Raw genomic sequence first — 72089 nt, forward strand, 5'->3', positions numbered from 1 at the left:
TGGATGATAATCTGGGGATGGCAAATTTGTTGGCAAAACATCACTTGAGGTAGCAATACCCCAATTGAGTGGTGACGGCTACAACTGGCTTCTCTCCATAGAGGATGGGGAGGTAGAATCGTGGTGCCAATTGAAGGCAAAAATGAAGTCCTACTTTGTGCTGAAGAATGAAAAGTTCCACACTCGAGAAGAATGGCAAAATCTCAAAGTGGCTGATGGTAAAGTAAAAGAGTATATTCATAAGTATTGACGCCTCATGGTCTAGATCAAAGCCATGCACCTTGATGATAGACTACATGGCATTCTATTCGACTTGCACAATTGCACTCAATGAGAAGTTGAGAGACAAGATCCAGAAGATTTCCTAGATGCCACGCGAATGGTTGAAAAGATGGTTCGCATTGACAGAAGGTGGGTTCAGGCACAACAAGGAAAGTTTGGATTTGCTAGTGGGGGTGATTGGTGGAATAAACCTCCACCTCGAGTTGATACCGAGGAAGCGAGCACCAGAATGAGAAGTGCAGCTTTGAATTTAGTTGGGACTAAGAGAAGAGGCACAATGGTGTTGCGATTGCCTATGCAAAGTGGACCAACTCTTGGACAAGGGTGGGATCATCAAACAATCGATCAACTGGCCTAGCTGGGGGGTTGTTTTGGTTGTAGCAAAAATCAAAATTTCAAGGATTGCTCTAACAGGCAACATGGATTTGCCAAGTCACAAATAGCTTTAATGTAGAGCCTAGGCTGGTGAAGAAAGTGAAGGATATGGGGAATCCCTTCAAATCATAGATGTTCGAGACTGGGGAATCAAAGAGCCCAAGGTGGGGTATTGCTCTAACAGGCAAGGTGGATTCAAGGATTGTTTTGGGGTATCTACGGGCTTTGCCAAACCTCCTAGCAACTCAAGTGCCTATCATTGCCAATGTCTATCTAGACCGGTCTAGACGGGTCCTCAACAATGGGGAACAAGGAGTGATGGTTGACTTTGGTGCTACCCACAACTTCATGATGTCGAAAATGGCCAGGAGGTTGAAGATCTGAACCACGGAGTTAAAAGACATGGATGTGTCCTTTGCCTAGGGAAAGGACTCCGTGGTGAAAGTGGCCTTCGACTAGAAGGCCAAGCTAGTCTTCCTTGTGTTTACAATGGACGCATTCGATGCTATTGTGGGCCTAAGTTGGTATGACCATTGATAAGTGATTGCAATGTTCTAAAAAGGGGTGGACATGATCATGTTGTATATGCAAGGTTATTCTCTCTCTCTCTCTCAACTGGTCCCCTCCTCCCTCACTGACCGTGCATATGCTGTGTGGCCATGTGGCATGCGTCGTCATATGATGACACCCACGACATATGCTAAACCGCATCACCCGTTGCTCGACCACCTTGTGGACTTGGCTTGCTGGTGTGTCTAAAGTGCAGTTGTCTTCACAAGACCCCGAGTGCTGACGATCCACAAAAACATGGGTGGCAATCCTCCATTAAAATGTTAGTTATATATTCCAATCAAGTGTAGTCTACTACGAGGCCCATGCTTCTATCTGCGAACTGTCACAAGTCTCTGCGCCTTTTGTAGACCATTGAATCGTTGCTCTGTCCATGTGACAGTCACTGTGGTTGCTCTACATGGCCTCCGTAGCTCATGAATCCACCACCGCCATGTGTTTCGTGAATTTAGGGTCTCGTGACTTCTATCCGTTATTTGTTCACTGCTCTGGCTATTGTCCAATGCTCTATGTCTTCTATAACTTCTATAATGGAGTCGCACCTCCTGAACCTTTTCCCACCCTCTCTGAAGCTTCCCCAAAGCTCTCGAACCTCAAATTTTATCCACAGGGAATATCTTAGCTTCTATCCGTTATTTGTTCACTGCTCTGGCTGCTCTCCAATGCTCTATGCCTTCTGTCACGATCCCTTGCACGGAGTTGCACCTCCTGAACCTCTCTTAAGCTCCCCCAAAGCTCTCGAACCTCAAATTTTGTCCACGGGGAATAGATTAGCTTCTACCCGTTATTTGTCCACTGCTCTGGCTGCTGTCCAATGCTCTATTGTGCGGAGTCGCACCTCCTGAACCTTTTCCCACCCTCTCTGAAGCTCCCCCAAAGCTGTCGAACCTGAAATTTTGTCCACGGGGAATATCTTAGCTTCTTCCATGTGAAACCCCTCCTTAAAGAATAGTATGATAAGACAAGAAGGTCAAACAACTTACTAACCAATGCATTTTTTAACAATCTATACTACTATAGCTCAAAACCTTCATTGAGTAACAAATACATTTCTTAACAATTTGTAGTAGTATTAGTCAGAGGGATATAACAATTGCGCTCATCCCTCAAGGGCTAATAGGAGCAACACTATTGAATTTTTGGAGACATGAAATTTGATAGGAGAAACTTTTTACGAGTTTTCAAAAGTAGAGGATAAGCTATGCATGCATTATCAAGGATAGGATGGCATTTGACAATTATACATGAATTTTTCCTTGCCATCCATCTCTCATGAAATATAAATCCCTTAAGTCAAGATGCAACATTCTTATCTACTACATCCTCCGTACTCAAATCGGGAAAATACTTGGATGATCGTCAACAATTTACTTTTGAAAAAACTCTAGTTACATTTATCAACCATCATCAATTGAAAGTAGCGCTACCGCTACTTGATAAGTTGGTAGTAGTACTTGGTACTCTCTTTCGCAGAGCTACTGCAGGTACACAGCACTTTTTAAGTACGCCACAAAGCTCTCAACGGACCGGTATTTGCTTATACATGCTTCTCTCTACATGCACCATTATGGGCTCGTGCCGGGGAGGCACTATGCAATTCGTTGGATGGTAACACAGCGTCCCTATAGAGACGCAGCTGCCCACCATAGAGGTGCCTGATTAAAAAGCTCCAGCGCTTTGTACGTAGTAGCAGGTATGAAACAGAAACACCCTTCTTACTTTTAGCTGTAGCTCAAACGAGTATGAGTATTTCGCCTGGGCACTCCTATCTCGCAGGCGTTCACCTTTGCTGCAAACCGTAATGAGCACAAAGACTCGTTGGCGGACTTAGGATCCGGGGATAAATTGACGAACATAAGGGTCTTTGAGTCTCCACCTAAGCACGGCTGCAAGGACCAACGTAATGCAATTCAGAGAGGGAAAAGAACACTGCAAACTGTAATGCCTGTACTTTCAATGTCTCACTCCTTCTCATGAACCTACTTGTAGCAGATATGTCAATTTTGAGTTGCGGTAGGGGATGTGTTGTTCCCGGTTAGCTATGGCCAGAATCACGTCCCCCAAGCTAGAAAGACTTTTATTGATAGCCTGTTGTGCATAAAATTCGACAGCATGTTACTCTCTCTCTCTCTCTCTCTCTCTCTCTCTCTCACACACACACACACACAGAGTGGTAGCTTTTTTGAGTGGCAAAGTGTGGGTCTCATGCTTTCTTGTGAAGTGCTTGCATTGTGCTGTGCCCAAAAAGTTTCTTCCTCTCCATTTTCTCTCAAAACTGCAAAACAAATCACAAGGCTAGGATTGCTCCCACAGTGCTGATTATGCAGCCAGAAACAAATTGTTAGCCCTTGCAGCCACGTTGTACTGCCTCGTCATTCATCCAGAACACATATTGCATGAAAATACCTGTGTTTCTTTGAGACGATGCCCACTGGAACCACTGCGAGAAAGCCTCTCACTTCCAGCTAAGTCAATTAAATTTAGTATGCCTTGCACCTGTTGGTCTGTACTCTGCAGCATTTGCACCATGCAAATTTGGTGTGTAAGAAATCCTAGCTAACACATTAATTTAAGGCTGCACTTATACTTAGTGGCAAAGCAGAATTTAATTTGGACATCTTGGTATTACAATACTAATCGACTTTGAGACTCAATAGTTACAACCTCATTGAAGCCGGAAATGCGAAGTGTAAATACACAGTGACTGCGGGAGGACTCTTCATTCATAAGGGTTTTGCCTACTGCCCTGCCATAGCCACAACTCTTGATCATAATTGTCTATGGAAACAGTTGAGAACCAAAAAACTTGGTTGCCTCTGTGAAAATGTTACCTGCTTTGTGCAGCACGCTGCAATAGAGATGAAACCTCCTTCCATTTTGTTACTTCCACCAGAGTGAGATCGGTCACTACAGTATTTCCATTCTGGTCATGCTTCACAACATACTGTTTTGCAGGTGTCTCGTTCTTACTACTGACAGTTAGGAGATCACGGATTGTTTCATTGTAGATCTCTAGCATGGATGCCTGTATAGTTCCATGACATCGGTGGTAAGTATGCAAAGACCACCTACAGGTTAAAAAATTTAAAAGCAAATGATCAAATTTTGGAAAACCTGCATTTGGAAGCTCCATCCTTGTGAACTTAGTGCTTGACTAGATTTAAAAATTTGTTCCAATGATCTTGGAATTACTCCTTTCTGCTCCAGATCGTCAGGATTACCCAGCATGGTATGTGTTTTCCCTGATCCAGTCTGTCCATATGCAAAAATGCAGACCTGCATACGCATTAATTGTGTCAGTGCTCTCAGCTTGTGTGTGCTACGACACTAAAAAGACCAGGATATGTAGCAAAAAAAGTTTGTGAATTGTGGGGTTCAGTTCTGCATCATGTGCTATAGAATTGGGGGCAGTCCTACTCGAACTGGAGATGCAATGAAGTCATAATACATACAGGTTTCCCCTATCAGCAGAAAGAGGCATTCTTTGTTAGTCTTAGCCGTTACCCTTTCTAATATTCCCAACAGCAAGGACAGCAATATACAGTGAACCCTCATCCCGGAGCAGTTTTACTCTGATGTGGATCTAGGTTTCTGAAGCCTCTTTAAAGACTATGTTACGTGCCCTCCCAGCAGCTTAGCTGTTCATAAAAAATTCTTACATATTGCATCATCTACATAAGCAATGTATTTACACTGGCCCCACGCCAACACCTGATATCACAGTTTTACTAGAGACTCAATCCCACCACATTAGCTAGAGTTCTCTTGTTTCCTTTCCATATCAAGAATTCTCTACATATTGTGTCATCTATCATACACCATGTACAGCAGAAACCCAATATAACTAGAGTCTATAGAACTTGGTATTCCCAATCCCCAGAAATACACTTCCTGTCAATTGCATCATCTATCATACACCGTGTACAGCAATCCCTGGGGATTCACTTTCCTGTCAATTCGTACCCCCAATCCCTGGGGTTTCACTTTCCCATCAATTCGTACCAACTGCGTGCATGTAAGGAAAGGGGGTTTTATGAGCAAGGTGGGTTCTTTTGAGTTTCTAATTGACTTTTTCTCTTCCCCTAAAACTGCTCCACAACAATACCCAATCATAGCTCCGTAGCAAGGGGGTTAACTTTGATATATGTATAATATACAAAAAGTATATAATTTCTGTAGATACACTCCATATATAGGGCGAGTTTTTTTAAATTCCAAACATGCACAACAATACCCCGTCATAGCTCAAGTACAAAAAAGGTGGCATTTTATGAGCAAGGGCAATTCTTTTAATATCCAAACTTGCATGTGTTACAGTTTCTATGGAAGGATCCTATATACAAGGGAAGTTTTTGCAGATTCCAACATATACGTGACAAGGGTCTCTATAATCCAAGTGAATCCATCCAGTTTTCAATTGACTTTTGACTCCTTTCCTAAAACTACTCAGCACTTATGTTCTCTCCTCATCTTCCACCACTCTTCTAAAAAGCCACAAACTCAATGCTTCCAATTTCTATCACCAAGCTGGCTTTCTACTTCATATACTTCATAAACCTCCCTCCTTTGTCACTGTTGGCCAATTACCCTTCAACCTTGTACCAATCTACCAACTCATTGAATAGCATCAGTGGCATGTACCTTTTCATCTACCCTTGGCCTACACCAATATCTCCCAACACTTCCCACATCCTAAGATGTCCACCTCCACAAAAGATGGTATCCCAATTTATTCCTTGCTGCTCTCAAAAAACTTATTTGGTATTACATGCCCTTAGCTGAACGTATGTCCTCATGAGACCCAAAAATATATTCAATAATAAATACCTATTGAGTTCAAAATCTCACTAAAGAAAGCTTTCCACCAACTTGACATTTCGACCTGCACTCCCCTCCTTGCCAATAATGGCCAAGAGGAGTTTTTCTAGGTTCCAAGGTATACATGACAAGGTCCTCTATAATACAAGTGAATCACTTGATTTTTCAATGAGCTTCTACAACTTCCCTAAAATTTCTGCACAACAATAATTAATTATAGCTCTAGTATTATAGTTGACCGTTAGTTTGTTTCCTAAATTTTCTCCATACCAACACTTAGTTAGAGCTCTCTTCCACAAAACTTGGCATTCCAATTGACTTTAAGTTCCTTTACTAAAACTACTCGATTAGCATTTATGTTGTCTCCTCACACCCAAAAGGATCTTCCACCACTCTACCAAAAAAAGTCCACAGACTCAATGCTTTCAATTTCATGTTGTATATACGTCTACTTGAACTCCCCTCCTTGCCAACAGATCGCCATTTTACCCTTATATATTACTACCATTGGACAAGTACGTTTAGCATTCCACAAGCTTTGAAGTTTGTTAGCCTGGCTACCTTGCCAAAATTGCAACATGATCTACACATAGGAGAAGGGGTAAAACATTACGTACTCACCATCATACACGCACAGAGACATACACCTCCCCCTGCTCCCACCCTGCTACCTTGCCAGATGTTGCAACATGATCCATCATTATGTACTCACCATCATACAGGGATAGAGACATACCTCCCCACCTCTTCCCCCTTAGTTTCAGCTTCTCCAAGTTTAAGTTTCTACACACCACATACTCTACACATTCTTCCACCACTCTATGAAATTGCGCATATGTGCATGCACTTGCATGGGGCTGTGTGCACAGTCGTAGAATGATGTGTGTGTGTGTGTGTGTGTGTGAGAGAGAGAGAGAGAGAGGGGAGGTAGGTTGCATAGGAAGTGCTTTTATATGCATATCATACCATTCGCACTGTAGATCATTTGTCCCCCTGCTACCTTGCCAGATGTTGCAACATGATCCATCATTATGTACTCACCATCATACAAGGATAGAGACATGCCTCCCCACCTCTTCCCCCTTAGTTTCAGCTTCTCCAAGTTTAAGTTTCTACACACCACATACTCTACACATTCTTCCACCACTCTATGAAATTGCGCATATGTGCATGCACTTGCATGGGGCTGTGTGCACAGTCGTAGAATGATGTGTGTGTGTGTGTGTGTGTGTGAGAGAGAGAGAGAGAGAGGGGAGGTAGGTTGCATAGGAAGTGCTTTTATATGCATATCATACCATTCGCACTGTAGATCATTTGTCTCTTGCACCAATGGGAAGGGGAGAGCATTTGAAATTTATAGGAAAACTAAAGGTGTGGAGGGAAAATGGCCTCCCATTCTTATCGACTTGTCTAGGCTGTAATTCAAGTCGACTCTTCATGATCAACAGTGGAGGTTGTATGGTCTTTCATGGCCCTTGGATCGAAGGATAGAGTATTAAAGAGGGTGACACATGGTGGCCCTTGGATCATTAATGGATAGGGTAATAACGAGGAGTCGCACATGGCAAACCCAACGACCATTGAATCATGGAAGATCTAAAGGCTATGCTTCATTTCAAAGTCTGTGCATTGAATGCTTGTGAAGGCCCCAAGGGCAATTGTTGATTCACAGTCTTGATTAAGCTATGTGGCACGTATCATGCACGTAGTTGCCCTGTGGCGTGGCTTAGCACAAGCAGCTGCTGTGTGTGCAGTCTTGACCTCTCACAGGAGCCCATACTTTGTACAGAGTGCATTACATGCACTTGAAACCTCAATGGCAATCGTTGGATTGAGCGGGTAATTGAATGGTCCACATTTAGCGTGCTTCGTGCACCCCTTGGATTGGTTGGTAGCCCATCCTATGGCTGTGAAAGGCACGACTCATGCACACGTCATTGGATGATGAAATACATATTATGGCTAAAACAACCGTGATCATACTACATCAAATCAAGCCACATGAACAGAGGCTTGTCTGCTAGAACGTATATTTTCTCTAGAAAGAAGTGTGTACCTTGTAACCATCAAGGGCACTTTGAATAAGCTGAGATATCTCCACAAATACATCCTCTTGCCCAACTTCTGGCCCAAAAACTTTGTCAAATGTAAATGCATGCTTCTGTCCTGGCAAGGCCAATGAAGAAGTTTCAAAAATATTAGCACTAGCATGAGATCAATTAGAGTCAATAATGACAAACACATAGAAAATGAAACCAACTACTGTTGTTTCAAAGCAAATGTGCATTTGCAATTTTAAAACTAGTCTCAGTGTTGTTTCCATTAGCAATGCCAAGTGGGTGAAAAGGCACTATCCCTTGTTCTTCAAACACTCTATAAGACAGCACCCTCCAATCATAAAATTAACCATACAAAAACTGAAAAGGCTTACTTTTCTCTCCAGAAAGGGAGCCCCTTTATAAAAGCCACTGTAGACAAGTAGATATTTTGAAAAAGATACGAAGAAAAAAACCAGCCGATTTTCCTTTCATTCCGACTTCCAAGGCACTATGTCATACTCTTAGATAAGCAATTATATCGCAGGATGTTTAAAAAAGCCTTGATATGTGTACACGTAAGACGGCATTGAATAGTGAACACACATTTGTGAATTCCCTTCTTAACCAACTGAATAAGAATTCCACAAAAGCACCTTGAGAAGAGAATGAATATGAGGCACCTCTCTCTCTCGCTCTCTCTCTCTCAATATTTAGAGAGGAACCCTCTCTTAAAGAAAGCATGTATGTCCGGTACTCCCAACCTCCTAAGGCTGTATCAGTGTCCAAATATCACTTCATGCTGAAACAAGATGGCAATTTTTTGGTGAATTCCCTACTAAATTTCATCAAGTGCATTTGTGCATCTGCATAGTAAGTTTGTTTAAAGGCCTCAACATGCGCATGATGAACTGACATGAACTTTGCTAAACAGGTATTGAACATACATTTGTAAATTCCCTTCTTAGCCTACCAAATAAGAACTCAGCAAAAGCACTTGAGAAGATATAATTTGAGACACCATTCCCTCTCCCTTCTCTCAAATAAAAAATGCCCAGCCTCCTCCCTCCTAAGGCTGTATGAATGTGCAAAGGCCAAATTTTCCAACATCTCTTCATGTTGAAACGACATATATACTGAATTGTATCTCACTCTTTTCTGCATATGCATAGTAATTTTGTTTAAAAGAGCACCGATATCGTGACTAGAATCAAAGGGACAATATATGTGCCCTGATACTAACAGAAATCATAAAAAAGACCAGATCAATTGTGGAAAGTAGCATATTTATGCAGCAGGCAGCGACAGCAGGACTGTGCAAGCTTAAGTACTTTGCAAAAAAGAATGCAGATATGCTGAAGACCACAAAATTAAAGACTTGGCTTCAGAAAAGCCATTATCTCGAGCAACAAGCACGAGGTAATGCATGAAAAATGGCAACCATGCACATTGCAGCAATACTTTGCATGGAAGACAACTCTTAAGAGTTCTGTGTCTTGTATATGGGATAAATTCCACATTTTTCAAAACATGATAAAGAAACAAGCACGAGGTAATGCATGAAAAATGGCAACCATGCACATTGCAGCAATACTTTGCATGAAAGACAACTCTTAAGAGCTGTGTCTTGACATTTTTCAAAACATGCTAAAAGAAAATACTGACTTGAACACATCCTCAGGGAACAACACTCCACACATGCTTTTTTGCAAAAGTCAGAATAATCATCTCAGCAATATGGAGTGCACCTTGAGCCTGAACAAGTTCAATCCCACGCCCAAGGAGCTCTGTTGATGCTGGATATTGCAGAACTGGAAGCTCTTCTCCTGTAAAACTTTCATCATCTGGCAATAAAGGTCGAACTCGGCAAAAGACCCTTACATTGCCTTTCAACTCCTGCAATTGCATACGAAAAGAAATTTACATCGCATTTTGTGGCACATGATAACAAATTGGTCATGTAGAAATCGCCAAGCTCAATCACATCATCAAAATTATGAGGGTTTAGAAACGAGTAAAACCAGAATTGTGTTGTGTAATTTCCTTCGGAGTAGTTCACCCTCACGAACCCTCAGCTCAGCTTCAGCCAACCTATTTTGCAATTCATCTATTATAAACTTCTGCTCTGCTCCCTCGCTCCTATGATGTGCCATGGTAGTCTCTGTCATCTGTATAAAATCATTTCATAGCACATTGTATTTATGAATATAAAAAAAAACCTGTCAAATTAAAGTAGCATGCCTATTGAGAAAAGAGGGTTGACCTGCAGCTTTTGATTAGCTATTTCCAACTGCTTTTGAAGGCTACTAATATGTTCGGCTTGAGAGGCATAACTCTCCTGTAATGGAAAGGTCAAGACACAAATTAGGAAAAGCTTCTCACAGACACTACAATAATGAATAGAAGACAAGAAGCTGTGACAAATAGGAACCTCCAATGTTGTAGCTTTGGAGTTCAGAAGCTCCAGCTCGATAGCTGATTTCCCAGTGCACTCCTTATATCTAGCATTTTCTGCAGCTAATGCTTCTAGCTGAATTGCCTGTTGCACTTTTTCCTCTAGTGCACATTGTAGTTCTCCTCGAAGTTCCTCTCCTTCCTCCACTAAAGTTTTTCTCTGCTTGGCCCCCTCTTCTATTGATGCCTGTAGCATGTCTTTCAATGTCAGGCATTAGGTTAACCAAACTCAGGTATAAAGGAAAGGCCTAACAATGGTATCTTACTACCTTGGCCTGATTAAGCTGTTCTTGAAGTACAGCAGAATGACCTCTCAAGCTACTAAGGGTCTCCATCATGGCAGATTTTTCCTTCTGTGTTTTGGTGATAGTCTCTGCAGCGGTTGCAGCATCTGTTTGCAGCTTACTGTTATATAGCTGCAAACTGGTGTTGTACTCTTGCAGTCTCCTGTTGATATCTTGCAGAGAAGCTACCTGCATCCAGTTGCATTAAGACTCCATCAAGTAGATTTAGCTTCCTTGTACAGGGCAGTTGCTCCTGACCGTTCAAAACCAATTGAAAGGCCGAAATTCAAACCACCTGTTGGTTTGCGCTATCGCAATCCTTGCGATAATTGTCAGACTCTTCCCTCAGAGAAGCAATCTCCTCTTTTGCTGCTTGTAAGGTTTCTGCATCTTTCTCCCGTTCAAGTAGCAGACACTGTAAAGGCAAATGACACATGTAAACTGACATCGCAAGCAATGGCACTGCCCACATTTGTTTCAAACAAGAAAATGCATAGAAGTGAGCTTTCAGAACATGTAAGCAGGACCCAGGTAATGTCAAAGCAACTACCACTAACATGTCATCATGTGCGCGTTATTCTGAAGCAGCATGAACGGAGAAGGCTGGGTTGGGCAGAACAGTATGCACCTCTTTCTGAGCTTCTGTTTTATGGTGTTTATCTTCAAGTGCTGCGCACATGGATTTGAGTTCCGACAGGCCCCTCTCAAGCTCATCCTGTTTACTCCTCAGCAAATCTTCTGTTAATTTGCATAGCAAGCAATTGCACATCAGCATCAAGCCTTTACTATATAAGAAATCTAGTCAGGAGTATGGTGCGCAGAGAGCAGCTAACCAGTAAGGTTGTGTTCTCCAAGCAATTGCACATCAGCATCAAGCCTCTACTATATAAGAAATCTAGTCAGGAGTATGGTACGCAGAGAGCAGCTAACCAGTAAGGTTGTGTTCTCTTCTCTCGTCAAGGAGTTGATTGTAAAGGTGCTCCTTCTGAAGAATGTAAGCAGCTTCTGATTCTTGAAACCCACGGATGCAACTGCGGAGCTTCCTGATGTACTCCATCATCTGCTCAGACTTGCCCTGTAGGATAGAAAATCGATATTTTCTTAGTGCTTCTCTGATATGAATTGTTACCTCCTATGGAAATCCTGCTCGGAAAAATCGTGTCCTCTTAACTGTGTATTTTGAGAGACTGGAACACCGTCTCCACATGCTCTGCCATGCGCACAGAGCAATGCGATTCACATACAATTGAGCCTTTTGACAAAGGAGCAATACCTTGAAATCGAACTTGTTTTTCCCCTTCATCTTCATGTTGAGCAAGGCCTCAATTTCTTCTTTCGTCATTGCCATTGGACTACCATCATCGCAAGTCCTTATTGCAGAACGGCTTGGAGTAGCAGACTGATCTATATCTCCCATAAGACCAACTTCCTGTCGGACGTTGACGGTTGAGAAAGCTTGGCGAACTCGTATCCTTGGCTCTGACATCACTCGGACGCCAAATATATCTCTGCCAATCTTCCGTTTCTTGTCCGATGGAGCTTCACGGTTTTCTTTCTGAAACAACATTAGCTTTGTCAGACAAAGACCGAGATGGGACTTGGGAAGGGTTCACTGGAGAGGTCCGACCCGTGTCCTTGACGCAAAACAGAGATCCCAGAGGAAGCGAGCGGCCACAAGGGCGATCCATGAGAGCAGGTGAAAAACACAAAGAACAACCCGACGGAGGAGAAGGAAAAGGTAGAAGCTTTGAAAACCGTGCAACGCAAGGAAAGAGGAGACACATTTCTCCACAAATTTGCAGCAATTGGTGATCTGTGGCTTGGAAACAGAGCAGCGCTGCTGCTGCCGCTGCTTGCTGAAGCGGAAAAGCAGAAAGGGATGAGAGAGAGAGAGAGAGAGAGAGAGAGAGAGCGAGCTTACGTTGAAAGGGCTTTTCTTCGCACTGCCGGGAGGCCGAGGTTGCATGGTGGCTGGTCTCATGTTCCGGGGGGGGGGGGGGGATCAATCTTCGAAGTGGCGAAGGGAAAGTTGGGACGAAGCTAAGGCCGCATGGCGTTGTTCTCTCCCTCTGTCTCGCTGGCCTGCGTTGCCTCCAGTGGAGAGCAGAGCCTGCGAGGTGAGAAGCAAACAAAGAGATGGAAGGGGAAACTGAAGGAGATGAAGCTGCGGGCTATGGCGATGGAGATGCTGCTGTGGCTATGGCGATGATGGAGAAGAAACCTAGGTGAAGCTGGTGGCTATGGCGATGGGGGAGCGTTGCTGAGGAAATGTTGGCTATGGAGTGTTGAGAGTGCGTTTGTATGTTGCTCCCGTTTGAAGAGAAAAGAAAAAATTGGTCCCCCTTTTTTTTTTTTTTTTGGGTGCGTTTTTCAAAAGAAGAGGAGATTGCACCTCAACGGTCACCTTTTGGATGCCTAAAGCTTGTTGACTACAAGAGTAGCCTTCACTCTTCTAGATCGGGTGCATGTGCAACCTCCATGGCTTTCCTTTACCTTTACCCTTCCTTTAGTTGGTGGATCCTTGGTTCCTTTTCAAGTTGTTGGAACTACAGACCTCTCCCCTAGCTTCATTTTCCCCACCTCTCTCTAGAATCAGCTGTACTCTGTGTGTGCGTCACATATAGCACTTTTGGCAAAGTTCAAGCAAGAAAGGCAATTGAATGTCTAATAGTAGGAAATTGGCTGCCCAACGGATGCAAACAGACCTCAAAGGTAGGCACGAGGAAGTTAGAATCCCCCTCCAAACTATCACGGCTTGTATGGTTATTGCTACCACCCAACTCAAACCATCTATGAGGTTTTAGGCGACTTGGAGTACATTGCCAATACCTTCTCCTTCCCACAAATCGGAATGTGTTCGACCAATATATTTCGCCACAAAAAGTGAAAGGGATCTCACTACCATAGGACCTTTATAGTTATAGCCATCATTCCCCTAATTTCGATAACATCCGGCATGATACGTTCTTAACGGAATGCAATCAGAACCACACATGCCTTAACCACCCCCCCTGTGTGTGTGTGTGTGTTAAAACCTATATTCCTGAGACAAAGAGGGCCTAACCTCTCTCTCATGCTTTTTGAGAGCATCTCTCATGCTTTTTGATAGCAAATCTTGCGGGTTAGAAAATTAAAATGCTATCATGATGTGCAACCTACTATATTATTGCTATTTATATTGTCCCTATCGTCACTTACTTTGTATAATAGCACCCATGAAAACCTTTTAGATTAATGCAATCCATAGGACGATTTAAAAGAAAAACACATGTACGTTCATAAGAAAGCAACTAACCATCTAAAAGCTTGACTTAAGGTAGCCTTATTGTGTTCAAAACCTTTCCACACTCCAATATTGACAACAACGAAAGCAACCAACTATCTAAAACCTTGATTAAGAAGGTTCACTTGCCTAGAGTACCTAGACATAACTATATTACAAACATCAATTTCATGTAGTAGTTTCAAAGCTTTCTCATTTTATACTATAATGGAACAAACATTGAAAGTGTACTATAATTATTTTCAATTAGGATTCCATACTTATTACAAACCTTCAATTGATCCTTAGCATTCGTTTGTTGAGTTATTAATAAATTTCATATCATTGATTAGTGTTACACCATTACATTGGTCTTTTTAGTCGCTCTCATACAACTCTCCTTTCATTTTAACCATGTACAGTATCAATCTTTACCTTTTATTCTTCCCCCATAAAAGTCATGTCAATTGCTAGGTGTATGTCCTTACTATCCTACTAGACTTCTACAAGAAGTTTGAGGGTTCCAACAATTGTAATAATTGAATGTCACATCCAATGGACACGAACTCTATACAAGACATTCTACTATCCAAAGAGAGGTGTGTAAAACTCAAGACATCGATTTGAAGAGAAGGATGTAGGTAGAGAGGCATAGTCAAATTTCTTGATTTAATTTTATAATAATAATAATATTAAAGTTATGGTTTCTAGGTATTGATCTCTACTTTTTCTTGGATCTTTTGGGATAAAGTTTTTATTTACAAAATGTAAAGATGTCATCATAAGTGGCAAGCTTTGTTCTTGCAAAGTGTTGCTACTTGTATTAGAGAGGATAGAGGTGTTTTCACGAATATAAATATGTTTAGGTGGTGTGCCCATATGGTAGTGGCTGCAAAATTAACATCATTTAGTTTGGTAAGACATCATGAGCATGCTCTCTCTCTCTCTCTCTCTCTCTCTCTCTCTCTCTCTCTCTCTCTTTCACACACACACACACACACACACATGTGCATGCATGAACAGAAGGGTAGATATCTTAGATTAATATTTTGGCAAATAGCTATGCATTATATCATTCAATAAAATAATAGAGAGGTAATAGTCAAAGTATTTTTGTTAATTGTGGTATTTTACCTTACTGAAGCAAAAGAGAGCTTTTGGTACACCTAGTATGCCTTTAGTATACTAGGTGTACTAATTGAAACTTTTGAAGATATGTGGTAGATATTGTCCAACCTATTTAGATGGAATTAAAAACATAATTTTAAAGCATGCCCATTGCTTTTTAACATTTTACTTTTCCTTATTTTTAATCATGACGATAGGGCACGACAAGCTATAAAGCTAATAAGTCAATCTTTAGGCAAATGAGTGTGATATGATTCTAATACTATTTGAACATGATGATTTTTTGGGGGTATTTTGCCAATCTAACTCTATTTGAACATGATGATTATTTTTGTATTTCACCATTCATATTTGTAGAATTTGTTGATGAAATTGCATGAGGGAATCGGTGCCAAACCTAGACCTTTTAAAAACATAATTTACAACTAAATGCATTATTGCTCTCTTTATTCTATTCAATTTGTGCCTCTTGTTTGTGAATTGATGGAGTAAGTTTGTCTTGTATAAGGTTAAATTGCTACATCATATTGCTATGGGTATAGCAATTTGTTAAATCTAGGGATCAAGCTCTCCTAGTCACTGAGAAAACATCCTAATACAACACTAATCTAAGGAGGATGCAACCTAAGTGCAAACATGATGAAGAGAGTGCTCATGACATGTATCTCAAGTCAATTAGGTTCCAAGATAGATTAGCTTGGACTCATAAAGAGAATCTTGAGATAGTGCAAAGTGCTTGATTGATATTACTTCAAATGAACCTCCCTTTTATAGGTGAGGGTATTTACATCCATATGCTTGCTCACATGTGGGTTATATCCTCCATGCCATGTGGTAGCTTGCCCTTTACTCATACCTTTTCTCTACATGTGCTCATGGCACCACAACTCTCAACACCTCCCCTTGGTGCCATGATCCTTTGGCTACTGCAAGGTGGTCAGATGTGAGTTACAAGATCAAATCCTCCCCTGGGTGCCTACATGGCCACTCTTAGGTGGTCAGGTTTGATTTACAAAATATAGGCAAGGTTGGCAAGAATTTTGCTTTTCAATGCTTCATGTCAATTGCATTTGCTTCTTCTCTTGACGTAGCTTGACACATGATGCTTTGTTGTGCCTTGATGCTTTCTGTGTGGATGCCATGCTCTCTGTTATGGTCATCTCATGCACTTGTGCTTTTGGCATGCTTTTTGCATTTATGCGTCACTTTTCCATTTGTTGCAAAGGTCTTACCAATTGATTTCTTTCAATATTGGTAGTGTCTAATTGCATACAATGATTCTGACTTGATAGACACAGAGCTCAAAAAGACGATCATTTTTCCTTTTTGGAGCGGGTGCAAATTCCTCCTGGGTTACAAGTTACGACTTGTCGAAGTTTTGATCAAGAAGAGGCTTTTGATGATGTGGCATAGGCTGTTCACATGTTGCATTCCAAACTGTGCTTGGCAGGGGCTATGTGCTTATGTGGCCCTATGCCATGTGGTAGTCTTTTAACTTCAGCTTAGTTAACCCAAGGAAACAGACTTAACCATGGTCATTTTTATCTAATCATAGAGTTAACCCAAGGTAAATGTTAACCTAAGCTATCTGCCACGTGTCAAGTCTGTAAACTAATCTAACCTTATGTGAGTTAACCTCTATCTACCACGTGTCATTTTTCTTGTAAACCTTGGACTTTGAAGAAAACACTCCGTGATGGCATTGAAGCGGTGACGCGGTGGAGATCATCTCACTACTGCGCAAGGCAATTGCAAGCATCTTCAGAGTTGTAGACTCGTTGCTGGCAATGGAGGTTCTTGTGGTGTGGTTGCTTAGTTGTTGGTAGGTAGATGCTGCGTGGGTTGCTCTACTCGGCTGGTCGATAGAGCTTGTCCGGCCTGAGTGTGAAGCTATGGTGAAGATGCAGTCCATCGGCTAGCCTGAGGAGAGGGAGTTGTGTCACTTGCAAGGAGCCGGTTCTCACTTGGAGCGATAGAGGCAACTGTTGGAGAAGGGCTTGTGTGAGGGAGTCGAGCTTGAGGTTGATGTAGAGCCTTGCGCTAGTTGTTCGTGACGGCCGCCAATCCTTCTAGTTGGAGTCGAGGTGCTCACCAGAGGTGTTGTAGATCTCTCTTGTGTGGCTAGAGAGAGCTGTTGTTGTCGCTTATAGCTAGCCCACATGTCCATACTCTTAGTGTTGACCATTGTGGGAGCATCATCAATAGAAGACCACAGCCTCAGCTTCCTCTAATACAATATTTTGTGAATGCATTACCTTCTACAGTTCAGCTCCTCCGTAGTCCTTGCCCATGGCTTGATTTTGTTCAAGTCGTTTGTGTTGACCATTGTGGGAGCATCATCAATAGAAGACCACAGCCTCAGCTTCCTCTAATACAATATTTTGTGAATGCATTACCTTCTACAGTTCAGCTCCTCCGTAGTCCTTGCCCATGGCTTGATTTTGTTCAAGTCGTTTGGAGAGTTCATTCTGGTTTGCTAGGCAGAAGCACTGTTTTGAGCAATCCAAAGCGCCGATGTATCCCAGGCCAAAAATCTCAGAAGAAGCTTGTTGCTACTGATCACCAAGTTGATGGAGAAGCCACGAGCCTCGCAGATTTTGAGTCGCCTCTTGTCTTACTTTGCCTCTGTGGCTCTCTCTCAAAATAGAACCTTTTGAAACTTAAGGAACCTTATAATCAAAGAATAGAGAACACTCAAGCAACAATTGCCCTTCTCTCTCTTGCAACTGAAAACTTTCTCTCTTTCTTTTGAAGAAGAAGAACACTAAATATCTCTCTAAATGGAGAAACACTCTGAAACTAATCTAAGAATGGGAGCAATCCTAGTGAACTGCTAATGAGCTAAACTAGGAGAGCTAAACCTACGCTCTGATACCATGTTAAATCTAGGGATCGAGCTCTCCTAGTCACTGAGAAAACATCCTAATACAACACTAATCTAAGGAGGATGCAACCTCAGTGCAAACATGATGAAGAGAGTGCTCATGACATGTACCTCAAGTCAATTAGGTTCTAAGATAGATTCGCTTGGACTCATAAAGAGATAGTGCAAAGTGCTTGATTGATATTACTTCAAATGAACCTCCCTTTTATAGGTGAGGCTACTTACATCCATATGCTTGCTCACATGTGGGATATCTCCTCCATGCCATGTGGCAGCTTGCCCTTTACTCATACCTTTGCTCTACATGTGATCATGGCACAACAACTCTCAACACAATTTCGTTTATTGCTTTTGAATGATGTCTCCTTGTTTCTATAACTATTGGGCATTTTTTGCGTACATATTGCATCAAGAGTTACATCTCAGTTACATTCTCATGTCCTTATGGGGACAAGCATCGTTTTTTTTTAACATATCCTAGGCTACATTGTTAACACTGACTTTCAATACTTGCATGAAACTCTAGATTTTGTCATTTTAAAGATCTTCAAAAAGTAGGTATAAAAATACAAAAACACTATAGCTTGGCAAAGATGGAAGATGGATCAATATTCAATATACACCAAACTTGCCACATCGTAGGAGAATAGGTAATACATGTACATACTACAAGATGGAGTTGAGCACCATAAAGTCTTTCAAAATACCGAAAGGTAATTTATTAATCTTTTAAGCAGAAAGAGTAAAAAGTTGTAAAATTATAGCATATAAATGATATTACACATGGAGAAACTTGAATTGGAAAAATAGCAAGCCAAGGCTTTTTAACAGTATTTAAAGGAAGAAAATGATACGTGAAGGAGGAATTATAGGTGAAATGGACAATTGCTATTTTGAAACAACGCACAAAACATGATCACATAGTAATTAGGAAGCCAATAAAGGGAATATAGAGGTCTAAGGATCTACCAATTCTTCATGTAAAGAAGTTTGCCTACAAGGTTATCCTTGTCCAGGCTTCCCATCTTTGAGCTGCATTCTGCACATCTTTGCCACCAGTATGCCTTCAAAATGGTCATTTCCCAAAATCATTTTCTTCAATCCTCATGTTGGATTAATAGGCTTATCAGTTCATCCTACTTGGTAGCTATGCCTCTGGCAATGACTACTACTGTAAGGCTCTCGTAGGATGGGGGTAAACTCTAGATGACCCATTTGAAATCTATTCTCAGTCAGTCTATCCTTGAGGATCTTCATATTGTTTAGATGCTCCAACAAGGCATCACCTTCTTCCATATGAAGTCTTGCTAACTTTGTCTTGAAATTAAGGCAAGTGACCAATGTCTTGCCCTCATAGATGGACGTTAGCATAGTCCACACATCAAATTAATTTGTCAAATGCATCACTTGGTCAAACACTACATTCTTTAGGCATATCATAAAGATATCCATCGCTTTGACATTTATCTCATCATAGGAATCCTTTTATACTTGTGTGACATTCTACACTAGAGGTGTCACTTTTCCATCACAAATGTCCAAAACTTCCTACTAACAAATAGATTCTTGATGCAGCATTTCCAAATGTGGAAGTTGTTTCTATCAAACGCGTGTTTGGCACACAAAATTCTCCCATTGATGTCATCTTGGTGATGAATCACATGCTTGTGCACATTGACAATTGGATGATTGATTCCACTATCCACCAAGTTGCCCAAAGAAACCAATTGAGCAAGGCAAAATGAAGAGAGAGATGTGATATTTGATCTGATTTAGAAAGCTCTAAATTTAGAGTTTTGAGCAAAAAGTGATGCTCCCACAAAAATTTGATATTGTTTGATGCCAGTGGTCACCAAAAAATAAAAACCTTGAAAAAGAGGATGAGAGCCTTGGAAACTAATTTGGAGATTTGTCAAGATATGAGGAGAAATAAAAACAATGCAAAGAGGGCCTCTTGCTCTACAAATGGAGCGTCCTAATCGCTTTGTGATGATTTGAGTACAAAGTCCCTCCCCGTTGTGCAAAATTTTCACTCTCAGTGCATCTGTGATCCAGATACTCTGAGATTTTGGACATTTGGTTTCATGTCCACTCCATGCTGCCCCTAGTGTCATATCACATAAAGCATTACTAGGGGACTAGTTTAAAAAATAAGCGACCATTGTGCAAATTGCTTCTGTCTAAAACTTATCAAGCATGTCCTTTGTTGGCATCACACTCCTTCCACAATTAGCAATGGTGTGATTCTTCCTTTTTGCTACTCCATTCTGTTGCTATGTTCTAGGCAAGGAAAGCTCTCTTTGTATTCCCCATTGCTTGCAAAACCTAGTGATACTTTGGAGGTATATGAAGAGCATCTCTACTACACTCCACCACTCTCTGCTCCTTCTTCTTCTTTCATGCTCCAGCCTCATCTAGGCATCACCTCATGAGGCCAATCACTTCTCCATTTGTACCAACTTCAACCTCCTCTTTATGGCTCCATAGTTGTTGCCCCTTACTTGTATTTCTCCATGATAGTCGTGCCACCTCAAGAATTATCCACCTTGAGCTCTCCTCAAGAGCTCCTCCATCACTTGAATAGCAAGTAAAATGTCTACCCTACTTGCGACTGTTATGAGCTTCCACACTATCCTCTTCTACACATAGATCCTTTGTTGTAGGAAACCTAGCCTTGGCTTTTCCAAGAAATTCCCTATTTGTGCAACTTTTGTTCGAGCTCCTATTTGTCACAATAAAGATTCTTATGCATGTGAGGCTCACAAGGCTCTCTACATAGCTATAGGCCATTTCTTGGCCATCGCTACAAGAATCTATAGCTCTTACCCCACTGGTGCCCCAACTCTCTTAAGTGCCGTCATGTACAACTTCTCTAGCTTAGTGGGGAGTTTTCTCAAGGTTCTCTTGCTAACTTATGAAATTCTTCAAGATCTAACTTAGTTGCCATCACTCATACCTTCACTACTCGAGTTGCTTCCTAAAGTTGTTTGCTTATCTATGAGCTCTCTTCATGTGCTCTATTGTTTGTGATTCCTTGTTGACACATTGCTATGCTCCTTAGCTTCTTATACTTGTGGCAGCTTCTCTTTCCTTCTTTGTAGGTCCCATCCTTCTGCAAGCTCTCTTCTCCTTGAGAATTTCTCTACTTAGCATTGTTCATCAAGCTTCTTCGCCTTGACACAAGTTCTTGGTGATGGTGGGCCTTCAGTTTCTTTCGACATTCACTGGAAGTGCCTCCATGAACTACATAAAAGAAGTTGGAATGATCTTGCCTTTCGTCTAGTGTTCTGATGCTCTTGCTAGTTGTAGACAATAGTCGGATTGTTGATGTATTTTCTAGATAGTGATTGTTGGTGTTGTTATTCACCAATCTTGTTGGATTTTGTTCTAATTCTTGTTTAGAGCTTTTGCTCTATCGATAGTGACTATTGTGGAGTCAAACTTTGTTCTGCCTTGTTTGTAGCTTGTTGCTTGAGATAGTTGCTTAGTACATTCCTTAAACCTTCACAGCTATTTTAGCTTGTCCATCGTGCTTTGGATATGTTGTAGCAAGATTCTTCAGCTTCGTGCTTGCTTCTTCCAATGGCTTGGAGTCTTTGCTCATCGTCTGTCAATGCTAACTACTATCAGATTACTGGTCAGAGCATTGATGGATTGCTCTTTTTTATTCTTTTTTGCTTGCTGATTACCTCCTTGGCCTCTCCTCAAGTCGTGTAGCTCTTTGACATATTTGTGACTCTGTTTGAGGTGGAATGAAGTCGTATTGCTTGTTGCTCTTTCTTGGAGTTGAGTTATTATTGTAGTAGTAGTTGTTGTCTTGTTCTTTGGCTCCTTCTCTTCACTTGTAGTCTGTGTAGTTGTTGTCGGAGGGACACCCTAGCAAGAGCTAATGACTTTGATGATATGGTAGCAGCTACACAATGTGTTGAATGAAGGTTTGGCATGACCAAAATAAAATCTAAGAAAAATAAAAGGAAGGATGGAGAGGATTTTGATTCGGACATACAGTCAGATGAGGACTTTGACATAGACAGTGAAGATGAAGATACAGATTTTGAGCTCGATGATGATGATTTAGATGTTTTTGATAATGAAGACGAGAAGACAAAATGAAAAAGAAAGAAGCAATCAAAGAAAGGGAAATCCAAGGAGAGCCTTAAGTCAAAGAAAAAAGGTGAAATCTTCCTTAGGAGATGAGAAGTTAGAGAAGAAGATCAAACATCATTTGAAAAGCATGGTGCTATCAGAAGCCACTTCATCTGAGAAGCCTAAATGTGAATTTTGTGTTAAAAGAAATCATGAGAGTGCCAATTATTGGTATAATCTGAATTATAGGACAAGATTGCCTCTTTATATGCAAAATACTGGGGCAGGGACACAACCATCTATAGTCAACCAACTAGGGGTGAACGTATTGTGGTCAATCCGGACATCTGCAAGGCCCAAGTTGTGAATTATGGTGCAAACACCAGGAAGGGAGAGGTTTATAAATGGGAGGAGACGCAACATAAGGCTTTTGTTTTATTGAAGAAAATGCTAGTTGTGGCACCAATTCTTAAGCCACCTAATTGGAAGTTACCATTTCATATTTTTGTAGATGCTTCGAATGTGGCCATTGGTGCAGTGTTAATGCAAAACTTTGTTAAAGGGCGGCTTAAACCCATATATTATGCCAGTAGAAGATTAGCAAGAGCAAAGCAGAATCATAGTGTTACTCATAGAGAGGCATTGGGAATGGTATATGCTCTCCAAAAATTTAGACATTATCTGTTTGACAGTCTATTTTCATGACAGCTTTTACCCCCTCTTAGTAAACTATCCATATGTCTTCAATCGGTTACTTGTTTTCAACGAAACTTATATTAGCACGAAGCTCTCTTCAAGACTCATGTTCCTATGTGATTATGTCTTGAATCAAATACTACTGTAAAAGGTTATGAGTCTCTATGTTTGATAGTCTATTTTCATGATAGTTTCTACCCCCTTTCAGTAAACTGTCCATATAACTTCAACCGGTTATCTGTTTTCAATGAAACTCATATTAGCTAAACGACGCCAATACAATGAAGAGCTTCTTGGTGATTCGCTATCAGGTAGTAAGAAGCTCCAGTACTTGGATATGTTAGATGATTTTCCATGTCTCTTTGCAGCAAGCTATTCATAGGTTTGACCAGTCTCTCTTGTGGAGCACAAGATTGAGTTGAAGCCAGAAAGCAAGCGAGTTGTGCAATGCTTAAGGTGATTGGGGGTGATCCAAGCTGATGCACTAAAGAAAGAGGTAACACAACTACTTAAGGCGGGATTCATCTTTCCTGTTGATGATTCAGAATGGATATCTCCTATAGTTGTCACACCAAAGAAAGGAAATAAGTGGCGGGTTTATGTGGACTTTTGTCCTTTGAATGCATGCACTAAGAGGGATCATTTTCCTTTGCCATTCCAAGATGAAATACCAGACCAAATAGTAGGGCATGAGATGTATTCTGTATGTGATGGGTATTCTAAGTGCTTTCAAATTCGTATTCAGGAGGAGGATTAAAAAAAAATATCATTTGTCACACCTTGGGGAGTTTTTGCTTACAGAGTGATGCCTTTTGGGTTGACCAATGCACCAGCTACATTTCAAAGGTTCATGAGTCAAGTGCTCGAGCCTTACTTGGGAGAGTTCATAAGGGTGTTTTTGGATGATTTTTGCATTTATTCTCAGCACATAGATCACATGGAGAAGTTAAGGATGGCCTTAGCTAGGATTGATGAAGCAAAAGGGTGCCTAAATCCTAGCAAGTGTCATTTGGCTTCAATAAAAGTAGTCTTGTTGGGGCATATTGTGTCTGAAGAAGGCCTACAAATGGATCCTGACAAGGTTCAAGCAATCATGGCATTGCCAAGTCCTGAGAGTGTCACTGGTGTTTGCAGAATTCTAGGAAAGAGCAAGTATTATCAATGCTTTTGTGATGATTTCATAGAGATAGTGCATCCCATGAACTTGTTGACAAGAAAAGGAGTTTCTTTCCAATGGGGTGTGGAGCAACAAGAGTCTTTTCAGCAACTTAAGGAGGCCATGAGTAAGGGCCCAATATTGAAGCCCCCTGATTGGTCTCAAGACTTTTATGTAAATCCAAGTGTATCTTTGCATTCAGTTGGTGCTGTATTGCTACAAAAAGGAGAGGTAGGTAGAATGCAACCCATCTATTATGCTAGCCAACAGCTTATAGAGGTGGAAGCAAGGCATGAAGAAATGGAGCAGCATCTCTCTTTGGTGTTTTCAGTCAGAAAGTTTCACTCCTATTTATTACCTCGACCATTTTTCTTCCTTACCTCTCAATCTGTAATAGCATATCTAGTTCGCAAGCCTAATCCTGGGGGGAGATTTGCAAAATGGTTGTCAGAGCTTCAAGAGTTCTCTTTCTCTTTTGTCACTGAAAATACCACTAGGTCCACTATGGCAAATTTGCTCACAAGATGGGAGGATCTAGGAGAAGAAAATAAATGTAAGGAGAACATTAAAGATGAAAGAGATACACCACCAATAGCTTTTGTTTTGTATTTTGATGGGGCTTTTAGTCCTTCACGCCAACAAGGAGCCAGGGGGATAACCTTGATGAATTCTGAAGGTCAAGAGGTGTGGGCAAGAGGATAAGAGATTCTAGGTATCACAACTAACAATGCAGTTGAGTATAATGCTTTGATTCTTGGTTTGGAGGGTTGTCTTCAAAGTCAAGTTAAAGAATTGGAAGTAAGCAGAGATTCTCAGCTTATTATAAAGCAAATACAAGGGCATTACAAGACAAGAAGTCCTCATTTGAAGGAGCTTAAGCAAAAGGCTATGGCACTATGTAGTCAGTTTGATTTTTGCAAGTTTGTTCATATAAATAGAAAAGAAAATCAAAGGGTAGATGAGTTAGCTGCACAAGCCATTGTAGTACAAGACCGGGGGGTGGTTTCTTTGGTAGACACTGGATGGCCAGAACTGCAAGATGTTCAGCAATATGTGGAAGAAGGCATGTTTCCTCGAGGGTTAACTCCACAACAGAAGCAGAGATTGGTAAGGAAGGCTTGTCCCTATACTATTGTTGATGACATTCTTTATAAATTGGGAAAAGATAAGGTGCTCCATCAGGTGGTCCATCCCATGGAGACTAGGAGAATCCTAGAAATGTGTCATGAATGCTCTGGTCATTTTGCTTCAGCAAGCACAGCTAGGAGAATTCTTAATGCAGGTTACTTTTGGTCACGCCTCCATAAGGATGTATATGAATGGTGTCAAAGTTGTAAAGGATGCCAAAAAATAGGAGACAGTTGATTCCTGGGCCCTTAAAGCCTATTCTAGCATATGGACCATTTGAGAGGTGGGGGTTGGACTTTGTGGGACCACTCCCACGCTCATCTCAGGGCAAGCATTATTTATTGGTGGCCACAGATTATGCGACTCGGTGGGCAGAGGCCAAGGCCACAGTCAATAGCAAGGTAAGCACAGTTGCAAAATTTCTCTTTGATCAAATTTGTTCACGCTTTGGTTGTACTTTGGAAATTCTCACTGATGAAGGAACCTCTTTTAAAAATGAACTAATTGAAGATGTGGTGCATAAGCAAAAGATAAATAGCATGTCCATGCCCCACTATCCCCGATGTAATGGCTTGGTTGAGAAAACAAATGGATTGTTGCGCAATTCAATGGGAAAGCTTATAGACACCAAGAGAAGGCATTGGAATAAGCACTTGGCAGAAGTTTTATGGGCTTATAGAACCACACACAAGCTAGCTATTGGGTTTACACCATTCCAACTAGTGTATGGAATAGAAGCCATTTTGCCCATTGAATTAGAGATACATAGTCTTTGCACTACTGTTGCAAGAAAAGAAGGAATGGAGGATGCCTATGCTCAATGATTGGTACAACTAGAAGCCTTGAATGAATGCAGATTATAGGCCTTACAAAACTTGGAAGCTTCTTAAAAAAGGGACGAGGCTCGTTTTGACACCAAATTACACAAGAAGAAAGATATTGTAGTAGGAGATTTGGTCATGAGATCTGATAGCCATCTGGACAAGCGGCTAGACAAAAAGTTTATCGGCCGATGGGAGGGACCATATCGAGTCAAAAAGAAGTTCACGAATGGAACCTATCAACTTGAGGATATTGATGGCATGGTGATACCCGGATGCACCAATGAGTATCGCCTTCAATTCTTCTATGCTCGACCACCTTGAGGGCCAACAGACCCTCTCTGTCACGAGAGAGGATCTGCTAGGGGGGAAGATGTGACGTCAAAAATTGATATTTTTAAAATTTGGAATTGGTATTGTTTTTCTCTATGTTCAATAAAAGTTTGAGTACCAAGTGATAGCCTAGTGGCTCTCACTTATTTCTATTTTCTAAGATATTATATGGGATCGAGAGGATGAGTGGAATGGATCATTGTAAATACCATAGGTATAAATTATACATACCTTGGTATGGGGTGAGTTATTTGTGTATGGGATATTATGGGATTTTTAATAAATAGGAAGAGTGCATCATATAAAGAGGTGGGCTCATGTCCATGTGTTCCAATAATATAAGAGCAGTCACATGCCAAGCGTGTGGAAGGCATGTGGAGGAGTGTGGAGTCAAGAGGAATCCTTCTAGAATTCCTACGTGGAATAAGGAGGATGTGGACATATGGAAAAGAGAGGGTCCCTATGGGCTCCATGTGGGGAGACTCTTGACTTTCTCAATATTTTACGAGTCTTGAGCATCTTTTGATGGGACACATGGCAAGAGTACCAAAAAGGACATGGATGGTGACATACGGGCTTATGTGATTGATGGGGAAAGGAATCTACAGGCAGCAATTGTAAATGGGCAAAGGAGGATGATAAAATCTCTATAAAAGGAGCCCTCCTCTCCCTTGTTCATCATATCTTCCACCATTAGGCCTCATGTTGCTGTAGCTCTAGTCTCCTCAATCCTCTTCCATGAGCCTTCTGTCCCTCTTGTAGATATTCTCTTATGTAGACTCGTGAGTCCATCTCTCTCTAGTTTATTCTCTCTCTATGAGTAGTCTTGGAGCTTTCACTACCTCTTATATGTATGAAACCTCTTCTTCTCCCTTGTGTTTGTAGTATTTTGAGTGTATTTGAGTGGAGTCTCACTCTCATGGCAATCAAAGTCACTTCTTATCATTTTCCTTGAGTCTCCATTCCTTTTCTCTTTCAAGGTGCATGTTGTTATGTGATTAAATTTTGAATCAAATACTATTGTAAAAATTTATGAGACTCTGTGTTTGACAGTCTATTTTCATGATAGTTTTTAAACCCTTTGAGTAAATTGTCCATATCTCTTCAACTGGTTATCTGTTTTCAATGAAACTTATATTACGTGAAGCTCTCTTCAAGATGCATGTTCCTATGTGATTAAATATTGAATAAAATGCTATTGTAAAAAGTTATGAGTCTCTGTGTTTGATAATCTATTTTCATGATAATTTTTACCCCCTTTTAGTAAATTGTCCACATCTCTTCAACCGGTTATTTGTTTTTAATGAAACTCATATCAGTGCAAAGCTCTCTTCAAAGCACATGTTCTTATGTGGTTAGATCTTGAATTAGATACTACTATAAAAAGTCATGAGTCTCTATTTGACTGTTTATTTCTATGGTAGTTTTTACCCCCTTGGAAGCTAAGAGGTGCGTGAAGTTTCATTACACCCAACTTCATGTCACAGCATCAACCCATACCTAATGTTATCATTTAGATGCATCATTGGGTTGAGGAGAAGCTCACATAGTATACTTTTGAATGATTACTTGGTTGTATGTATGTACAAAACAAAAATTTGATGTTTTTGAATAAATTACTATATACTATAGTCTTCAGGATGCATGATTCACATGCAACATAGCACTTATAATGATTTAATGGTCTCTTTTTAAATCCTTATTCCATAATTTTTGGGTTTCATGTTCAAGTTTGTAATGCATACTGAAGACAAAGTTTGCCAAACTCCATCGAGCAATGCATAAGTTATGTGTCATGCACGATACCTATATACAAAAAATTCCTTGAATCTCACGAAAAACGGCTAATCCAAGCAAACAATGACCCTTTATATAACCTATTATTGGATCTAGATGTAATCTCTTTTGCACAATTTTTACTTGATGAATTGTAGTTGATTATCTGGATGGCACCACCGGGTCTCCAATCACTATGGTGGCCTAGTGGTGCCTCGGAATAAATTTTCCCTCATTTAGGATTTCTTGCAAGGACTAAAATACCAGTAAAGTAGGACTACATTTTCCTTGGATTAAGACCAAAATAACACTAAAACAGCTCCAAAGCTCACCGTGATGGTTGCATGGAGATACATCTCGAAAATTACAATTAAACTTTTAGAAAATGCAATTGATGATATGGCCCTTAAGGGGTCCCCTCTAGGGGAAAGGGCCATATCGACTTGCATTATATAATATCCAGGATGCCATTGGACAAATATGGCATGTTGATATGGCCCCTTGCCCTTAAAGGGGACCCCTCAAGGGCCATATCATCCAATTGCATTTTCCTTAGTTGGACAAGGAAATATATTTTCCTTGGTGCACTAATATATAACTTCAAGAACTAGCACGATGGTTGTCATAAATCTCCTTTTGTTTGCCAGCGTGGTGGTCATCATAGATCTCCTTTTGTAATAAGTAAAAATAGGTAACTCCATAACTCCAAGGACCACAGCATGGTGGTTGCTTCAAGCCAATCTTGAATTTTCATGATCTGCATGGGCACGCTACCTAGTGACAAGTGGCAAGGCTAATGCAAAAGGCTGGGTAATGATAGGTGGTTAGGCCAGAGACTACACTGCGATGGTATTCATAATGATAGATTGCGTCTCATTATTATGCCAAGAACTAGCACGGTGGTCTCTTCAAGCCACCATTGAATTTTCATGATTTGCATGGGCATGCTGCTAAGTGATAGGTGGCAAAGCTATAGCAAAAGGATGCGCGATGATAGGTGGCCATGCTAAAGACTGCACGACATGAAGTAGTGCACAGATGCATGGTATAGTCAGAGGCCAGAGACTGCACTGCACAAAGAAGGGCAGAGCAGTTGTGTGTCAAAATCTATAATGTTCAGAATAAATATATTGTGTCTCATTATTATGCCAGTGCGATATCATGACATCAAGAAAATTTCCAACGAGAGCACAAGTTCACACAACATTCAAAATCTCACCCAAGAGCGCATCGCATCATGGCCAAAAAATGGTCCAAAAATTAGATTTGCGATTGGCTACAACCAAGCAAACATTGACCATTTAGTCTTGCCTTAGTGACCTTGTCATCGCAAAGTAAGAAGCAACCGATGGTAACCTTATTATCTCTACTAAAGTAGAACATAAAGAATCTAGCTGTGACTGCATGCGAGGCAATTTGGTTCATAAGGTCAATAGTGAAATATTTTCGTTTAACAACATGAGTAACATTTAGTTTACGAAGAACCCTATGTTTCATGCTAGAAAGAGCATAGTTAAGTGCATTATCACTTTATATATGACAAAGGACCCAATGATTCATGCTAGAACAAAGCATATCGAATTGCATTATTACTTCATTTATGAAGTAGTAAATTTGCCTACTTCCTCCTATTCTACCAACTATAGTTTAAGAGTGGGATGTGATAATTAAAATTTACAAATTTATACATAATTTTTTTGTTGCATGCTTTGCATATGAGTGGATTTATGCCATAATTTTAAGAAAAAAAAACTCCAATTACATAGGTTTTATGGGAGAAAATGTAAGTCAAACCCTAATAGTGTTGAGAAAGGTGTATATTACACTGATTACATAGGTTTGATGGAACAGACCCTCACCCAAGCCGTAATGTATGCACATGTATAAGTATTGATAGTTTTCATATTGCAATGTAGTGGATAGTTAGTATGTGTCTATGCACTCCTCTCTCCCTTATGCTCATATTTCTCAATGATTCAGTAGTAAGGTAGCTACTGAATGCCAAAAAACTTACTTAGGTATACCAAACCATTTTGTTGGCTCTTTCCCATGGCTTTCGCAGGAAGAGCAGGGTGTTCTCAGTATGCACGGTTGTCACCTATAGATATATCGATGTCATGTTTGTAGTATAAGTGTAGCTTAGGACCTTGGGTCATATTCCGATGAGAGATGTAGGCCCAAGTGTGGTAAGCAAACATAGTGCATGCATGTGTGAAAGGAACATGCATCATCATGATTGGGGTATGAAGGCTTTTGACTTCATTGGGGGGTGAAAGGTTTAGGAAGAGTTTAAGTTTTAGAGAACCATTTAGGGTTCAGAAGGAGGTTCCAAGGTTTAGAAGAGGGTCTAGGGTTTAGAAGAGGTTCAGGGTTCAGAAGGAGTTTAAGGGTTAAAAGGAGGATCCAAGGTTCAGAGTAGAGTACATGGTAGAGAACTCATCTCCCTCATAAATCATGAAGATCAAGGGTTTAGGGACTAATCTAAGGGAGAAGGGTTTAGGGGGAGTATAGGAGCAGGAGAGCAAGAAGGTGTGGGGAGGAGGAGAGGGAGGAGGAGGGATGAAGAGAGGGAGGAGAAGGGAGGAGGAGGAGTTGCAAGGTTGGAGGAGAGGGGAGTAGGAGGAAAGGTCAGGACATGCTTTTGGACATAGAGTGCAAGGAAGTATGGAGCACTCAGGGGGTTCACCTCAAAAAATTTTAGTGTACCACATGCATTCAAAAGGAAAGTTATTTTAATTATGCTTTTGGGAAAATTTTAACAGGATTACAATAATAGGAGGGGATTTTAAATTCAAATTTAGGAAAAAATGCTTTAGTTTACAAGTATATAGGGGAGATTTTATTGGGGGAAAAATTTTAGTTGAGGGGTTTTTTAAATACCCCTTGAACACACATATACCTAGGGTCTCTTAGCAGTGCACACCCTGAAAAGCATGGACACTTGGAGGCAATTGCTTGGAATGCCAAACTAGAACTCAACACAATGCCCCAAGCTTCATCCATTATGGGGTATTTATACAAAGGATATGCTTTTGGACATGGAGTGCAAGGAAGCATGGACACTATGCTACTTGTCATTTATATTGATGATTTGATCATCACAGGTGATAGTGAGAAGATATCCTTCATGTGAAAATGCTATTGAAGCAGAAGTTTGAGATGAAGGATTTGGGAGAGTTGCATTACTTCTTGGGCATTGAGGTGATTGGATCCAAAATTGGGATATGGCTCTTGCAGAGGCAGTATGGATTGGACATGCTGTCCAAATATGGGATGATAGGATGTAAGCCTATTTTAGTTCCTTTGGAGCAGAATGTGAAGCTGAGTGCAAATGTAGGTGAGCTTCTGGAAGACCCTACTATGTATGTCTCATAATAGGAAGTTTGATTTATATGATGAGCTATGCTGTTGGGTTGGTAAGTCAGTTTATGCTGGCTCCAAGGAAACAATTTGGATGCGGCTAGATGCATACTAAGGTATGTGAAGTCCACATTGCAGTATGGACTATTTTATGAGACTGGGGTTCAGATACAGTTGCATGGATACACTGATGATGATTGGGCTGGTAGTATTTCTGATAGACGATCTACCAGTGGATATGTGTTTTCTTTTGGGAGTGCTGCAGTCACTTGGAGCAGCAAGAAATAGCCTACAGTTGCCTTGTTGAGCACAGAGGATGAGTACAAGGGTGCAGTGAGGTAGTTTAGTTGTGTAAGCTACTTTATGATATGAGGTAGTTTGGTTGTGTAAGCTACTTTATGATATGCATTAGTCTACAGATGGGCTAGTTGTCATTTATTATGACAACATGAGCAGTGAGGTAGTTTGGTTGTGTAAGCTACTTTATGATATGCATGTGAGGTAGTTTGGTTGTGTAAGCATGTTTATGTTAGATTTGAACAAACTATAAACGGATATTCAAAATGATAAAGTTCATAGCACGAGAGAGAGAGATCGAGAGAGAGAGAGAGAGAGAGAGAGAGAGAGAGAGAGAAACCTTATACTTGAACACCTTTTTAATGCTTAATGTTTAGAATTACTTCACACGGCATTATTTTTAAAATACCTTATGTATTAGATGTGTGAATTGAGATATCTAAAATTCAAAATGATACTCCTAATTTTGAATGTTTATGTTAGATTTGAACAAACTATAAACGGAGATAAACAAAGTAAGAACAACATCATGAAAGTACTAAAATGCTCATTCATCATAAAAGTAAGAAGAACATCATAAAAGTACAAAAATGAATGTGTACATCATCATCATCATCGTGCAGAAGTGCATCCCTAAACCAGATATGTGTGAAGCATGAATAATCATCCTGAATCAGAATCCTGAATCAGAATCTGATAACTCCACATATGATTCTCTAGTCGTCCTTTGAAGTGGCTCCTGTAGGACCTACTGCCCAACCGTCTACTGTGTGCCCTCGGGCAAAGCCGGATCAGATGGGCTAACCTCATTCTGATGAAGAGGAGATGGATCCTTCATCTTGCTTTAAGAGGTCACAGACATCAAACCAATCGCTCGATTAAGCTGATTGCCAATAGAATCATTCACGGTGTATCATCCCACCCATCGTCTCCTTGAGCAATGCATTGTACAATCAGTTGTTGAAGATCAACATGAAGATCAGGAAAGAGATCTAGCCAATTGGTAGCCGTAATGAGCGGAGGACCAAGCGCCAAATCCTTGAACCCGTCGAGAAGTGACATAAATATCCACCCTCTCATGTGGCATGCATCCAAGGAGTGAACTTGAAAGAGTTCAAAATCTGCAATCTAGGGTGAGAAATGAATAGAGTACATGAAATGAAGTACTTTTGCTTTTTACAGCAAGAGGAAACTCCCTACGGTTAGAGAGTTACAATTCATGAGATTTCAACATATAAACAATATCATTACACTTTCATCACTTCCTGTTTGCTGGCCCATTGGTAAGCCTTCCTTTTGTGAATGGGGAGGTCTTGGGTTTAGTTCCCACTCCTTAATAAAAGGAGAGGAGAGGAGAGGAGAAGAGAAGAGAAAGAGAAGGAGAAGAAGAAGAGGATAGAGGGGGGGCATGAGGTCTGTTGCAGATGCACTTGCAGATGCACAGGAGTAGTTTTGCAGATGAACAGGTTGGATGCGCAGGTACAATTTCCACACACGGACGACACAATGCATAGGAATAGTTTTGCAGATGCACGGATTGGATGCACAGGAACAGTTTCGACATGTGCCCGACCAGAACATGCACAGTGTGCACATAAGACGACGGGGATGCATGCGTGACCAAAATACGTGCGAATGCACATGCAAGAACCTAAAAATGAGCAGCAGGAACCACACGCAAGCTGGAGGTGCAAAAACAAAGAAGTTCTATAGCCGCAGAGATGGAGAGTAGAAGACATGCAGATTGGAGGCGCAGAAGTAGAGAACTGCCCACGGAAGGTGCTATAGAACTATACCCAGCCGTAGGAGTAACGAATTTTACGTCACTTGCTATGGAGACTTCGATCCCAACAGCCACACCAATTCTATAATCTAGAAAAGAAATCAATGCACAAGGCTTCACGCTAGGCATGGCGATGGTCGAGGGCCATAGAGGAAAAGGAAACGTGAGGGGAGAAGCATTAACATCGGTGGGGAAATGGGATAAAGAGGGGTGGGAATGAAGAGGGGGACTATGGCACAAGGGGGAAGGGAGAGGGGGAAGAGGAGTATGTACATGATGGGAGGTCGAATGTAGAGATGGAGACATCAAGGGAAGAGAGCCATGCTTTATTTGAAAGGAAGGATGGGGGAAATTAAAGTACTAGCTAGGTGGCTTTACAAGAATGAGCGTGTTACATCAAGGAATAGCCCCCTCCTTTTATAGCCAAGAGAGGGGGTCTCTCCCAATCAATGCATCCTCCCACATGCATGGTGTGTGTGGAAAAGTCTCCCATGATGGGAGGTGGAATGTAGAGATGGAGACATCAAGGGAAGAGAGCCATGCTTTATTTGAAAGGAAGGATGGGGGAAATTAAAGTACTAGCTAGGTGGCTTTACAAGAATGAGCATGTTACATCAAAGAATAGCCCTCTCCTTTTATAGCCAAGAGAGGGCATCCATTGTGGGAGAGGAAAAGTCTCCCATGTGGGCTAGGTGGGTACGCCCTCTCAATTGTGTGTGGCAACCCTTTGCCTCATTTTTCCACATAAATCAAACCCCATATCCCAAGTCTAAGATACTTCCTCCCAATTTTATAATATATTCAAACCTCTAGGAGGACAAGTGGAGGGTTGGCACAAAAATTCTTGCACCTCATCCTACTTTCCCCATTATTTAACTTGCAATCTTGGACTATCTACCCCCCCCCCAACATGGACCTATCCTACATGGAGGGAATAATCCAATATAATATCCATCTTCACCTATTTTATATTACTTCTCCCATGGTCCTTGGGCCATGTCTCACTAAATGCAGGCATGGGACTGCCTAGATGGAGGGGTGGCGCATGGAGAAACCATGCCACCTTACCATTTTATAATATAACTACCATGGATTATGTACAACACACCTTATGGGTCCTCTTACGTGGAAGGGTGGCACATGGTCATGCCCTACCACCTCAACCCTAGGCCCTATGCACACCATATTTTATTATATTATTGCCACACATACAAACATACACATATATTTATGCCTTTTACTTTGGTCAAATTTATCCATAACTCTGTGTGTGTGTGTGTGTGTGTGTGTGTGTGTGTAGATTAAAAAGTCCCATCAATAATTGAGCCATACAATTAATTCCATAATTGGATAAAAAGTTTAAAAATGAAAACATATAAGGAAAAAATGTTTGAGACATCTAAATTGAAAAATGCAACTAGAGTTTGCACAAATTTTGATCAAATTAAGAATTTTTAATAATATTGAGTTTAACAAACATAATATTGAAAAAAAATATCGAATCCTCACGTAGTCTAGATTTTGAGGTCGCGGTCCACTTACTTGCCACCATCCAAACAAACTAGGTGTTAGAACATCATAGTTACATTTGGGTAGATAGGTAATGCCTATTTTCCCCGGCTTGTTATCACGTTACCTAGGAATATAGACAACCATATGGATTCTTAGATAATTTAAAATTTTGATTTAGCCACACGTGAAGTTTAAGTCACAAGTGGAGTAAGGAGCAAATGAGTGCATGGGTTAAGAAGGGATTAGAGGAGTTATGGGACGATTAGTGGTCTTAGTATGTGGGGTGGTTAAAAAGAAAGTGTAAAAAGAAAATTTCAAGGGGGTAGATAAAAGAATAATTCATAGTTAGGGAAGTATTCATGTGTGTGTGTGTTCGCGTGTAAAGAAATAAGTGTATGTGTGTGTGAGATACATTTACTAATCAAATTTATTTTATTTATTTATTTATTTTGTGTGAGGCCCACCCCTAACCCAGAGGGTAAGACCACATGGTGGGGAGTAAGCCTCAGCATGTGGGACTTACTCCCCACCTAATAGAATGCTAAGTGACTTCTGGTTTAGATTTAATAATCCTATCAATTTAAATGAGCCATACAATCGATTCAAACATTATAGAATAGCTTAACAACATTAACTACAGACATGGAAAATAAGCACTTGAAGAACTCAAATTAAGTTTAAGTTCAAATGTATTATCACAACCGAACCTTGGTAGAATTACAAAAAGTGAGTACATAAGTGTCAAATTTGTCAAGTAGTCCAGACTCCAAGGTTAGGGTCCACTTATGTGCCACCATCCAAATAAACCATATGTTGGAATAGTATAGCTTAATTTGGGTAGGTAGGTAATGCTTATTTCCCCTGGCTTGTTATCGCTTTACCTAGGAACAAGAACATCCCTCCAAATTCTAGCATATAAAATCATAATGATTTCACAAAGGAGAGCAATGCATTAACTCAGCTTAAAAGGAAATGTTCCAATAGACTAAAGTTGCATTTAAGGACTAAATTAATTAAAAAATTTTGTGTGTGTATGTGTGTGTGTGTGTGTGTGTGTGTGTGTGTGTGTGTGTGTGTGTGTGTGTGTGTGTGTGTGTGTGTGTGTGTGTCTCCCTATTGCACTTTTATTGAAAAATCAAGTTAATTAGCCTTCCCCCTCCTCCTTCCATAAAATATTAACATATGATAATCCTAAAAAATATGTGTCCCAAGTGTACCGCCTCACCATGTCATCTTGTCTTGCTCATCCTTCATACCCCTCCACTTCTCCTACCTCGTGCTCTCTCCTTAACTCCTACTCTATCCCACCTACTTTGTCTCTATCTTTTGCTCTCTTTCTCTCCAGCTCTTGCTCCCTCTCCAAATGGCCCTCCCTCCCCTTGCCTTCCAATAGACTTGCTCATGGCCCTCCCTCTCCTCACCCTCCATACATCCCCCTTACCTCCTGCACCCTCTCCAAAATGGCCCTTCGTCTCCTCGCCCCTCCTGTACACTCTGGCCTCTCTGCCCTCTTGTTGGATCTACTCATCCTCCCTACCCCTTCTCTCCCTCCCTACTCCGTCTTTATAGTTCAATGTGCATGTTGTCTATCTATCGACTCACAGAGCTTTAGTTGTATGTTGATACCCAACCTCCCCCACTCCTCCACATTGGAGTGTTAGCCCATTCCATGGAACTACAGACCTTGTCACGAAGCTAAATGCTAACATCATGAATTGTGGATGGAGGAAGTTATTAATAACTGCTTGCCAAAAACAATTGAGAGCAAAGAAATGGTACAAGGAAGTGCAAGAATCTTGGGCATTCTTCTTACCATCCCTCACAAACTCCCCTAGACCTCTCCCTCGTCGCCTGATTGCTCCTTCCCTCATGCTCCTTCCTAGTACTGCGCTCCCCAGCTTGCATCCTAGTTTCCCTACTTTGCCCTATGTTAAAATCGATGTGCTACATAGTGCGTGTATCCATTGCCACGGGAACTCTCATCCTTTCCTTGTTTAGATTTCCTTCTTTAACAATTTGTGTTCTTGCAACTTGTTGGAAGCACCGGATCTTATTAATTCAGGCACCCAAAGGGGATGGCAAAGGAGGCATGGTAAATTAGGAGTTGGACTAAGGGGTAGGTTAGAGTTACATTTGGATTGGATGAGGTTGGTTACATAAGGTTAGGATTAGGATGGTTTATATTAGCTAGGTAAGTAAGATTGTGGCTAAGCTTTGGTTACAATAGGGTAGGGGTGTTTAATTATTGAAGCTGTAGAGGATTAGATTTTGTGTCATGGCATTGTTTAGCTTGAAAATAGGAAAATGTTGGCTTTGATAGCTTGTTCATTGGAGTTCTAGGTTGTGAGATAAGTATTTTAGAACAAAGTGTACCTGTAAATTACGTTAGTCTCAAATAAAAAGTTAAACTGTTTCTCTCTCTCTCTCTCTCTCTATATATATATATATATATACACACACACACACACACACACACACATATACATATATATGTATGTATGTATGTAAATAGCAAATACAAAGCATGAAGGCTTTAATCATGTCAATGCAACTTGAGCAAATTCCCATGTTAGATTTCCCTTGGGGAAGGAAACATGTTGCCTATCAATGTAGGCTAGTTGGTCATGTGTGGGTGTGTGTGTGAGGGGGGGGAGCATGGGGAATGGGAGGGGGGGGGGGGGGGGGGGACGGGCCTTGTGTGTAAGCAAAGGAAATTCAAAATGCTAGAATCAAAATTAACCCCCTCTACATCCTTGACTTATTTATTTATTTATTTTTCCATGTTTGGCCCACCTCCTTGAAACTAAAAGATAAAGTGTAATGAGACACATAAAAATAGAACAGAACATGGCCAATGGCATAGCATTTGGTAGAGCTGAATCTAAAACTATACTATTTAAGCAATCTACTTTCATCTACTTGAAAATGCTGCACTAGATCCACCATGGCAAACCTGAAAGCTGTATCGACCAAGTTACCAGGAGCTTTGTGATCTTAAGTCATTGCTGCCAAAGGGATTTATTTGAAAAGTGTATTGTGTTGGACATGGACAGACTCAAGGTTACGATACATCAAATGTATCTATAACGTCGTCACAACTGTCTTAAATTTGCCAGCCAACAATGCGCCCACAAAATGGTGAAACGCAACAGCATACACAACACATCAAATGCTTGTTTAGAACAATCACCTGAATTGAAAGACGCTACGGCATTCCATTTTGTTCACTAACAATTAGCTGAAACCAGGCGCAATGCAACAGCAAAATCATTCGAGATTTGCATCCACAACAAAACGAAGTGCCTGACCATTGCAGTATCTCATAGTTTGCTTACAACCTGACTTCAAGCTCGGTAAACATTAGAAAACAAGATGCTACTGAAGCCATCTCAAACATTCCTAGCAGAAAAATCTATCACCGAGCAACACTAATTGGAACATGCATTGCTCCACCTACAACAGCTACAGCCTCTCCAAAAATTGGACGGAACAAGATATATGGCTTCGTCCCTGGTCCGAATACAAGCAATTCAATCGCATTCGGCTCAGCTCACGTGAACATTCCTCGGACTCATTACTTCAGGCAGCTCCAAGCACATCGTCCTGCACATCTCAACACCTTCACCATGTTCTGGCAAACCTTTCCTGAAGCGCAACACTTTGTCCTGCTCCTGACGAGATCCACCATTATGCTGGGTTTACGGTTTGCCAATTCTTCAAATCCGTCTGTCTGGACGACGTTTTTGAAATGCTGAGCCACAAACTTCTTGCACCTCTTGAAAAGGCCCGGGTCATACAGATCGGCGTATTCCAAAATCCGCAGGCAGTTCTTTTCGGTAAGCATGTGGCCTAACGCTGTCGCACAAATCGCCCTTACCGCAGGAAGCTCGTAGCGATGGCTAGCGGCCAAGATCTCGAGGCCATGCTCCCAGTTGATGCTTTTTGGATCAAGTTCGCCCACGTAAAGAAGGCGCAAGAAACCTCGGAGAGCTTTTGTTGTCACGATGTCCTCCAACTTCAAAGTCGTGGAACGCTCTTGCTCCCCCTCTTCCACGGTCTGCTCAACACTCAACAAGGTTCTGAAGACGGGAGACATACTGGCTAAGACAGACCGATGGGCGAGAGTAATGTCGTTCTGCGACTCAATCTTAAGGTCAGCGTGCAACCCTTCCTCCAGCATAGACGCCATGGCCGCATGGACGCTCTTGAGAGCGAGATGTTGCAGGTGCCATCTGGTGCGCTCCTTCTTTCCCATTGTCGAATCCCCTAGAACTAGGAACTGGAGCAAACCGTCAAGCCGAAGATCGTTCAGTAGCGGGAAGAACTTCCGAGGTGAAATTGATTTCTGAGAACAACCGAAGGTAATACCTCAGAGGTACGCAGCACGCATGAGACGAATACCGAACTGCAGATGAATTGATGATGTCCTCCGGGGATGAAGGAGCCGAACAAAGCTTCAGTCTACAAGTAAAGGTAAGCCATCAGAAATACGCAGGGAGAATAGCGGAATGACGAAGTTCAGATAAGTTGTAAGTACCTCGGAGGTGAAAGAGCCCAAGAAAGATTTCTGTGGACAAGCAAAGGCAAGGCATCAGAAATATATAACACGCATCATGGGAATGCCGAAGTGTAGTATATTGCCTGCAAAGCTTGCGTATGACTGGGCTGGAAACTTGCCTAGAATGGGGGATGGGACAAGTGCGAATGCGGCAGCAGCCGACGGAGATAACCTGCAAAGATGGGCACCAACGGGCTGCTGCAGGGTGCTAATAGAGAGAAACTGATGAGGTGCAGCATACAGGGGACTCAAAGGAACGCAATAACAGCACGACTTGGCCATGCGCGAAGGGTTGATATGATGCAGCAACTAAATATTGTAGACGGCTGAGGGACTGAGGAACAGAACCCAGGACACACAAAGAGCTCGGATGGACATATCTAAACCCAGAACACAGAGAGGGAAGGAGAGGGAAACAGAACCCCGAGCACAGAGAGGGTGAACATAAACCGGAGAGAGATATTGGCTGCAAGGAGGGCTGGGAAGGTAGCTTGAAAGCAGCTAATCCAAATGAAGGAGCAAGGTGGCAGCGATTGGGATGATAGGCATTGGCAATGGCCGTAATTGGACTAATAGGGAACGAGCGTCAAATTAGTGGAGGCAGGATCAGAGATCAGATGGATCTCAATCTCAAAGGGGGTAAGGCAGCATGCATAATGGAAGTACGAACTTAAAGTATAGGGTCTATCGACTAATCAGTAGCAACAGCCATTGTAGTGGATGATGAGCTGCACAAGGACCTCAAAGCGCAAGGCCTAAGCAGTAATTAGTAGCAATAGTAGCTGATGGAGAAGTGGATCTGTGGATGATCAGCACAAGAAGCAGATTCCCTGGTGAATCAAAGTAGAAGTAGAACCTCTAAAACACAGCGAGAAAGATGATTTTTGGAAAGTACTTATTGTAAAAGAACTCCCAACACACTCACACATACACATACAAACAGACACAAATGATTTGGGCACCCATGCTTGAGCACCTTCCACGAAGTTTTGAGCGTGTGACTGAGAGAGCAGCACCATGCGGCTGCAATTTGTTTCGATTGCTACTATAATCTAGTCTGTGTGATCCGGCTGAAAAAATCCTCTCTTTTGGTAAATCCGAAAGTGAAGGACCCAATAATTATTTGCTCAGAACGTGAGAGTGTGTGTGCACACTGTGAGGAACGTGAGAAAACAGATATCCTGCATGCAGATCGCCAACGATCAAAAGGTCGTGGTACTGTAACACATTGAGCTGAATAGCAATCATAAGAATTTGTGTATTCTTTTATAATGCGATTGGATGGAGCCTGGAGGCTTATTGGTGATCCACCACCGAGTGCCCACTACCAGCCCTTTTGTATTCCATTGTCGTCTCTATTATGCCCTTTCCGATCTCACGCTGCAGCCTCCATCTACAGCCTCAACACTCCAAGCTATCATTGCTTCTAATGACACACTGTTTTTCTAGTGACACTGTCAAAACACCCAGACCGTTCGTAGCCCCAACATTTGGAAGTCACTATCTATTTTATGTTGTTGGTGATTATCAACCACAAGCATTATGGCAACGATTTTTTTCCCCTCATGTAGTCTCAATCTTTTTTTTTCTTTTTTTGAAAAAAGTAAACTTGCCGAATCTTCTTGCAAAAGCAAGGGTCTGTCCCAAGAAGACCCTTACAAAAATGTGGCCAGAAAGAGGGAGTAGTGCCCTAGGCCTGCGCTATGGTAGCTTTCTTGCCTCCTAGTAGAGGAGATTTCCAATTTCCCTTAGGTATTGGCTGACTAGTGAACGCAAGCCTTCAACAATCTTGGCTGCATCTAGTAGGATAGATTTAGCAAACCTAATTAATATGACCTCTTTGCCACCCAGGCTTGGGTTAACCCGGAAGACCAAGATCACCAATTTCCAATTGTTGGCTAGCTAGAACGAGGACATTACACCAATCTTCTTAACTGCCGACTCGATCCTAGCCCAAAGCCGTCTTGATACAGGGCAATGCCAGATCAAATGGTGGATATGTTTTGCTACACTTTCACATAGAGCGCATAGAGGATTGATCTGAAATCTCCTTGCTAACCTGGCTCTTACCGGCAGCCACTTATTAGTGATTTTCCAGAGAATGAAGCTGAATTTTCCCATAAGACCATATCTCTTTAAATCTTACTCACCACCAGCTCGGTACTATTGTTCGCTATTGCAGGTCCAACTAGTTTAATGACATGCCTCTCAAACATATTTAGAGGCCTCCTCCATGAATTCACAAGTTTTTGGGAAATTATAAACATGCAAGTTACATTAAACCAAAGCTTTTCATAAACTATTATATCAACTCAATGAGGCCCCCTTGATGTAAACATGGCAATTCACACTCTGTTGCACCACACCATGGGCTAATACAAAAACTCTTACTACTAGAATTGGCCATGGCTCAAAGATATCAAATTTTTTTAAGTATGCTCCACCATTATACTAGGATATCACCTAGCTTACTCCTTACAATGAGTACATTTGCATGACGTTATTATGAAATATTCATTTATCCGTGAATCTTGGTGCTACTAGATCTTGTGATTTTTAGGATTATAAGCATCAATCGAAAACACATGCGGATTCTAAAGAACCTCATTGACATCCATCGGATTAATCAGTGAACAAGTGATCAGCTTTCACGTCTATGATATGGTAGTGTTTCTCAGATGACACAGTTGTCAAAGTAGCTGCTTGCTTCAAAAATCGATTACCTCAACATTAGTGATGTACAAGGCCTTTTCTAGAAGTGATCAAATTTAACAATCCTACTCCTAAACTTTAGAAAAAATTTAAAATGTGTCAACTGTGGACTTAGTCTAGCATTATTTGTCAAAACTGCATTAGAAAATACGTTACGAGATTCACTGGATCATAATATGACAAAATAGAGCTAAAGTGCTAGAGAGAACATGATTCCTAGAATAGGTTTAGGTTAACTAATATGTCATGACTTTTAAAGAACTGAGCCAGGATTAGTATCAATTTTTTCCAAAATTAAATTAGCTAGCAGTATTGCATACAAATGTTTTGAAGTCCAAAACAGATCTTAATGAAATAATGGATCCCATAATATATTTCCTTTGGCATGTCAGTCAAATAAAACTTGTCTCTTAACTATGGCTAGTCCTCAGGCATGTCAGTCAAGTAAAACTTATCTATCAACTATGGCTAGTCCTCATAAGTTGGCTAGTTCTCTTTGATAATAGCCTAGCAAGACTCGTAGATCTTTATTCTACTAGATCGTTGTGCAGTTTTCATGCCAGTGCATGTTGTACAATAAAACATCAAAGGGGTTTCTAATGTATTGAATGTGGCCCAATGATCTCAATTTCGATGAAGCATATAAGGACTCATAAAACTATTGCTAAACTAGTTTTCATGGTCAAGATGTTACCTAAGTTAGCTTAACTGATTGTAGAATGATGCATCAACACCATTGTTAGGTTTGGTAGTACAAAGGCCACAAAAAGTAAAACATGCATGATTGTGTAGAAACGTGTTGACCCTGTGTCAACATGGACTTAAGTAGGTGTGTGTAGAGTAGTGACAAAGCTCCGCTTGTACTTGCATAAGGCTACGAATAATGCCTCTTAGGAATCGAGATTGCATATTCTACACGCAAGTTCTACATGCAACTCCTACATGCAACTTCTACATGCAAGTCCTGCATGCAGTTCCTACATGCAACATGGAACTTGCAACTCCTACATACAACTTCTATATGCAAGTTCTACTAGTACATGTAGAGAGAGAATGTCTTACAATTCCTACATGCAGAGAGAGAAGCTCTCCAACTTGTATAAATACCCCATAATGGAATGAAGCCCACACTCTTTAGGGCATTATGTTAAATTCTACTTTGGTATTCCAAGAAATTGTCTCCAAGTGTCCATGCTTCCTTACAATCCACGTCCAAAAGGATGTCCTAACCTTGCCTCCTACTCCCCTCTCCTCCAACCTTGCAACTCCTCCTCCTCCCTTCAGCTCCCTCTCCTCCTCCCCCATGCTCTTACACCTTCTTCCTCTCCCGCTCCTATGCTCCCCCTAAACCCTCCTCTCGTAGATTAGTCACTCAACCCTTGACCTCCATGATCTACGAGGGAGACGAGTTCTCCACCATGTATTCTACTCTGAACCTTGGATCCTCCTTCTGAACCGTGGAAGTCCTTCTAAATCCTAAACCTCTTCTAATCCCTATACCCTCTTCTAAACCTTGGAGCCTCTTTCTGAAGGCTGAACCTCTCTCTAAACCTTAAACTCTTCCTAAACCTTTCAACCCCCAATGAAGGCCATGTCTGCTTATCACACTTAAGCCTACATCTCTCACCAAAATATGACCCGAGGTCCTAAGCTCCGCTTATACTACAAATGATGACACTGATATATATGTAGGTAATAAAAAGCCTCGGAACCATGCATACTGAGAACACGCTACTCTTCCTGCAGAAGCCATGGGAAAGAGAGAACATTTGGCACTGTTGCTGGGGAGACTAGCATGAGAAGTAATGAATAAACATATGCAAGTATGTGTAAAGAACATACTACCATGAACTATCACAAACACATTACTTAAGGGCCAGAAGAGTAAAAAACTTTTCCAACTCTAGCCAAAAGTATCAACCCCAAGCATCAACCTTGGGTTATTACCTTAAGAAATTTATTATTTCTTAAAAAGCATCCACTTAAAGAGAAAATTAGGCTATCCAATGGACACTAATTAGTAGAGCTCACAATTTTAAACATTTCACCTTTTTACAGAAGAGCGATCCTACCTAACCATGAAATGTTATGGCCCGAGAAGAGGTTAAGGTTTAACCCTAACCCTAAACCCATTCCTATAAAAACCCACTCCACCCCCTCATTCTTCTTCTTCCACATCTAGACTCCATCCTCTTCCAAGCCCTATGCGACCATGTGGCGACCACCATCCCACTCCCACCCTCATCATTGAGTTGCTTCGAGGCCTTCTTGCAGTGATAACCTATTCTTTCGTCATCAACGATCCTCTTACATCAAGAAAGCATTTGGAGAGCATTGAAGGTGATCATCTCCTACTCCCTTTGAATTCTTGTCAAGAATTCTGTCTATCAAGTTTCCACCACCACCACCTCCATCTCCTCCCTCCACCACCACCCCCCACACCCCCACCCTCCCCTCCCCCCTCTTAAACCCCCCCCCCTCCCCTCCATCCCCGGTGCCCCCCCCAAACACCCTTTTCAATCCCCCCTCCTGAAGTGGCCCAAAGGCCTACCTATACGGGCGACCCAGCCCCTCCGCAAAGTCTACTGGCGTTATGCCGACCATGCACCCCAAACCATTGGCATTGTGCCCTCTAGTGGCCTCTCTGCCTCAACAGCTCTGCCAATGCCCCCTCCATCACCATCAGCTCCTTCGTATCCATTCTTGTGCCCAACCTCCCTCCGCATTTACACCTGCACCTGACCTCCATCCACCTTCCGCCTCAAGCTTGCTACCAACCTCCCTCCTCTCCCCTTCCAACCCCCTCCACCTCCACTCCCCACAGCCCCCTTCCCCCCCTCTCACCGCCATCCCCCTCTCCCACCTGTCAGTGACAACCTCCCCCCCTCTCCCACCCGATGACCTTTTTTTTAAAAAGACCTAACCCTAACCCAACCCTAATCACTAACCTTAGTTAGCTTAACTCCTTCACGTTGGGTTAGTTGTTGTTAGGTTAGCTTAGCTTAGCTTCTATTAGGTTAGGTTAACTACCATTAGGTTGGGTTAATTGTCATTAGGTTAGGTTAATTATCATTAGGGTAGTATAACTGACAGTTAGGTTAGGTTAGACTAAATAGGTTAGAGTAATTGACAATCAGTGTAACTAACATTTCCTTTAACTAATAGTTAAAGTAATAGGATAATTAAAGTGACTAGCTAGTTAGACTAACCAACCCTAGTCCAGTTCCCTCAAATATAAAGTCCATTCACACCACACTTAAGGCCCAAGACCCTCCAAAAGGCTTAATTTTGACCCAAATTTGACCTCCATAACTCGCTCATTTAGTGCCCAAACCAGACCCCAACCAAACTAATATCACACACAAAAATACCACACTACGAGAAATTTTTCTGCTCATTTCACACCATTTTGGCATCCCTAGCACTCGTTAATTCGTGCCCTCGTGTGGGCCACTTTTTGCACTAATTCGCATACATTTCCACCCTGACCTCCGATTGACGATGTATAGCACAAATACGCAAGCCAGGAAAATGCAACTCAAGCAGGAGTTGCATAATGTGCAGAGAGAAAATATGAGTATCAATGACTACCACATGAAGGTGAAGAAGATTGTAGATGCACTTGATTCTATTGGGTCGCCAGTGGAAGATGATGATAGGCAACCAATAGTTGCACAAGCACCCCCAGCTCCAAGGCTGAATCTTGTTCTCATCCGAGGACCCAAGTCTCGCAATTACTCAAAATTCCAAATCCACGACCATATCCAAGAGCGCCAAATCCAACAACTTCAAAATGAGGAAGTGGATTCGTAATTCGAGTATGAAGCTGAGTACCCAGTGTACTATGTGGAAATATAGAAGCTTTAATCCCTGTGTATGTGAATCAAGTTGGGCCCAACACATATCGAGCATGCTACGGTTGTGGAGAAAATCACTCGATCGCAGAATGCCCTCATTGTGGTAGCCCTACTACTTTCCAACCACTTTGCAGAGATTGTGGCATTGGCCATGCTTGTATGGATTATCCCATGAAAACTAAGGTCCCACAATAAAATGAGGCTAAGCCTGATGTCCCAATCATTTGGCATTATTGGGATGGACCAACAAAGTCTCGCACCCGCAAGCATATTATCACCACCTGTGAATGTACTTACATGCTAGCAAAAAGAGGCAACCAAGGGGCCTACTATTCCAATTCAATCTAGAAGACCTCTCCAACAAAAAGAACAAATGCCTATACCTTCGCCAAGCACATCAACATTAGCTCCAGAGCCTAACATAAAAGAAGTTCCATAGCCTTATGCGGGAGTGGAGAAGGCTTGATTGCAGGCACTTCAACAATGGGTGCAAAAATAACAAGCTCAATTCAATGCTCAGAAGCAAGCACAAGATCTAAACCCTAGACTTGGCCCCACCAAGTATTGACACTATACTCAAGCCTCTATTCAACCACAACATAATGTATTGCTATGCCAACTTGAAGGTGTTGAACTCTCTAGCATTCGAAGTTGCCCTATGTCCATTCCCATTGGAATCCTTTTACAAAATTTTCCCAATCTCTGGGAGAGTTTCAAAAGATGGATTGAATTAGCAAATCCCCCTCCACCTATGGAAGACATAAAAGATATCTTTGTGTGGATGGCTGAAAGAGATGACATACACAACATCACCGTGCCTTTGATCCATAAAGCATTTGATGAATTCCAACGCATTGTGGATGGTGGATCAGGTGTGAATATCCTATCCAAGGATCTCTATGATGAATGGGGTCTCCCACCAATGTAAAAGGCTCATTTCAACATTTGCCTTGCAGGTGATTCATGTGTGCAAATTCCTTGGGTATAGTGAATGGAGTATCCACAAAAGTAGCAGGAGTCTACTTTCCTCTTTAGTTCACAATCTTGGATCTCCCCAAGAAATTCTATCAAATTTTTCTTGGACATCCTTGGTTGCGTGAAGGATCAGTCCTCCATGATTGGGGAACTAATAGACTGATAATACAAAATCGTGACACCATAGTAAGAGTCTGTGGGGATAGGAGCAATAAAACCCATTGTGCCTAGAGCTTTGGATGACACCTCTTCAACCACAATCTTAAGCAAATCAGCCCTCCTGCAACAACATGCCTGTTGAGAGTTGTGGTGCCATGAGCACTTGTAGAGAAAAGGTATGAGTAAAGGGCAAGCTGCCACATGGCACAGAGGAGATATCCCACATGTGAGCAAGCAAATGGATGTAAGTACCCTCACCTATAAAAGCGAGGTTCATTTGAAGTAATATCAATCAAGCACTTTGCACTATCTCAAGATTCTCTTTATGAGTCCAAGCTAATCTATCTTGGAACCTAATTGACTTGAGGTACATGTCATGAGCACTCTCTTCATCATGTTTTCACATAGGTTCCATCCACCTTAGAGTGCTCCATAGATCCTGAGGCACACATGTTTTGTCATGGTATCAGAGCATAGGTCTAGTCTCCTAGATTAGTTGTAGGCATGTCTAAGGAGCTCATGTTTTTCTCCTAGGTTAGTTTTAGTTTTTAGGTTGAGAGATTTCCATCCATAGTTCTTTAGTTGAGTACTCACTGAGAGTTTGAGATTCCCGGTTCTCTAAGGTTTTCCATCAATAGGAAGCAACTGTGTGAGAACTATGCTGTAGAGGTCAATGAGGGCTTGCTTGTGAGGCTTTGCTACATCCCATGCAACTTTATCTTACAACGAGCTACACAGAGACCTACAATGACTCTTGTCAGCTCTACAAGCTCTCTCTCTCCTAGATCCAAGCGCATGCAGTAGCCTCGAACCTTCAACAGCCTTCTACGACCCTCAAAGCAAGGCAGACTCTACACAACAACCTCTGAGCTCCCCCGCCATCAACTCCTATAATGACATGGGCCAGCCAACTGAGCTTCTACGCCTGCAGTGCCTCAAAGCCTTAGCCCAATGCTTCCTCGACGCTCCAGCAATGCTTCTATGTATCCAACAACCACCAGCATCCTCTCATCCAGTAGCTCCACAGAGCCATAGCTTTTGTGCTCCCTTGACACCTACGGCCAGCTGCAGACCCGAAAGCTACAGACCCAAAAGATCCACAGAGCTCCAATATCTACAGCCAGCAGCCTGTGATCAGCAGCTCATCTGGTAGTCCACGGGCTCGACATCCACACAGTAGGTGACTCCTCCATTCCAACAAACTCAAAGATGGCCGACTCTTATCCTGCTGCGTCTCTCCAGCAACCGAAGCTCCTCACGTCCGATTCTACAGAAGACTATACGTGATGACGAGGTTGATGCAAGCAGGCCGAGATGAGCTACGACTCCTCCACCCGTCATCCTCGAGCTCTCTCCATCGAAGCCATCATCATCATCGCACCCTTCTTCCTTCTCCAAGGTCTCACCACAAAAGTGACACATGGTAGATAAGGCTTTAACTGTGGTTAAGGTCAACCTTGGTTAAGTTTATGGTTAGGTTCAATTACTTGGACCATGGTTAAGTTTTCTTAGACTTGGGTTAACTCAATATGGTTAGAAGACTACCACATGGCATAGTGCCACACAAGCACAGTCCCTTTGTAAGCACAGTTTGAATTCTACATGTGAATCCCTATGCCACATCATCAAGACCCCCTCTTCTTCATAGAATCATCGACAAGCCGTAACTTCTAATCCAGGAAGAATTTACACATGCTCCAAAAAGGAAAAATAACCAATTTTTTGAGCTCTATGCACTGTCAACTCAGATTTTTTGTATGCAATTAGATACTGGCAGATTTGAAAGTATCATCAACTGGTAAGACCTTTGCAATGGCAATCCGCACCCCAACTGTTGAGAAGTTCACCAAGGATGGATTTCACATTTGAAAGTATCATCAACTGGTAAGACCTTTGCAATGGCAATCCGCACCCCAACTGTTGAGAAGTTCACCGAGGATGGATTTCACACATGGTCTACACAAATGAGATCTCTCTTGATGCACCAAAAGCTTTGGAAGACTGTAAAAGAAGACATACCCACTGCACAAAATGATGCTTGGAAGGAAAAAGATGAAGCAGCACTATCACTCATTGGATTGCACTTGGGTCCAAACATAATTCATCATATAGACTCTAAGGATCATGCCAAGGATGCATGGGATGAGTTGAACACAGTGTTTGGTGCAAAAGCCAAAAACCAAGAAATCCATCTTAATATTGAATTCTATGGTATGCACATGGGCTTCAATGAATCCATGGCACAATTTGTCAACAAAATCAAAAGCATTATGACTCAATTAGAGGGCATAAATGCAAAAGTAGGAGAGAAAGATGCACTTGCAATTCTCCTTAAAAGCATGCTTGCAGAGTATAGTGCATTGACAACCACTTTGAAGAATTTGCCAGATCCAAAGTTTGAAGAATGTGTATCCTCTCTTCTCGAAAAAGAAAGAGAGTTGAAGGCATCGACATCGACATCGACATCAACACGCAACAGCTATAATGAAGAACAAGCACTATTCAGTAAAACATCAACGAAGTGCTACCATTGCGGAAGGATGGGTCACTATTAAAGTGACTGCAGATTGAAGAACAAACCAAAGTGTCACCATTGCAAGAAGCTGGGACACAAGGAAGAAGATTGCAAATTGAAGAACCAGCAAGTCAACTACACAACATCGTCATCAAGCCATGAGCCAAAAGGTGACATCAATGGAATGTATTGAGAAACAAATACCTTGCCAACCTTGCCTATATTTTGTAAATCAAACCTGACCACCTGAGAGTAGCCATGTAGGCACCCAGGGGAGGATTTGATCTTGTAACTCACATCTGACCACCTTGCAGTAGCCAAAGGATCATGGCACCAAGGGGAGCTATTGAGAGTTGTGGTGCCATGAGCACTTGTAGAGCAAAGGTATGAGTAAAGGGCAAGCTGCCACATGGCACGGAGGAGATATCCCACATGTGAGCAAGCAAATGGATGTAAGTACCCTCACCTATAAAAGGGAGGTTCATTTGAAGTAATATCAATCAAGCACTTTGCACTATCTCAAGATCCTCTTTATGAGTCCAAGCTAATCTATCTTGGAACCTAATTGACTTGAGGTACATGTCATGAGCACTCTCTTCATCATGTTTTCACATAGGCTCCATCCACCTTAGAGTGCTCCATAGATCCTGAGGCACACATGTTTTGTCAATGCCTTAGCGGCAGATACACAAAGTAATGTCAACAATTGGATCCAACCATTGGTGAGACCATTGACAAACTATCATACACTAGATCCAATCTTCTCATCGCAAATTGATGCTAAGGTCATGTAGGTAAAACCTACAGTCACACATGAAGAATCAATAGATCCAAAGGTAGCTAGAGGTGCCATTCTTTATGGTTGACTTTGAATGGAATAGTGATCTTGAAGAAGCTATACATGACAATAAGGATTTGAATTTTCATTGGGACCTAAAAATAGAGGCTAAAAATGCTTTGTTTGAAGAACATGTCTTTGACAATGATTTAGCCATTCTCCATGCCCTAATGGTTGTTGAACTTCCCAAAGTTGATACTCCACAGCTCAATAATAGCAGAAGATCTCGCAAGAAAACCGAAGGAGAAAATCAAGAGGAAATCATTGCAAAGCCAAGGCTGCTGACCACTTCAAGATTGTAGAGTTGTATCTTACCAAGACAGCTCTACCAAAACGTGAGCCACCTCCTCTTGAATGGTCCCCTGATGGACTTGAAGGAGTATGCACAACAAATGAGCCATTACTTGTTGGGAATGCTTTGCTAGTGGAAAAGTTACCCCATAGTTCCCAACATAAAAATTTTTGAAAGTTTAAGCCACATGTATGGATGAAGCTTGATAATAAGACCACAAAATCCTCAAAATTTGGTTGATGATACTACGCCAGTGAAGTACTAGAGTACTTCAAGAACTACACCGGTGGTAGTGTCCCCATAGCAATGCTAAGGCCACTAAGAGAATCTGAAGTACAAGAAATTGATAACATTGGAATGACTCCAATCTATGAGGGACCATCCAAAACTTGCACAATAAACCTTGCCCTTGAAGGGAAGGAAGACTAATTGGTATTCATTGTTGGGAAACAGCTCACACCAAAAGATGAAACAAAGCTAAAAGCACTCCCAATGGAATACTGATACTACCTAGCATGGCCATACAAGGAAATGAAGGGAATTTCTCCAGAATTGGCAATACACACAACACCTATTAGGGAAGGTGCCCACCCTAAGGTATGTGGACCTTATAGAACAAATCCAAAATATGGCACCATGGTCTATGACAAACTAGAAAAACTCTTAGATGCAAGATTCATCTATGAGATAAAGCACACTAATTGGGTTTCACCCATCATCATCGTGCCTAAACACAACAAGAAGCTAAGGATATGTTTAAAGTTAGAGAATGTGAATGCCACCACAATTAGGGATCACTGTCTCATACCCTTAACAGAAATAGTGTTGGAAAAGGTGGCTGGTGGATCCAAGATATACAGCCTCTTGGATGGATTTAGTGGCTATAACCAATTGCAAATTGCCCCTACCGACCAATCAAAAACAACATTTGCTACATAATGGGGCATACTTGTCCATAGAGTCATGCCCTTTAGCCTATGTAATGCCCCGGCCACATTCTAGAGATTCATGTTCACCGCCTCCAAGTCATTTTTAAATAAGTTCCTATAGGTATTCTTGGATGAATTGTGCATCCACTCAAACAAGAAAGACCACTTAAAATGTCTTGAAGCAGTTCTAATCAAATGCAAGGAGTATGGAATCTCCCTAAATCAAACAAAATGCCAGTTCATGGTCACCCATGGAGTTATTTTGGGACACATCGTTTGTCAACATTGGATTGCAACTGACATGGAAAAATTCAAAATCATCATGGAATTACCTCTTGCTACAAATTTCAAAGGTGCAAAGGTCTATATGGGACATGCTGGCTACTATAAAAGATTTATCTTGCAATATGCCATGATAGCCAAACCACTTTACAAATTATTTGTGGAATTTTTATGGATAGAAGAGTGCGACCAAGACTTTGAGCTTTTAAAGTGGCGCCTAACCACAAGACCCATCCTTATATCTCCAAATTGATTTTCATGTTCATACTGATGGCTCCAAGTAAGCAATTAGGAGTGTGCTTTGCCAACTTGGTGAACATAAGAAGGACTACCCATTCTACTTTGCCAGTCGACAACTTAATGATGTAGAAATCAACTATACCAACACAGAAAGAGAAGACCTAGCAATGATGTATACTGTTAAGAAATTTTGACACTATTTATTGGCAAATGATTTTGTCTTCTACACCAATCATCAAGCAACATTGCTTTATCTTGTGAACTGTCCATGTACAACAGGAAGAATAACCAAATGGCTCCTCTTGCTTTAAGAATTCAATTTCAAAATAGTGGTCTGTTCCCAACACTACATTACCGATCACATGTCTCGTGTCAAGTCAAGAGAAGAAGCCATTGCAGTAGAAGATGACTTGCTAGATGCCACACTATTTTAAATAGATGCTATTGTAGAATGGTGTCCAGATATCATTGGGTACTTATTAATGGCAAGAAGATGACCCTCTAAAATGAAAGTAGTGGATGCCAAAAGACTAATTCTACACACTGCACCCTATCAACTCATTGCAGGACAACTATATAAGATGGGCAAGGACCAAGTTTTAAGGAGATGTGTAATGCCTCATGAGATCATGCCAATCCTCAGTGACATCCATGATGGCATTGCAGGAGGACACTTCCAAGGGGAAGCAATAGCAAGAAAAGTCATCCTTGCAAGCTATAAGTAGCCAACCCTTTGGGCAGATGCCTATGAATATGCCAAAAGCTCTCCAAAGGTTGTGATGTATGCCAATGGACAACTAAACCACAACACAAGGACTTCAATCCCCTAACAATTGTTGTAGCACAAATACCATTTACAAATACCAAGGATTTTGTGGGTCCCATCCATCCAGTAGCAGCAAAGGGAACACAGGCACACTACATCATTGTGGCCACTGATTACTTTACCAAATGTGCTGAAGCTAAAGCAGTCAGAAAGGTAGATGCCAAAAACACGGCAAGGTTCTCATATAAGAATGTGAACACCTCCTGATCACAATAGCCAGACGTGAAGCTTACATCAATGCTAAAAGCATGCTAGCAATGTGGTAGAATGCTATTCCTGCAATAGCGAGCGACACAAAACTCTACAAGTACTAAAGCGGTGATCTAAGAGCATAAATAGATCAATTAGTAACAACGCTAAAGATGCATAAAAGTGGAGAGAATTAATACAAGGGATAGGTGGTGGAGGCGACCTAGGCTGAAGGCAAACATGGTGAGGGAGAGGAACAAGAAGGAGAAGAAGGTGCAGAGGTGGGGATGATTGGCCATGGCTATTGTATTAGTGATTAGGCTAAGAGTCATCCTAGGTCAAGAGAGATTAGAGCTCAACTATAGAACTCTACTAATGAGGAAGCTCCTTGGCATATCAACCTATACTAGGCCCCATCCCCAGTCATTCTACTAGACTATCTTCTAGCCCCATGATGCATAATCGTGATCTAAGGACCAGGGAAAAATATAGAGAAGAAGGTCGATAGACATGCAGTACATAATGGCATTGGATATGCAAAATACAAATATTCTTTCCACTTACATGGTGTGAGTCCATAGGTTGATTAAAAAAGTGTTGGTTATTATAACCCTCAATAAGTCATGCTTGATGTGGGTGCACGTAATGGGCTCTATCAAGGGTCAGTAGAAAAGTGGACCGAGAGCCTTGGAAGCAACCGCCAAATAGGTACAACTCAAATTTGCACAATGTCCCATTGAAATTGTGTCGGATAGATGGCACGCATTTTGTCAATGAGGTTATCCAAGAACTCTTGGCCAGCTTTATGGTGGCGATCCATAGAAAAAGCACACCCCACTAACCCCAAGGGAATGGACAGGCCAAATCCACCAACAAAATATTATGCATTATCCTCACCAAGGCAGTAGAAACAAAGCATTCTAATTCGGAAAAGAAACTAAATGCAGCCTTATGGGCATACTATACCACACTCAAGGTCAGTACAGGGAATAACCTTTTCAATTGGTGTACAGCCTTGAAGCTGTGGTCCTAGGGGAATTTGTAATACCAAGCCTACGCATAGCAGTACAGGAATACATGGGGGATCCCCGAGGGATTCACAAGGGGAAACTTAAGATATCACGCAAGTACAATAGGGGGTTTTTTTGAGATGAGGCATAAGCTTATACTGCAGGGGTGGGGACCCTTTTAAAATTTTCTCAATCTTAAATTTAAGCTAGGGGGGCCTTGACATCTTTGGGGAGGAAAAGGGATGGGTCTAGGGAAATACAAGTTTTTACCCACTAAACATAAAAATTACACACACATACACATTTGACTAGTGACAATTGATCATGTATCAATTGTGCATGAGCTAAGCCCAAGCTATAGCTAGTTTTAGGACATGGTAGGGAAACAAATGAATACTACCCATTGGTGAATATTTGAAGATAGTCTAATATATATCATCTAAGTTTTATTATGGTTAATCCAAATAATTGAGAAGAACATAGATTTAAGGAAAGGGGGTGTGAAGAGAGTGGGAGAGAAGTAAGGAGTCTCACTTGCAACTTTCTTACATACACAATGGGGGAATACACACAAAGGTGGAGGCTGAAAATAATTTTCCTCTTCTTAGTTGTGAAAGCCAAAAGAACTCTCTCTAAGTACAAAAGGAATAGATGAACCCTATATGTGGGTCTCAAACCAAACTTAGCTAACCTAGGTGGCATACTAACTGAGCCAGTAACTAGAGTACATAAAGATAGCTGTCATCCAGCTATTATTCATGGGTGGTGTACCAACTACATCTGCAGCTAACAAGTCAGTGACATAAATGCACAATGGTCACCCTGGCATATCACGAGTAGAGCTCGATATCTCAACACTCCCCCTTGAGCTCAATCCCAATTCCTGCAACCCAAGCAGGTCTCTGAACTTGCGCAGCTTCTCTGCACCCAATGCCTTCATGAATATGTCAGTTACCTGATCCTCTGTGCTGACATAAACTAGATCAATAAAACCTACTAGAACCTTCTTCTACACATAGTGATAATGTACCTCAATGTGCTTTGTTCTAGCATGATAGACTAGGTTATTTGCCAAGCGTAAACTGCTCATGTTGTCACAATAAATGACAACTAGCCCATCTGTAGACTAATGCATATCATAAAGTAGCTTACACAACCAAACTACCTCACATGCAGCAATAAATGACAACTAGCCCATCTGTAGACTAATGCATATCATAAAGTAGTAAGTGATACACTGGGAGGACTTTGATTTCAATTCTACTCATTGTGCAGTGATCGAGCTACTTGCTGCATTAGAGCTAATTAAAAGGGTGACATTCTTTGAAGGCTGCGATGTTCCCCAAGCTTGGGGGGAGATTTGGCACATCTTCTTATTAATCCTGGTGGATAAGCTCATCTTGAATGATTTCTTCTGGACCTCACTACAAAGGTTTCTAGGTCTCAGCTATGGTTGGTAATGTTTCGACAAAGGAATCCCTTTGTACCATTTCAACCCATTGTGCCACATTTTGAGCTTCAAGTTGTAATTCTTTTTGGTCTAAAGATAAACTATCAACAAAGGATTGCAAGTTTATTTGATGCTGAACATCTTGCTCAAGTATTGAATTCTCCCCACTCTCTCCTTCTACCTATCTTGGACTACCGAGAAACTTGGGATGTCTGGATTTTAGTCTTGGTGTGATGACATGCATACAAACCTTTGACCAAGGCTACTGGTATGGGTGTGTATTGTTATAGCAAGTCTACACCAGCAAGTACTTGCAACCAAGTTGAGTAATTGACACTCATTTTTGGGCTACAAAAGGTGCAAGAACATCGCATCAAGCAACTTGTGTGTGAATAAGTTGGTGGAAGGTGGAAGGTGCAGAGTGAAGGTTTGGTTCCACGACATCAATAAGCATTGGAACTTTGCCAACAATTTGAAGAGGTAAAAATTCAGAGTATCCCTTGGGCTCAAAATTTAGTTGCTGATTTCTTGGCACAAGAAGCTTGTACTTCAATCACACATGAAGGAGTGGAAGCACCGCCCCAACAAAGCTGCAAGCCATGAATGAGGGTGATCATTTGTAAGGAATGCAAAGGTTGTGGTAATCATGAAACTAAGTGTTGGGCATATTTGATACGAGTTTACCGACTTCAAAAGGTCATCAGAAAGGTCCTCAAGGACATTGCTCAAAAGAAGGATGCCAGACTGCACACCCCTTGAAGAAATAGCATGGCGACTACAAGCTCTCCAACTATTGACATTTGTCATAGCATTCTTGTTTGCTTTAATGAACAACCTCATGCAGTGCCGTGTCTCTAACCCTTGCATGTAAAGATGGATGCAATATCATGCCTCGACCAATAAGGGTTGGTCCTTTTAAGATTGTCAATGAGCTATTCTATGCTAAAGATTCTTCTCGTATAGTATTTCACAGTACACCAGTCACACCCTACCCTGCCTATGTGTGCTTTGTGGATGTATCTTCACCCGATTTTGTTCAAGCTACCTCTTTCCATTGTTTGCCAATAGATAAGCCTCATTTCGTCTCTCTCTTTTCCATTTTCCAAGCATGGCTGACATTCCCGTATTTTGTGGTCGAGTTGAAGAAAATCCAAATGAGTATCTTGTGGCCTTCAAGCGCCGTTGTGTTTCTCTCAACTTTCTTACTGAAGATAGATGGTTGTTGGTTCGTCCCACATTTCTAGAGGGTTTGGCTCAAGTGTGGTATGAGAAGTAGGACAAAGAAGTCTGCCAAAGCTGGCCAAGGTTGACAGCAGCTATGATCGAGTATTTTGGCAAAGAAGAGGAGAGGAGCCGGAGAATGTGTACTTGTAGGTGGCAAACTTGAAGTAGTCAGAAGGTGAGATGGTGCGTCGATATGTGGATCGAGCGGTCATGCTCTTGGATTATTTAATTGCCACGGAGGATGAAAATGCCGGATTTCGAGCTTGAATGACTCAGCATGTGTTGAGCTACCTTGTAGTAGGTGCAAGTGATGAATTCCACCTTAGGCTTAAATGGGAGAATCCAAAAACCATGGTGCTAGCACAAGAGATGGCTCAGAAGTTTGATAAAGTTCAATCTGACAATCTGACCCTGCTTCAAAGAAGATGGTTGTCCCTCCGCAACCCCCTCAATTCTTGCAACAACAACTTGGGGGGTCCAACTCAGGGGCGTACCCCCACCCCCCATCAAGGATGTATCCATCGCCTCCACCTCAAATGTATGGTCCTCCCTTAGATGCTTACACTCCACAAGGTGTATATCCTCACCCTCCACTTGGAAGAATTCCCCAGCCTCGCCCATGAGCCCCCCTCCTTCCTACACCACTAGCCCCTCCTGATAAAGAACCTGGAGTCAATGACCTAGCCAAGGCCCTGAATGATCTTTGTCTTGAGATGGTGGGCATAAAAAATCAAGCCAATCGCCCTCCAAGAGAAGCTGCCAATGTTTTATGCTATGAGTGCCACCAAAAGGGTCATTATTACACCGAATGTCCCAACATCCTGAGGGTGAATCTTCTAAGTGAATCAAGCACCGAGGATTATGATGTAGAGTTCCTTGACCTCGGGAAGAGAAGTTGTACCACCTTGGACCTCTCTCTAAACCATGGACCACAGGCCACCCCAAGAAGAAGGTGTCCTTCTCAGAGCCCTCAGATGCTGAGATGGCAAACCCACCAACAGAGAAGACTAAAAGATCTCGTAGGAGTAAGTGGTCGCCCTCGAATTTCCCTATCGGCTCATGGCAAGAGAACTATTCGGTCGTTCAGGACCTTGCTCCTCGGTCTTTGAGCATCACGCTTCCTCAACTAATAGCATTAAGCCCTAAGGTGAGACATGAGTTGCAGCAAGGGCTCTCAACAAGGAGGAGCAAGAAAAAGGGAAAGGTATGAGCGGTTTCTTCTATCTCTAAAGAAATTGATCGGCACCCGCATACAGTAGATGTCATCATAGATAATTGTCGTATCAAAAGTGTGTGTGTTGATGGGGGAGCTACAAGTAATATCATGGTGCCCCGTATCATGAAAAAGTTGAATTTGAAATGTACAAGGCGTTCCTCCACTCGAATCAAGGTAGCAAATGGTCAATGACTCGCCACCCTGGGAGTCATTGAGGATTTGCCCATCATTGTGAATGGGTTGACCACCACTGTCAATTTCTATGTAATGGACATTGAAGATATAGGCAGGAGTTACCCAGCCATACTTGGGAGACCGTGGCTGAGAAAGAGTGATGCAGTCAGCTATTGGAAGACAAGACACATGTCTTTTGGTGCTTCTAAGGAGAAGATCCCAGTGTAGATCCCGGTGCAACTAGGTGCCACTGAACCAAAAGAAGAAGAGGAGCAAGACAGTGATACTCTCTCATCCTTGGTGTTTGAGTCAATGGAAGATTCAGATGGGGGAAGGAGTTCTCACAGGAGGAAGTTTACATGATGGGGGTGTCTCCAACCCCACCACCTGTAGAAAAGGTAACAGTTAATCCTCAACAGCTTGAATCTATGCTTTCCCTAGACCTCACTCTGAGTGAGAAAGACAAGTTCCTAGAAATGTTCAAAGATTTCCCTGACCTCTTCGCAACTAGCTACCACCACCTTTGCCATATGAGTACCATAGAACACAAGATAGAACTGAAGCCTGATGCAAAGCCAGTGGCTCAGAAGTATCAGAGATTAGGGTCCCTGTAGACCCATGCTTTGCACTCAGAGTTGCAGAAACTTGTAGAAGCTGGGTTTATTGTTCTGTTTCACAATACTCAATGGGTTTCACCAGTGGTAGTCACTCCAAAGAAAAACACCAAGTGGAGGGTCTGCATCAACTATAAGAAACTCAATGCGGCCACCAAGAGGGACCATCATCCTCTGCCCTTTCAAGACCTCATTCTTGAGAAGGTAAGTGGTCATGAGATGTATACTTTCTGTGATGGTTACTCTGGGTTTTATAAAATCAGAATTGCCAAAGAGGATGCGCTTAAAACCACATTTGCCACACCCTGGGAGACGTTTGCATTCAAAGTAATGCCATTTGGCCTCACCAATGCTCCTACTACCTTTCAAAGATTTATGCAGATGGTGTTTGCTCCTTATTTGGGGGATTTCTTGGAGGTGCTTTTAGATGATTTTTGTATATTCTCGGCACAGAAGGAGCACGCCATGAAGGTTAGGTTGGCCTTCTAAAGGATCAATGATGCAAATGGTAGCCTCAACCCTGATAAATGCACCATTGGAGCCACTCAAGGGAGATTACTGGGACATATTGTCTCATATGAGGGCATCAAGCCTAACCTCGAGAAGGTAGAAGCTATCCTCAAGCTCTCCCCACCAACAACCAAACGTCAGGTATGCTCATTTGTCAATATAGAAGGATACTATCGCCACTTCATTGATCAATATGCTGCTTTGATGCGACCCATGACTATGCTATTAAAAGATGGAGTTGATTTCTCTTGGGATGAGGATTGTGATCATGGGTTTGTACAAATCAAGAGTGCTCTAGCTTCAGCACCCATTCTACGCAATCCTAATTCGTTAAAGACTTTCTGATTGGTCAAAGACTTTTTATATCAATCTTGGGTTTGGTGAGCACACTCTGGTAGGTATTCTTCTCTAGCAAGGGGAGGATCGGTTCATGTATCCCATTCGATTTGCTTCTCGACAATTGCTCAAAACTAAACGAGGCTACTCTAAAGCTGACAAGCATGCCTTGTCTTTTGTGTTCTACATTGAGAAATTTAAGCATTATGTGGCTGGAAAATCCTTCATTATAGTCTCTAGCAATGGTTTTGCAAAGTAGGTTCTTTAATCACCAAATCCCATGGGCTGGTTGGCCAAATGGTTGGCAGTTTTATAAGAATATGATTTTTCTTTCAAAATTGTAAATTCCAACTTGAAGAATGCTTTGATTAATTTAGAGGAGCACCTTGATGTAACCCTTGTAGCGGCCATAGAAGTTGGGGATCCATGGTATGGTGGTATCTATAGATTTCTGACCTTTTTCTCCTTTCCTCCAGAAAGTACTAGCTATGAGAGAAAGAAGATCCGCAGAGATAGTAGGTGCTACACTCTCTTTGATGGGGTGTTGTACTGTCAAGGCATGGATGGGGTACTGAGATGGGCCATTGATGTAGATAAAGTACCTAAGGTTTTGAAGCATTATCATGATGGATTTTGTGGAGGCCACTATGCTGGTGACCATACAACTAAGAAGATTTTACATGTTGGGTACTATTGGCCGACCTTGTTCAAGGATGTAACTATGTATTGCAAAACTGAACCATGCCAATTCTTTGGTAGGAAGGATTTGCATCCTGGGCAGCATCACCTAGTGATGTCCATCCATCCATTTTAGAAGTGGGGAATAGATTTTGTTGGGCCCTTGCCCATGACTGCCCGCAAAAAGAAGTATCTTCTGGTAGCCACTCAGTATGTCACTAAGTGGGCTGAAGCTATGGCCCTCCCCGCTGCAAATGGTAAGGCAGTTTCAAATTTCTTATTTGAACATAAGTAGTGGAGTGGCTCATGGATCGCATGGGTATTGATCATCACACTTCTAGCATCTATTATCCAGCATCCATGGGACAAATGGAGCGGACCAACGGCCTTCTTTTTAAATCCATGGGGAAAATGGCCACAAGGAATAGGAGCTAGTGGGATCAGAAGGTCATTGAAGTCATGTGGGCTTACAACATCACTCATAAAACGTTTACAAGTCACACTCCTTTTGAGTTGGTGTATGGTACGGAGGTCGTTTTACCACTAGAAATAGAGATTCTGGCCTTGAAATTGGGACAAGAGCAGAGGATGACAGAAGATGAACATGTAGAGGCTAGGTTGGTACAACTTGAGAAGTTAGATGAAACCCGATCCCTTGCCCTACATCAAATAGAGATCCAAAAGAACCGACAAAAGGCCCACTTGGATGCTAAGATTTGCAAGGGATGGGAAAGACACTTTGTTGAGGGGGATGTTGTGCTATGCTTTGATAACAGAGTCCAAATGGATAAAAAGTTCCTCCCATTGTGGACCGGTCCATACAAAGTCATCAAGGAACGTAGCAATGGGTCTGTACAAGTACAGGAGCTACATGAGCCATATGGCAAGAAGGTGATCAACAAACATTATCTCAAGCCCTTCTTTGTTCATGATGGTCCCAGGCATGCCAAATGCTGTGCATTCCCTGCCTGGGGGGGGGAACTGTTATGGATAAATTTGACCAACGTAAAAGGCATAAATATATGTGTGTGTTTGTATGTGTGGTAATAATATAATAAAATATGGTGTGCATAGGGCCCAGGGTTGAGGTGGCAAGGCATGACCATGTGCCACCCTTCCATGTAAGAGGACCCATAAGGTGTGTTGTACACAATCCATGGTAGTTATATTATAGAATGGTAAGGTGGCATGGTTCCTCCATGTGCAACCCCTCCACCTAGGCAGTCCCATGCCTGCATTTAGTGAGACATGGCCTAAGGACCATGGGAGAAGTAATATAAAATAGGTGAATATGGATATTATATTGGATTATTCCCTCCATGTAGGATAGGCCCATGTGGGGGGGGTGTAGATAGTCCAAGAATGCAAGTTATGGGGAAAGTAGGATGAGGTGGCAAGACTTTTTGTGCCAACCCTCCACTTGTACTGCTAGAGATTTGAACGTATTATAAAATTGGGACGAGACCAAGGGAGTATCTTAGACTTGGGATGTGGGGTTTGATTCAACGGTTGATATTGTCAAGCACTAAGGCCTTGCATAGTCATTATTGCTCAGCTTGAGGGCCCTTATCAACCCAACTTAGATAAACCAACATAAAATAACTCCCTTCATATGAAAAGTGCACCAGAGAAAGCATGCATTTGAAATACTTTTTAAGCTAAAATTTTACTTCTTTTAACATAATTGTTCACACACGTTTGGATATTGAACTCAAAGCTCCACTATGTATTTTTACATAAATTAATTACATTGGATAAGTATTTTGTAAAATCCTCTTATGTATATAAATGACATGTGATTACCCCAAATTAAAAAGTGCCCCTTCATTTGCTAAGAACTCCACATGTGTTAAGGATAGTGTAAATTACACAATGCCATATAGGGCATAGGGTAAAACCGTAACCCTACCTCTATAATACAAAGTAAATTGCACCATTTCATATCCTAACCCTAACCTAAGGTGTTAATATATATATTCATGCTTATGTTCAATACAACTTAGTGTACAACTACCTATCTTATGCACTCTATGTCCCCTTGATCTTTTGACATGGTATAGGAGCCACTCATGTTCTATCCATTATGAAAGAGTGCAAGCCCTTGCTCTTGTGAGAATCTTGTTAATGCATACGACCTTTCTCACATCAAGGAACATAATGAACTTCTTGCAAAATCTTCAAGGTGATGCTCTCTAACCTGATAAATCGCTTATAGAAAGTGAAAGGGGTGCACAGCTTAGATCAACTAGCTACAAAGAGGGCGATATTAGCCATGTTGGTGTCCCCCAAAACAAAGGAGAAATGGCTTGGGCGCACAATGTTGAAGATGTTGTCAATCAAAAGGACCAAGATGGCTCGAGTAGTTGAACGTAGAGCAAAAGCAATGCATGATCATCTCGATCTGAGAAGTATGTGGGCTTCAACAGAGCATAAGAAAAGTAGAGACAGCCTAAGTGTAGAAGTCATTGCTATAGTGACGACGTTTTAGCATGAAAATATGAGAGTTTATCCAAATATAAAGGACATCTGTAAAAAGCGGACGGTACACAAGGTGTTTAAGGAGCACATCATACACATGCTAGATACAACGCAGGTCAGTGGTGCCTAAACCAGCCCTATGGTTGTTTGTGATTGAGCTTTGGGATAGTTTACTTGTTTCATTTCTTAAACCAGGCTTGGACTAAATGTGATTGTCCTAAACCATCCTAGTGGTTGGAACATCGTGCAACTGTAGGCTGGTTCAGCTCAATCACCACTTATGTGATTGTCCTAAACTAGCATGGTTAAATAGATATTAGTTGTTGTCCAGCCCGGTGGTGTGGTTGAGTAGAAATTAACACCAATTCCGTTGAGAGAAACTTCCATTCACTTGAGAGATTATTCCGTTCATTGTGAGAGTTCATTCATCAGAGATTTTCGTTTGTTTGAAATTCCACCTATTCTTTCTGTTGTGATTTGAGAGCGAGAGAGGTGTATACTTCTTTAGATAAATATGAGAGAAAGAGATTGATACTCACTCTTCTTTTCTTTTGAGAGCATTCTCTCTATAAGAGAGAATAGAGAGAGCTCATTGGACTCCAAGCAATGCCATAGCCTAGCTAAGCGTCTGGTCAACAAGTTCTCCTTGAGAGCTCAAGTATCCTCTCCAGCGACTCCAACAAAGCTCTAGGCTCCATATAGCCACCTTCAACAATGAATCTAGCCTACAACCTATACAAAGGCCCTTCGATGGATGACCTCAAGATTCAACCAGTACGTGCGCAACCACACAGCCACCTTTGCTAGTGATGGACCTCCAAGGCCAGCCACTGCTCTTCCAAACAAGGATCCTATGCAATGCCTCAACATGGGGCAACTACCTCAAGAGACATCCACTGGCGACCATTCCTCTCCATTTCCATCGACATCTCTACATCGGGAAGCGGGATCGGGAAGTGACATTTCTTTGGCATAAGCCTCCTTAGCCTTAAACCCTCATGAATCAACAGAGTTGTGTCTCCCCCATCATCGCTTCTTGCTCCATAGCCAACCGACTGCAGCAAATGACTAGCCTCCTTCCATCGACTACCGGCAACGTCCAACTGAGCGCTCAAAAGATAGCATCCAACACCCGACACCACCAACGAAATCCTGAATCCAAGATAGAATCTTCAAAGAATCAGGAGCACCTCATTAGATTCCGACCGGCAGACCCTATCTTGACACATGGTGCTTCTATGAGGAGCCATGTGGCACCTTATCTCATAGGCCACATCAGCACAGACTTTGCTCCTACCACGTAGGCATATCCTCCACATGGATTGCCACGTAAGCTTATCTACCACATCACCCTAGGTGCCACGTCACTAATGCCACATCATCTTTTCCAACTCAGCATTTGCCACATCATCATCGACAGCAACGTCAGCACTGCTCTAGGTTAGCAGTCCATGTCATCTACCATGGTGGTAGCCACATCATCATTGACCATTCAAAACTACCATATCAATTGACACATCATCATTGCTGACATCATTTGCCATGTCATCCATAGACCCTAGGTAGAAGGATTAGTCAATTTTACCATGGGTCAGTTAACCAGTTACCTTGACTTAACTAGACTAACACATCAGCATCCCAGTCAACTACCACATCGTCAGTGCCATGTGGCACTTTAACCTTCTGTAGGCACAATTATCACTTTACAGGCACATTGTGCACCTTGCATGTGCACACAGGTGACACTTCATCACTACTCCACAAGTACAGTCACTGCTAGGCATAGTCACTGCATGTGACCCCCTGATTGCCACATCATCATTGAGCACATTTGCACTCCTTTTGCCCCTCCACCTAGATCAAGTCATATCTCTTGATCCAGGAAGAATTTGAGGGTGCTCCAAAAGGAAAGTCGCTCAAAAAGGAGAGTCGATTGACGGTTGGTATAGATCTAGACTAGATCTCCATAGAGGGGATGCTTTGAATCTCCCCAAGTTGCCAATCTAAGCCATGCCCAAAATTCCTAACTACTACCTATCGGAGTCAGTCCATATGCTCACATACTGTTTCACATCATCACATTACCTAAAACCCAACGTTCATCAGTTCAGTGAGTAGACTTCAGAGTTGTTCAGAGGCATTGCCGATTGTTTAGTGGGCAGATAGCACGTGATTTGATTTTACACACACATGCCACCATTGTTGAGCTTATTTGGCTATTTCATGGCATTGTGCACATCATTTCAGCCTTGTAAAGCCTCTTGGCTATTCTTGGCATCATTTTCCACAAGCCTTGTAATACAGATCGGATTTTATCTATTGTAGTTCTATCTTCACCGAGACTGTTCAGATTTCACTTGGCACAGTCAGTGTTTTGTGGTTGATTCATACAGTGATTTTCATGCCACTTTAGTGCATTTCTTGCACCATGTCTACAACTAGCAACCTCAATTTGGAGGCATCTGCTAAGCTAGAAAACTCCAATTATGGCACATGGATATACCAAATGGAGACCATTCTTATACTTCAGTACAAATGGGAGTATGTCGATGGATCTACACCTAGACCATTGGATGATCTAGCCACCAGTAGCTCTAGTCCACCTGTTGTCACAACACTAGTAGCAGGATCTACAACTACACAAATAGTTTTTGCACCTGTTAGCAGATCTTGCCATTTTTCCATCTCAGGCAGAATGGGATAAGAAAGAAAAGTATGCATATCACCTGATCAAGCAAAATGTGCAAGATGTCATGCTAGGACAACTCAACACAGTCAAGACATAGAAATAAGCATGGGATATGTTTGCAGCTCTCTACGAGTCCAAGAATGATTCTCACACTGGGAAACCAAATCAACCAAATTTTTTGCAATAGCAACAAAACCGGTCATGCTTATGTACTCTGTATTAAAGACTACAACAATCAACTTGTAGTAGCAAGAGAGACCATGAATCCATAAAAAATGGTTCAAGTCATCCTGAATGGACTAGGAGAGGGATACGAGAATCTAGTCCACATTATTGCCATCCAACAGCAAATTCTGACACTGGAAGAGCTCTAGTCAGTCCTACTTTGTGAAGAACTCAGGACTCAGGCCATTCAAGCATGCAAAGGTCATTCTAATGATCAGACATTCACAGCTTTAGATAGAAGAAGAGGCAGAGGTAGAGGCAGAGGTAGATCATTCTAGACAAGTGGTCATCATCAGCAAAGTCAGAATCAACATCAGTATCAACATCAGCATCATCCTCAGCAACATCAAAATCAACAAAGAGGAAATCATTCCAATCGAGGAAGATTCCAAGGATGAGGGCATGCATCCACCAATGTGTCAAACATTCAATGCCACTACTATGAAAGAGATTACTGCAAGAAGCAGTATGACCAAGGCAGTCAATCCAGTAGCAATCGAGGGAATTTACGTGGAAGAGGAAATCATCATGATGGACATTCTAGTCATAATCACTTTGCAAATGAACATGGGAATATGTTTCTTGCCAACGAGGAAATGCAAAAAATTGATACACTACCTAGACACTGATTACAATCCAAAAGAGGATTTCAGCTATCAAGTCAACCAAGCAGTATAGGATCCTTGGTATCGATAGCGGTGCATCATCTCAAATGACAAATCATCAAGAATGGTTCACAGAGATGAAACCATTAGAATGTTAGAAGAATGTCATCTACACAGTAGATAATACACCAAATCCAGTTCAAGGGACAGGTGTTATCCCTATGAGCAATTTCATTGGTACGAAAGGATTGGTGAAAGATGTACTCTACGTTCTGAAGCTCATCAAGAACCTTTTGTTAGAAGGTCAAATGACGGAACACAACTACCGAGTCATCTTCAACGAAGATGAACAGAAGATGTTAGCTAGTAGCAAAAGCTGTTTAGGAAGGATGCTTGTACATAATGCTAGCTACAGTACCAAAAAAGCATGCCATGTCAGCTCAACCGCAACAGATGCCACTATCTATAAAATGGCACAAGAGATATGGTCATGTTAATTTCAAGTACTTGCTAGATCTCAGGAATCAACATATGGCAATTGGGATTCCTAAGCTACAGTTTCTTGGAAAAGTTTGTGAAGCATGCTGCTTCAGCAAACAAAAGCGAACCAACTTTGCCAGAAGTACCTCTCATGCATGAGGTATTCTTGATTTGATACATACAGATGCATGGGGTTATGCCTAGACCTACAGCATCAATGGTTCACTTTACTACTTGACTTTCATCGATGACTACATTAGATATTGTCTACTTTCTAAAAGAGAAATCTGAAGTGTTTTTCAGATTTCAAGAATTCAAAGCATGGTAGAAAACTAGTCATGCATAAAGATCAAAGTCATGGGATCAGATAGGGGAGGTGAATATATGTCTTCAGCATTCATGAACTTTTGCAAAAGTCACGGCATTCGAAGACAATTCACATGTACAGATACTCCTCAGCAGAATGTAAGAGCTAAAAGGAAGAATGGTACTTTAGTAGACAGTGCTAGAGCAATGCTTAATGAGAAGCATCTTCTGAATCAATATTGGGTAGAAGCAATAGCCACTCAAAACTACTTGCTTGAGCGGCTTCTTATAGAACCAATATAGGGTATGACACCTTATGAAGCATTCATTGGACATAAGCCACACATTGGGCATCTCCACATATTTGGTTGCATAGCATATGCCCACATACATGATGATCATCGTAGGAAATTGGATGCAAAGTCACACAAATGCATCATGGTTGGCTACAACGAAGAAAGCAAAGCATACAGGTTGTATGATCCCATCAACCGCAAGGTCATTATCTCCAGAGATGTAATATTTGATGAGGAATCAGAATGGAAAACTTGCAATATACACGAGATGGAAGCATTGACTTCACAGTCATCTATAGAAAAGGTTGATGAAGAAGAGCAAGAATTGCCAGAAACACCCCAAGCAGAGCCACGGCAGCTCAAACTGCCTACCAGGGAAAGAAGACCTCCATCCAGATTGACATATGCTCAGTAAGGCAAAGCAATTTAGGTTGAAACCACCAACTATGCTCTTATGACTACCATCATGGCTATAGAAGATCCAGTGTACTTTGAAGATGTCGTAGACAAGCTAGAATGGCAAACTTCTATGAATGAAGAAATGGATGCTTTGTATAAGAATAATACTTGGGAATTATGTAACCTTCCACTAGGAAAGAAGGCCATAGCAAAGAAATGGGTATACAAAGTGTTAAAGTGCATGGGCTGAGCTCTCCTATGACCCTAATCTACTCTGACAATGCCAATCTAAGGTGGATGAATCCAAAGAGTGATCATGATCTATAACTCAAGTCAATTAGGTTCCAAGATAGATTAGCTTGGACTCATAAAGAGAATCTTGAGATAGTGCAAAGTGCTTGATTGATATTACTTCAAATGAACCTCCCTTTTATAGGAGTGGGTACTCACATACATATGAATGCTCACATGTGGGATATCTCCTCCATGCCATGTGGCAGCTTGCCCTTTACTCATACCTTTGCTCTACATGTGCTCATGGCACCACAACTCTCAACACCTCCCCTTGGTGCCATGATCCTTTGGCTACTGCAAGGTGATCAGATGTGAGTTACAAGATCAAATCCTCCCCTGGGTGCTTACATGGCTACTTTTAGGTGGTAAGGTTTGATTACAAGAATACAGGGTAAAGGTGGAAAGGATGTTGCTTCTCAATACATGTTGTTCTTGTCATTCTACTCATGGCTTGATGATGACTGCATGTAGTTGACCTATTGGTTCTTCAATCTGCAATCTTCTTCCTTGTGTCCTAGCTTCTTGCAATGGTGACACTTTGGTTTGTTCTTCAGTCTGCAGTCACTTTGATAGTGACCCATCCTTCCGCAATGGTAGCACTTCGTTGATGTTTTACTGAACAATGCTTGTTCTTCATTATAGCTGATGCGTGTTGATGTAGATTTCAATTCCTTCAGCTCTCCTTATTTTTCAGATAGAGAGGATACACATTCCTCAAACTTTGGATTTGGCAAATTCTTCAAAGTGGTTGTCAGTGAGCTATACTCTGCAGACATGCTTTTAAGGAGAATTGCAAGTGCATCTTTTTCCCCTACTTTTGCATTTATGCCTTCTAGTTGGGTCATAATGATTTTGATTTTGTTGAAAAATTGTGCCATGGATTCATCGAAGCCCATGTGCAAACCATAGAATCCAATCTTAAGATGGATTTCTTGGTTTTTGGCTTTTGCACCCACCAAACACTGTGTTCAACTCATCCCATGCATCCTTGGCATGATCCTTGGAGTCTATATGATGAATTATTTTTGGACCCAAGTGTAGACCTATGAGTGATAGTGCTGCTTCATCTTTTTCCTTCTAGGCATCATTTTGTGTAGTGGGTATGTCTTCTTTTACAATCTTCCAAAGCTTTTGATGCATCAAGAGATACTTCATTTGTGTGGACCACATGTGAATTCCTTCCCCAGTGAACTTCTCATCAATTGGGGTGCGTATTGCCATTGCAAAGGTCTTACCAATCAAAGATAATTTCAAATCTAGTAGTGTTTAATTGCATACAAAAAATCTGAGTCCACAGGCATGTAGAGCTAAAAAAAACGGTTATTTTTCCTTTTGGAGAGTGTGCGAATTCCTCTTGGATTGCAAGTTACACCTTGTCGAAGATTTTGTGAAGAAGAGAAGGCCTTTGCTAATGTGGCACATGGATTCACATGTAGAATTCCATAGTGTGCTTAGCAAGGGTTACTGTGTGCTTAGGTGGCATGATGATGTGGTATTAATTGAACCATAAGCCTTAACTATGGTTTGACTTAACCACAGTTAGTTTGATCAATTGATCTGCCATGTGGCAAACGATCAACCAACAATCCCAAACCCATGGTTAACTAATTCTATCTTGCCACGTGTCGTTACCAAAGGTTGCCACGTGTCCTAAGGTTAGACCTTAGAGGAAATGAAAGGAGAGCTTTGAGGATTTGGACGATGCGGTGAAGGCGACACAGCTGCAGGGTTGTGTGTGAGATGGGCGGCTTGAAGAGAAGAGGCTAGGCAAAAGCAGCAAATGGTCGAAGGCACTTGGAGCTGTATGCATAAGAGGCTATTGTCAACATTGTAGGCTATAGGCAGTGGATTGGAGCTGCTTCTACATGTGGAGGCTAGAGTTGATTGAGGCCACGGGTAACTTGCAAGAGTCGCTGGAGATGGTGCACCAGCTAGGCTAGCTAGCTGCAAGAAGAGGATCCGTTTGGAGAAGGTTGTGCTATTGGAGTATGTCGAAGGCACTAACTCGATGAAGGAGCTATAGTCGCAAAGGAGGCAGTCATTAGTAGAAGAGTTGCTGTAGCCTTTGGAACTGATTTCAATGCTACTCATAGGTGGAGGTCGTAGGCCACCACAAAGGTTGATGCAGCTAGCTCTAGGAGTCCATGTTGGCTTGTAGGGATGATAGGCCTTTTGGATAGCTAGGCTAGAGTCATTTGTGACTGAGCATTAGAGAGGCATAGCTATTGGTGGCTGGTTGAAGGTAGTCATAGGAGGTAGGCAACACTCAAGAGATGGAGCTTTCGGATAGTTCAAGTCAGTTGTGCATGCCTGCAGCTACTGAAGATGGGTGTTGCTCAACTTAGATAGCCAAAGATGTGCTAGGTATACAAAGTGAAGCAATAGAGCCCATTTGACGAGATGCATTCAAGGCAAGCTGGCTATGGATATGCTTCAGGGAGTTGTCGGTGGAGCTCGCTTGCATGCATGAAGCTCTCAACTTTTCTTTTTCTTTTTTTTAGAGATCTCTCAAGGAAAAAGAATGGAAACATGGACTGACATCTCTCATTGAAGTGAACTCTTATGAAAAATGCTAAAAAATAAAATAAAATCTACATCTAATCTAGGAGAGCTAGGACCTAAGCTCTGATACCATGTTAAAGCACATGGACCGAGCTCTCCTATGACCCTAATCTACTCTAACAACACTAATCTAAGGTGGATGAATCCTAAGAGTGATCATGATCTATAACTCAAGTCAATTAGATTCCAAGATAGATTAGCTTGGACTCATAAAGAGAATCTTGAGATAGTGCAAAGTGCTTGATTGATATTACTTCAAATGATCCTCCCTTTTATAGGAGTGGGATCTCACATACATATGCATGGTCACAGATATCTCCTCCATGCCATGTGGCAGCTTGCCCTTTACTCACACCTTTGCTCTACATGTGCTCATGGCACCACAACTCTCAACACAAAGTGAAGTACAATCCAGATGGAAGTATTCAAAGATACAAGCCAGACTAGTTGCAAAAGGATTTGCACAGCAATATGGTCAAGATTATGATGAGACTTATGCTTCAGTAGCAAAGATGGATTCCATACGGTTCTTGATATCACTAGTGACACTTAGCAGATGGAATGTGTACTAGCTCGATATCAAGAATGCATTTCTCAATGGTTATCTAGATGAGGAAGTCTACCTGCAACAACCAGTAGGTTATGTTGAACTAGGAAAGGAGAATAAGGATTGCCATCTCAAGAAAAGACTCTATGGCTTAAAGCAAGCACCCAGAAGTTGGTACAACAGAATCGACAAGTATTTTACTAATCTAGGATACATGAAATCTAACGCAGATCATACTCTCTACTACAAAGTTCAAGGGGAAGAAATTACTATTGCACTTTTGTACGTAGATGATTTGATTGTGACTAGAAGCAAGGATAACTTCATCAAAAAAGTAAAACAAGACTTATGTGTAGAGTTCGACATGAAAGATCTTAGACTTATGCACTATTGTCTTGGTATTGAGTTCTGGAGAGATTCAAATAGCACATTCATGAGTCAGCTCAAGTATGTTGACAGTCTCCTGAAGAAGTTTCATATGGTAGATTGCAAGATTGCAGCCACTCCCATGGAATAGAGTTTGAAACTTACTAAAGATTCAAAAAAGCCTATACTTAATGACAGGTACTATAGGAAGCTCATT

The 72089-nt window shown here is 41.7% G+C and overlaps 2 protein-coding genes across 2 annotated transcripts; both read right to left on the reverse strand.

Annotated features, from left to right (window-relative positions):
* Window positions 1-2374: 2374 nt before the first annotated feature.
* LOC147894595 (kinesin-like protein KIN-14D) lies at window positions 2375-13156 on the reverse strand. The gene is made up of 17 exons (XM_087384427.1): window positions 12741-13156; window positions 12093-12374; window positions 11750-11894; window positions 11448-11557; window positions 11115-11234; window positions 10805-11008; window positions 10513-10722; window positions 10345-10419; window positions 10103-10249; window positions 9830-9977; window positions 8102-8211; window positions 4342-4503; window positions 4059-4252; window positions 3892-3973; window positions 3634-3738; window positions 3211-3315; window positions 2375-3113 (listed from the first exon to the last, which is right to left on the reverse strand). Exons 1-17 carry the CDS (start codon window positions 12798-12800, stop codon window positions 2949-2951), a joined length of 2424 nt encoding a protein of 807 aa, XP_087240553.1. The 5' UTR covers window positions 12801-13156; the 3' UTR covers window positions 2375-2948.
* Window positions 13157-38615: 25459 nt separating this feature from the next.
* On the reverse strand, window positions 38616-39296 carry LOC147894596 (BTB/POZ and TAZ domain-containing protein 1-like). Its single transcript, XM_087385342.1, has one exon. It carries the CDS (start codon window positions 39294-39296, stop codon window positions 38616-38618), a length of 681 nt encoding a protein of 226 aa, XP_087241468.1.
* Window positions 39297-72089: the final 32793 nt, after the last annotated feature.

Source organism: Dipteris shenzhenensis, chromosome 14 (genome assembly GCF_047967505.1).
Source record: "Dipteris shenzhenensis isolate YYH24624 ecotype China chromosome 14, Dip_SZ_1.0, whole genome shotgun sequence".
NCBI classification, from domain to species: Eukaryota; Viridiplantae; Streptophyta; class Polypodiopsida; order Gleicheniales; family Dipteridaceae; genus Dipteris; species Dipteris shenzhenensis.

Excerpts from the sequence above, each read along its gene's own strand:
- LOC147894595 (XM_087384427.1), bottom strand. The coding sequence starts at position 12,800 with ATGAGACCAGCCACCATGCAACCTCGGCCTCCCGGCAGTGCGAAGAAA. Across the intron at positions 10,723-10,804 it reads AACAGCTTAATCAGGCCAAG|GCATCAATAGAAGAGGGGGC; the intron begins GTAGTAAGATAC and ends GACATGCTACAG. Across the intron at positions 10,420-10,512 it reads CCAAAGCTACAACATTGGAG|GAGAGTTATGCCTCTCAAGC; the intron begins GTTCCTATTTGT and ends TTTCCATTACAG.
- LOC147894596 (XM_087385342.1), bottom strand. The coding sequence starts at position 39,296 with ATGGGAAAGAAGGAGCGCACCAGATGGCACCTGCAACATCTCGCTCTC.